General features: G+C 42.6%; 2 protein-coding genes across 4 annotated transcripts; both read right to left on the minus strand.

The window, feature by feature from the left end:
* Nucleotides 1-31,430: 31,430 nt before the first annotated feature.
* Nucleotides 31,431-32,796, minus strand: LOC125305407 (hepcidin antimicrobial peptide). Its single transcript, XM_048260100.1, has 3 exons — nucleotides 32,508-32,796; nucleotides 32,226-32,315; nucleotides 31,431-32,037 (listed from the first exon to the last, which is right to left on the minus strand). The coding sequence occupies exons 1-3, from the start codon at nucleotides 32,592-32,594 to the stop codon at nucleotides 31,939-31,941; spliced, it is 276 nt and encodes a 91-aa protein (XP_048116057.1). The 5' UTR covers nucleotides 32,595-32,796; the 3' UTR covers nucleotides 31,431-31,938.
* Nucleotides 32,797-42,479: 9,683 nt separating this feature from the next.
* LOC125305408 (upstream stimulatory factor 2) lies at nucleotides 42,480-59,954 on the minus strand. Of its 3 annotated transcripts, none has more exons than XM_048260104.1 (11): nucleotides 59,738-59,954; nucleotides 58,747-58,787; nucleotides 58,545-58,657; nucleotides 57,158-57,277; nucleotides 56,126-56,279; nucleotides 55,439-55,526; nucleotides 49,653-49,691; nucleotides 46,692-46,750; nucleotides 45,973-46,067; nucleotides 45,504-45,703; nucleotides 42,480-43,674 (listed from the first exon to the last, which is right to left on the minus strand). In XM_048260104.1, the coding sequence occupies exons 1-11, from the start codon at nucleotides 59,773-59,775 to the stop codon at nucleotides 43,662-43,664; spliced, it is 960 nt and encodes a 319-aa protein (XP_048116061.1). In that variant the 5' UTR covers nucleotides 59,776-59,954; the 3' UTR covers nucleotides 42,480-43,661. The 3 variants fall into 3 exon arrangements, with proteins under 3 accessions (XP_048116061.1, XP_048116060.1, XP_048116062.1); XM_048260103.1 differs by having other exon boundaries at nucleotides 45,575-45,703; nucleotides 59,738-59,951; XM_048260105.1 differs by lacking the exon at nucleotides 49,653-49,691 and having other exon boundaries at nucleotides 45,575-45,703; nucleotides 59,738-59,951.
* Between the last annotated feature and the right edge of the window lie 1,586 nt (nucleotides 59,955-61,540).

Raw genomic sequence — 61,540 nt, forward strand, 5'->3', positions numbered from 1 at the left:
TTCACATGCCATACAAGACATACAGATCGAAATTACATTTCTCACTATCCCACTGTGGAGACAAGACATAATTTTACCAATTAAGTCCACAGACAAACATAACATTCAAGTAAACAATAAAAAGTAAAAAAGAAGGTACATACAATGAATAAATAAGAGCAGCAAAATTGGGTTGAAATTGTGCATAGACAGTCAATATAGTAGTGCAAAGTCAGGCCAATAAATGGCTGAGGTAGTTCTGTTTGACCTAAGTAAGCAAGTGGCATAGTGGTGCAAGTTATGTAAGAGCAGCAGAAGTGTGTTGTGTTTTCAGGACAACAACAACAAGTTGCAAAGTGTGCAAGTGTACAAGTGGAGTAGTGCAAGTGGAGTAGTGCAAGGCAGCCATTGTGGGTCCAAAGTCCAGGATGTTATGTAGCTGAGGGTGGAGGGGGGAGAGAGTTCAGCATCCTAACAGCCTGGTGTATGAAGCTGTTGGTGAGTCTGGTGGTGCGGGAGCGCAGGCTTCTGTACCTCTTCTCTACCTCTCAGTGACTTGCATCACTCACAATTGTGGTCGCCTTGCGGGTGAGGTGAGTGGTGTAAATGTCTTTCAGGGAGGGGAGTGAAGCACCAATAATCCTTCCAGCTGTGTTCACTATGCGCTGCAGGGCTTTCCTGTTGTATTCAGTTCAGTGTATATATCGGTCGGTTTAATGCTCATTGCCTGACTTTGCCAATAGTTAATAATATAATTTGACCCAGAGGCATATCAAGCTTTTTAAAAGTGTGTGTGGATGTTCTTGGATAGGGTAGTATTTTCTGAGAGGGGGTGCGGACGATATTGGTGGTTGTCCGGGAGTTTCTGGTTGCTAAACACACCATTTAATGCAATTTGGTAGGGACAGAACAGAGCAAGCGGCGCCCCTCTTCTGTGTGGCTCATGTGACATGTAGGCCTACATGATCTACCTGCTATCACGTCCCTGCTTAAAACCTACTGTACATGGAGACATATCTCATGTTATCAATGAAGAAATTATTTCAGAAATTATGTTTTGTGCAAATGGTTCAGCACAACCATAGCTTTAGTTTAACGGAGATGGAGATCATCTCACTAATTCATTTATTTGTGCAAGCCCATGGTCTGCGTTCACTCCAGCGAGACAAGTGAATGTTTTTAAAGCCATCACCACAATAGGCTATTTGCTACGATATACTGTAGGCCAATACAGCAGGGGTTCTTAACTGGTCTGGCTTTGGGACCCACAATGTCCCATGTTCATAAAGTCGCGACCCATAAATATTTTACAGCGTCCAAGCCAATGGATATGGTGAGCTACATAGTAAGACAAGCAAAGTGCCTGTAGGCCTATTTGTTTGGAACATGCTGTTTGGCATTACATTTGTGAAGTCTCCAACTCCTGATGTCACCTTAAAGTACTTGACAGGACTGTCTTTGACAGGTGTACTTTATTATGAGGCATTTTCACTCATGTTCCAGCAATTGTGAACATCGCACACTGTGGATTCTGCACCATTTCATCTCAATTTAAGTCTATTTGAAATGGGCGATTTCTTCTCTTTTTTTTAAACCACAAGCTCCGCGACCCACCCAGAATGGTTCCGTGACCCACTTTTGGGTCCCGACCCACCAGTTAAGAGCCACTGCTGTAGGCTACCTCTGTTAGGCTACAATAAATTACACAACAGACAACAGCTTACTTCCGAGGTATCACTGGGCTATTAACACATAGGCCTAACTATAATATCTATTAAGTAAATGTAAAAGACACAGAATAATGATAGAACTGTGAGATCAAATTCAAAAACGTTTCAAGTCTAGGCCAAAGCATGTATGTAAACTAGATGTACCGCATAGCGGTACAAAATATGACCGCCGCTCAGTCCTGTACATCCGTTCCGTGAAAATAAATCACACTTCAATTTGTCTCCATATTTTACTCCATCCCCCACTCTTGAAACTTTTGTGTATGCTTGTTTGGCATGCCTGAGTGTGTGTGTGCGGCTGCACAGAAAGTAGCCTACTGGTGCTGAAAAGGTGAATAGATTGTAGAATAGCCAAAGAAGATGTAGCATTGTTATAAAACCTTTAAAATCTCTAAACAATCACAAGTAGGGCAGTTCATCACAGTTCATCCATTGCAACTGGATTGATGAAAGGTCACTTACACCTGTAGGCTACATTGTATTTGGGAAAAGCAAAAGGTATCAGCATAATTTTATATTTTTATTCATTTATTTATTTATTTATTTATTAATAAACAAAAACATCTCTGTCAGTTCCATGCCGTTTTGACAAAGGTCATTTTTGGATGGATGGATTTTTTGTGAATGTTTCTTCTTCTACATAAGATTTTAGTCATCTTTAGTTCATGTGATACTTTATTGTCAATGCACAAATTAAGTAACAGTAGTCTGAAACGTTATTGTTAATGCACAAATTAAGTAACAGTAGTCTGAAACGAAATGCTGTTTTACATCTAAGCAGTGGTGCAAATAACTGACATGTCCAAATGGACCTTAATGAAATGCGTCAGCTAGACTGTTCATACATTTTAACGGGCCAAAGTTGAAGAGCTGTTGTCCGTTATTGTTCGTGCAAATATAGGCTGATTCATGTTCCCTTTTGCATTGTGTAACTGAGGTCCATGGCTAGTCTGGCTTTCATCAGACCAAGCTCAATCTTTTGAAATCAAAAAATAAATAGCGGGCAGATCAGGCTGGTTCACCCAGCCTAGTCCATAGGCACCCGATATTGTTTAATTTTCCGATTGAGATATACACGCTCTGGCTATTCTAAATGCAAAAATGCATCAGGGAGTTATGACAAAACTGTAACTAACAAACTAGATCCTAATAGAAAGCTGTTAGCTTCCCTAAGCTACAGGTAGGCTTAAAGGTAGGCCTATTTACAACATAAATTGTCAATAGGCTATGCTGGCGACACAAATAAAATCTCCTTTGGAAACCAATGGCTTACGCCTTACAGTATCAAGCGGACTTAAACTGCCATATCGTGGCGAAAAGTTGTAATAACATTCACGCAGCTCCATGAGTCAAGGAAAAGCGAATGAAGTAGCCACTTCTAAATGGGACCCAGTACACAGTGTTAGACTCAATAAACACTACGCTTATATATAACTTTAACCTTTATTCCAGTTCAAAACAGAGCAACTCCGTGAGCTACCATTTCACCTGCGACTGGTCCAACTAACTCATATCCCAATAAAAACACACAGCGCATCCGCTCCCGGTCAAAGGTCAAAAACATAAGGGAGGGAGAATATAAGTTAACGAATCTCCTATCCTTTTTATGTGAAATAATAAAAACAATGTAAAAGTAATACCTGTCAAGATTTCAAATAAACATACAGTCATCCAATGACTATAAAACAAAAAGACATCCTGGATACATTCAGAGTAAGTTTGACAAAATATGAACATATTAACGCAAACAAAGTTTTCACCACAGATTCCACAGTCCTTCACTTGGGGAGCTTTCAAAAGCACCAGAGCCGATGTTCCCTTTTGGTGAGACAGTCACGAAGTTGACCTTTTGTGTCAGACCAGAGCATCTCTTTGATTTTCTTGCTTTGTATAAGCTCCTTAATGCTGCTTATGTCCAACCTGAGTCTCTTCTCTGTGACCTGTTTAAGTTGACTTAAGGGCATCGAACAGAGATTGATTGTCAGTCACAGACCAGTGAAGGAGCATTCAGTTCAGCATTACCAGTGGTGAGCTCAGACATAAGAGTTGCAAGAAAAAATAGCATTGTCTATACCATCTGACATAGCAAGTGTTTCTCCTGCAAGAGTGCTTCATTAAACCGCGCCTAATTCTCTTGATTGCCAACAGAGAGGAGAAAACTTCCCTCTTTCTCCCATAAGAACTATCAATGTCCCCCCTGTGTACCACCATCTGAAGATTACCAAGAGAAGCATCACTGAAAACAACCAGGTTGAGAACATCATTGTCTCCTAAATGCTGAAAACTTGAGGGTCACCCTTTCTGACTTCAGCTTACGGATGATTTTATTTACCTCATGCATAGACTGCACCGTAGCATTTTTTGATATTAGATGCTAAACTACATGAGTCAAACATAACATCTGGTCTGGTCTGCTTGGCAACCCATAGGATCTGTCCTATTTTGACCTAAGCTGCTCTTTTCTCAGTGTCATTAAGGGGGCATCCCTCAGTATAGCACGTGTTGGTTGCATGTGAAGAGGTTGTAAATGCTCAATGTAACTGTGCTGATGTACCTGAACTACACCATTAACAGTAGCAAAATCCATCCCTACATCGCAGAAATGCTCATGCTCCTCGCACCCTACATGGAATGCAGACTTCAGTAGGGGAATCACATTTGTTGAAAAATCTGGATCCACCTGCGACATTTTACCACCTGTGCCCAGCATGATTTCTTTGACTTTGTTATACCAGTATAGAGATGCATCAGCAAGACCATATACACATTTCTTTAGTTTCCATATCACATTTTCACTGCCTGCCTCAGGAGGGGGTTTTGATATAAATATCCCTGGAGAGCTCCATGCCCTGCAAGAATGCAGATTTGATGTCCATAGAATGAACTTGCCCACTGGTTTGACAGATTACTGATAACAATAGCCTAAGAGATTCTGAGGCACAAGTTGGAGAATCTTTCTGTAACTCTTGCATATTAAGCTCTTCAAAACCCCTGGCTACTAGTCGTGCTTTAGGCACAATACCCATGGGAGTTTCCTTGAGACTACAGACCCATCTGGTGGAGACACATTTTTGGCCTGCATTTTCAACTTCCTCAAACACATCATTATTGTGCCAATTCTTAATTTCTTGTTGTTTTGCTACATCAAATGAAATGTCTTTTGTTATGAGTACATCAGCCTCCCTGTCTTCTGACTCAATGTTAAGACTATCAACATGTGACATATCAACTGACTCCTTTTGTCCCTCACAGCCATTAGGTTCAAGATGCTGTAGGTTATACCCAGTTTTGTTCTTTCCTGTGACTTTTCCTGCTCTGCCTAAAACTCTGTATATGGCTGTATGTTGAATGCCATCATCTCTACTCATAAATGTTACAGTCTGACCTGTTCTTAACTTTACACCTGCAAAAGGGGCAGGGTTACCACAGGCCCTGTGTTCTGTGTCAGTTTGTGTCACATTAGTTTGTGTCATGGGTGGGTGCAACACTTCTCCTGTATTCACATCCATGTCACTGATGTTCTCCTGTTCATCGTCAGTATCCTGATCACTATCTGAGCTGTCTACTGCAGTGTTTGTCATGCCTTCCTCACTTTCTGCTTTTCTGTTAGCATCATCTTGTGCAATCTGCTTGTCCTGCCCTGTGTGTGTTCACCTTACAAAGCCTAGAGTGATGCACTCGAACAAGAATAGAACAAGTCCCGGCTTCCCGTTGTGCCCATGAGCAAGGCACTTAACCCCAAGTTGCTCGGGGGACAATGTGATCCCTTGTAATATAGCTGACATATGTAAGTCACTTTGGTCAAGAAGTCTGCTAAATGTAATGTAATGTAATGTAATGTAATACCACCATGTCTTACAAATACAACAGCTCCATCCTGACCAATAACCACCCCTGCTCCCTTCCACTCAGTGCAGTCTGCTCGTTTGTAATATACTCTGTCCCCCTGTCACATATTTGTCATCTGTAGGTCTAAGCTGCTTGGCGTGCCCTCCCAATTCTCTGAGCATTCGCTTCAGTGAATGCTTTCCTGGAAGCATGCAAAGCTGATATGTGTTCTCCTACCCTAGCACTTACAGTGGTACCCTCTAAGGCAGGTAGCTTATCAACTAATACAGAGGGAGGTTAGGATTCTGTCCAAATACTAGTTGATGTGGGCTATAACCATGAACACTAAGCATACTGTTCTTGGCCATAAGGGCCCAGTCAAGAGCTGTGTGCCAGTCACATCCATTTTCCCGCTTCACTTTTTGGATGATTTCGTGAGTGTCTGATTGTGCCTCTCCAGAAGGCCGCGTTGCTCCAGGGACTGTATCCTGCTGTTGTTCTTGTCTCAATGTTGAAGTTTTCTGCCATGTCTCTGATTTCCCTCATTATTTAATTCTCCACCGTTGTCACTGTATAGTCTCCGTGGGGGCCATGTACACTTATCCATGTGTGAATGAAGGAGTTGACGATTTCACAGGATTTCTTTGTTTTCACAATGTTTCCAGCACTGAAAACGCGTGAAATGGTTTCCATGATATGGAGGTACCATCGCCTGGTTCCAACTCATGCAGGTCCACTGCTACCGTTTCATTATACTTTCGAGGCCAAAGGCCAAACCTGCAGCAGGCTTTGGTTTTGTCTTGCTGTACCTCTTGCATATGTCACAGTCATGTACTATTTGTTGCAAAATAGTAATACATTCTTTATCCTCATTTCCGCACTACTCTAATGAGCCTTTGTAGACGATCTGCAGAAGCATGGCCAAACTGTTTGTGAAGCTTCAGGAGAACTTTGTGTTTCTCATCAGTGGACATGTTTTCTGTCACAGTAAGGACTTCATCTTCAATCTCACCTTTTTTAGGATCTTTGTCTCTAATGTCTACACAGTAGTGGCCAGAGCTAGTGAATTCAAGAGGCACAGGTTGTCTGAACATCACAGCTCGGTCGTTTTCCATGTCCAAAATGGTTCCTGCTTTCTTCAAAGATGTTTTGCTCAGCAGCAGTGGGATATCAGCTTTGACCACTTCAGCTTCAACATGACATTTTGTCTGCCCTATTTTGGCAGGCAGTTTCACTTTTCTGGTGGAATATACTAAGTTTCCATCTCCGAATCGAAATGGCCTGCAACTGGGGATTTCAGTTTGCAGCATCTTGTTCACTTGGTCTGTGCTGAGGTCTTTCACATAGTTTTCCAGCCATTTCTCCCCACATACAGTACGAGTACAAGCAGTGTCAATAATAGCTGACCCCAGGGATTCAACCAAGAAGATTTCTGAGTCAGACATGGAGGCTTTTGTAAACAGTGTGATGTTACATTCCTCAACATTTTCTTCTTCAGTTAGCTTTACATGTTCACTCTTCTTATGAGGACAATCCTTAGCCCAATGAAACGGGCTCTGACAGATGGCGCATCTTGATCTCTTACCGAATTTATCCAGTGGATTGGTACCTGGTAAAGGCTGCCTCTGTTGTCCAGTCTGTAACGTGTACCGTTGTCCCTCGTCCTTGCTTTCTTTGCTGTAAAGAACGCCACGCCCTGCTGGTTTACTTGTATTCCGTTTGACGTGCCTGGCGTTTTTCCTCCGAAAATCCTCTGAAGTGCTGACTTCATGTCGGCGAACTTTAAGTCCGTGCACGCTGTCAGTGCAAGTTGCCTGTTTTTCACATCCAGACAAGCCGTGTCCAAGAGCTTAAATGCTAACACAGCATCGGGTAACGTCATGTGGTACTTTTTCATCCGGTTATATCGTTGCTCAAAGTCAATTATATAGTCCGACATGGACAGAGAACTGTCTTTTGTAATGCTATCAAAATGGGAATACGCTTCAAAAGACGCGCGGTCTTTTTCCTCCTTTAGGAACACACTATCTAGTTTTGCTAACAACTTATTCATACCGGTATCACTGTCAAGTCAGCTGCGGTATTTTCCATGGCTGTTTCGGGCTCTTCCTTGAGCCCCAAGCAAACAGCGAGTGCATGTTTCTTTTCGTCGAAGTTCTGTAACCCACGCCCAGGCGTTGATTTCATTTTTTCCAACTTTTCGTATGGCGGGTCTCACAAATTTAAGGCGAACTTTGTAACTAGCAGCCATCCTCTGCTACCAATGTTAGACTCAATAAACACTACGCTTATATATAACTTTAACCTTTATTCCAGTTCAGTACAGAGCAACTCCGTAGCTACCATTTCACCTGTGACTGGTCCAACTAACTCATATCCCACAAAACACACAGCGCATCCGCTCCCCGGGTCAAAGGTCAAACATAAGGAGGGAGAATATAAGTTAACACACAGTAGCTTAAGGTGTGTTGCTAAAGCAGCCATAATGAAATGAAGGTGTCATTGTTTGGATACTTCACACACACATGCTTTTTAATTTCACAGACTACAACTACCAAGCTGGAATCAAAGCACATCGATTCCCCTCTCACACCCTGCACGCACTTAAAACAAAATAAACAGGCGTCTCAGTCTCACGCATGTATAGGCAAAACTGTATCAGACCGGTGTAACGTTGGTAACTCTTCCGTTGCACAGAATGATTTTTGTAGCACGTGCAACAAATGAGTCGAAAGATACAAACAGCGCTGCTATCAATTTGCTTGGTATAACCGCATTTATAGTTTTCTACAAATGCAATCAATCAAATGGGCCTCCATCACTCAACCAACGCTAACGGTAACATTACCTAGGTCCTTATTGATATTATAAGATTAACGTACCTGCATTTCATGTGAACATCGTCCTATCCTTATTAGACGTTCTCTGCGGTAAACTACAGTCCTTGTAGGAAGCGTCCATCGTTTTTCCAACGCACTTTTAACTTCCAACAAAATTACGTCTCACTGCAACGATGCGCCATCTAGTGGACAAACGAGTACTTATCGCCAATACTGGAAATGCAGCCATGATGATGATGATGAATATTTGGCTTTCTTTTAATCCTACTGAATTTGTAATTATGTATCAGCCGTTCTAATACCGATAGTCTGTGGGTGCCTGTGTGTGTGTGCATGTGTATATGTGTGCACCGCCATCTACAGGCCAATGAGTGTACAGTCACTAAATGTACACATAACCTAATTTGTTTTAGACCCCCCCATGGATGAAATTCTACGAAACTTGGCATACCCCCAGAGAATGCCAGGTCAATCATACACATAAAATTTGGTGCAGTTCTGAGCATCTTAACTGAAGATAGGGGCGAATAAAGCAAAATAATATTGCATTTTCATTTTTTACCGGGGGGGGGGGGTGCAAATCACAAATGAGTGATTATGGGCCAGGTTGATGTGGGCCCTTGAGACCAACATACCATAAAAGATTCTTCATCCTCAGTGCCACGGTTCAGGTAGTTATTTAGGAAAAACTGCTTTTTTTTAGCTTCGGGGCCCAGCATGGGGAGCCCCGGGAAAAACAAAATTTTTTCCGTAAAAAGTCTAGTGGGGCTACATACCCACCAAATTTCATGTGCACCGGTGTTTCGGTCTCCCGGGTCTCGTTGACCAAAAATTCAGGAAGTAGATGACGGGGAAAAAAACTTTGACAATCATTATATGAGCGCTTCGCTAGCGGCGGTCATAATAAGGGAATATAAATAAATTGTGTTGCATATACCATCTTCATTAATGTCAATTCAAAGACTAGGATTAGGCTATGCAGTTTCTATGCTGTTTCCATGGATAGATACAGGAATCCACGTTGTTTGTTGTTCTAAATATTGTTGCTTCTTGCCCACGTTATCTCCAGTTTTAGGCCTAAGTTTCACTTGCGCAGGGACGCGAGTTAAACCACCTGTGCCGTACTTCTAAAAATGAGAAGGCCAGGTTCATGGAAAATGCCCTGTGGGTTTCACACATAAGTGACTAGTTTCCTGTGTTCATGATCCCCACAAATAGGTCTGTTGAGTCTGTTCCACAGTCTGTTCACTACAAGCACTACAAGTTGTGTTCACACACAAAACATATATTGATGTGTATATATCGTGGTCAGACAACCACTTTTCTTTTAGCATTAACCAATTTTCCTGTTTTACCAAGACTGTTCCCCTCACAGGAACGTTTTAGGACCCCTGGCCAATAGACAACACAGACACAGAAGTGCAAATCATGATTATTATGACTGACATGCAGCAAAGCGGCGGTCATATGGTCAGAGGTTGAGATGGCCTACTTTAAGTATTTTTTAAAATATATATATATTTCATTAATTCTAACTGACCCGCCCGAAAATGACCCGAATATCATTAAAATATTTTTTTTATGACTCATAACAACCGCTTAATTTCAGGCGGACTGTGCAACACTGATGTCAACCCATCCCTTATCCTCTCATTTGATGTATAGCGCCACCTATTTAAAAATGGAAAAAGCAAAAACGAGGTATTGTACAGTAATCACAGGTATCTTTGGCTTACAGGTTCAAAACTGCACTGAATTTGAAGTGTAGGATCATTACGACACCCTCTGAATGCATGCCAAGTAGGGTGAGCAGACGTCCTGAGCAATTCGGGACAGTCCCGAAATCTAAGCGTTTATCCCGAATCCCGAATCCGGCCCCATTTGTCCCGAAAATTATACTGTATTTTCCGGACTATAAGTCGCTCCTGAGTATAAGTCGCATCAGTCAAAAAATGCATCATGAACAGGAAAAAAACATATATAAGTCGCACCGGACTATAAGTCGCATTTATTTAGAAAAGTATTTCACAAAATCCAAAACCAAAAACAGAGACTATGTAACTGGATTATTGAGGCCAAAAAGATTAATAATGAAGATGAAGGAGTGAAGGCAGCCAAGAGGAGGGCAGGAAGGTAATTGCAAAGCAAAAGTTTCACTGAAAGAAAATGCCATGTGGTACACCAAAATGTATCTAAAATGTGGAGAATACAATGCAATCAAGCATTTTGGGCGATGTGGAGTCATAAACTGTCAGCAGATTAAATGCTCACGAGAGAGAAAAAGATGCAGTTTTAGACGTCACTGAAGCAAGACAGGCGATAGGCCTAGGCCCGAAGGTAATTGTAAAGCAATTTACAAAAGATTCACTGAACAAAAATGCTGATATGATACATGACAATTTAGCTAAAAATGTGGATAATTCAATGCAATCAAGCATTTTGGGCGATATGGAGTCACAAGTTGGCTGCAGATTAAATACTCATGATAGAGAAAAAGACGGTTTTAAAAGGACGTGACCGGACCCCGCTGAGGCAAGCCAGGCAATAGGCCTATATGCCCGACGGTAATTGTAAAGCAATTTACAAAAGATTGACTGAACAAAAATGCTGATGTGATACATGAAAATGTAGCTAAAAATGTGGAGAATGCAATGCAATCAAGCATTTTGGACGATATACTGGCACAGGCAACAGAACAAATGATCGCTGGCCACCTCCGAGACAGCGAGAGAAAAAAAAAGCGCATTTAAAACGGGCCTAAATGTCAGCGCGGGATTGCGGGTATTGCGCATAAATTATTAGTTGTATAAGTTTTGAGCATAGGCCCAGTAATAAAAGTCCCGCAACTCTTGCCATCATAATGCGAGAAATTCCCACACATTTTTACTGCGCTGTCTGACGTTAATCTAATAATGGAGCGGCCTGAATGCGGGACTATTGACTGGACGGACCAACTCTGACTTCAATTGAACCCCATGCAGAGACACACATACACGCGCGCGCAGGACCACTTTGGGGGTGCCTCTCTCTCTCAGCAGGATTTGTCACCGCTGAAGTCAAATTATAGCCTAGGTGCTTCAACATCAACCGCTATCGACAGGAAAGGAAAACAAACGTTTAGCGATCAGGAACCGTCAGGAATTTTGCAAACACAGAAGCATGACAGCTTAATAATATAACGCGAGAGAACATGGATGTATTCTCCATTTGAGGAACGTTATAATCGATTGCGGACGTGAACAGACAGCTAAAGACACGGAGCGCATAGTAGGCCTACTTTCACTTTCTGTGCATATTCACGTGAAAGATCATTAGTAGCAAAACAGCGATCAAATATTACATGGCAGTGAGTTTTGTTTTCAAATGTTTTCATGCATGTCTAGAAAACGGGTGAGGAATGTTTAGGGGACAGACTATCGTGAATCCTGAATTTATGGCTGGGCAAAGCACAGCACCTTTATTTGGACCATGGCTTGTAGGCTATTTGAGTCAGCTAGGCCATTATTTCTTGCGTTTTACTGTGAGACATAGGCCTATACTTTTCGTTATAGGAGCGCATACCAATGGCAATGGTTCACTATCAAGTTTCATGTATGAAAGAGTGTCGGGATTGCCATCCACTTATTGCGAGATAAGAGCCAAAGAGGTCTAAGAAAGAGGCCTAAATTTAGTTATTTTTTAAATTATGCATGATTTACTTTTTTTTTTTATAAAATTCGTAGGCTGATGCCTGGCAGCAACAATTGTGTTTAAATGTAGGTTATTGCTTCAGCCTCTAGCTCAGAAAGGGGCTGCGTGTGACTGGTAGCTTGAGAGCAACGTGTTGGAGATTCATGGTGACTTTTCCTTGGCAACAATATTAAACCAACCAACATAAATTATTAAGAAGAGCTCTTTTATGAGTTAAATTGAAGCAAACTTATACTGGCTTTTATTTGTCCGAATCTGAGGCCCGCTATAAATAGAATCCCGGCCATAACTTGAGCATTTAAAGGAGAATTCTGGTGTGATATTGACCTAAAGTGTATTGAAACATGATACCGAGTGTGAACGGATGTCTCATAGCCCATCTCGGCTTGTCCCCTGCACTCCAAAATCTGGCGCTAGTTAGCCGATGCTACCAACAGCTTTTTCAATAGTGGTGCTTCGGCATCGGGCTAGCCATGCAAATAAATCACTGTTTTACACCCATTTACGAGGCTCAATGTATCTCCACACTTCATTGGTAGACTTCCGAGGGCCCTGACATTTAAAACCAGACATTGAGACTTTGAAAAAGCGTTTTAAATGTCAGTTAATATAAATTAACATTTAAAAACATGTTCAATTATATATTTTTTTTCATATATAAGTCGCACCTGACTATAAGTCGCAGGACCAGCCAAACTATGAAAAAAAGTGTGACTTATAATCCGGAAAATACGGTACTCAATCAGAATACTGAGTAGTTATTTTCTGATAAACATTAAAAACTGTCCGTAGAGAGGTTGAGTCGACTGCATGCAGCCCCCGACGGCAGCTAAGTGTCTGGATGCAGCCCCGGCTACTTTGTTTCTTTTTTGACGTTCTATAATTAGGCGCAAATATGCACATATTTTAGCTAATTTTCATTCATTCCTTGACATGGCTGATGTACCGGAACCCCAACACGCCACTAAAAAGCAAAAGCGTCTATGCAGGTACCGGGAGGAGTGGGTGGGGAGGTACCCGTGGATTGACAAAGCCTTAAGCGACGAGATGAAAGCATTCTGCAGGTGTAGAAGAGAGTTTGGTGTTTCTCACGGAGGGGAGGCAGATGTTAGCATGCTAGCAGCAAGCTACTGTGCCAACACCGCGACAGTAAAGAGTCTCGTCCTTCTTTAAGAAGCAGGATGATTCCATGTACAATAACACGTTAGTCTCGTCCATCTTTAAGAAGCAGGATGATTCCAGTACCGAAAAACAAAAGTCCATCATGTCTGAATGACTACCGCCCAGTAGCCCTGACGTCTACAGTGATGAAGTGTTTTGAGAAGCTTGTGAAAAACGTTATCTGCTCATCCCTCCCTGCCTCCTTTGACCCCCTCCAATTTGCTTACAGAGCCAACAGGTCCACAGAGGATGCCATCTCAAACCTCATGCACACCACCTTAACTCACCTGGAGGAGGGGAATGGGAATTATGTGAGGATGCTGTTCATTGACTTTAGTTCAGCATTCAACACGATAGTACCTCTCACCTTGGTCACAAAGATGAAGGCCTTAGGACTGAACACCACCCTGTGTCACTGGATATTTGACTTCCTCACCAACCGTTCACAAGTGGTTAGAGTGGGGGGTCTGACATCTGACTCATTAACCATCAGCACTGGTGCTCCCCAAGGCTGTGTTTTGAGTCCACTGCTGTACAACATCTACACACATGACTGCAAAGCCAACAGTAGTCATACCTCCATCATCAAGTTTGCAGATGACACAGTGATCTTGGGCCTGATTAGTAACAACAATGAACAGCTCTACTTGGATCAGGTTGATGAGGTGGCACAGTGGTGTCAATCTAACATCTTGACACTGAATATCAATAAAACCAAGGAAATGGTAGTGGATTACAGAAGGCAGCAGCAGAACTACAGTTACACCCCACTAATGATCAGCGGGCAACCTGTAGAGAGAGTCACAAGTTTTAAATACCTTAGTGTCCTCATTACTGAAGACTTAACATGGACTGTTAACACTCAATATGTTCTGAAGAAGTCCAGACAACGACTCTACTTCGTCAGCTAAGGAAATTCAAAGTTTCTACATCCATCATGAAGGCCTTCTACACTTCAGCGGTTGAGAGTGTTCTAACTGGTAGCATCATCACCTGGTATGGGAACTCCACAGTTAGAGATTGTAGTACTCTGCAGAGAGTAGTAAGCTCAGCTGAACGTACTATAAGAACTCAACTCCCTGCTCTACAAGATATCTATTCCAGAAGAGTACTCCTAAGAGCCCAAAAGATTCTGAAGGACTCTTCTCATCCTAACAATGGATTATTCCCATCGCTGAAATCAAGAAGACGCCTATGTAGTCACAAAGCCAGAACTGAGAGACTAAGGAGAAGTTTTTATCCCCAGGCCATCCGAACTCTGAACTCACACTATACTGACTTTGCACACATTCACTCCTCAGCACTCTCAAACATTTCCCCAACTCTGAACTCACACTATACTGACTTTGCACTCATTCACTCCCCAGCACTCATGACCCCCACACACACACACACCTACATGACTTTTAGCACTTTTACATCCCTTACCCTATGCTACAGACCTTTTATTTATTGTTTTCTTATTTCATCACACGTCAAAAACACACACACACACACACACACACACACACACACACACACACACATATCTGACTTTCTCCAACTTTTGCACATATCCATAGAAGGTTTTATTTATTATTTTTGATTTCTCCTCCATCTACCCATGTCCTTGATTGCCTAGCCTTTCTGCCCCCCCCACCCCACCCCACCCCCATCCCCAACACACACACAAAACACACACACTTACATCATCACTGTCATCACTTCACATACATACAGCACACTGCTTGCTACAGTAAGCCTCCTCGACATACTTGCTGCACACTGCCCCCACCTACCCACACACACACTACACACACACACACACAGTCACTGCTCCACTCCCCTCCCGCCCACACACACATCTTCACTGTCATCACTCACATACATCATACATACAGTACTCTGCTTGCAATAGTAAGTCCCTTCACCATACTTGCAGTACACTGCCCCCCCCCCACATACACAGCACAGTATTTCATCAGGAAGCTTCTCCAACACACATCCCCAATACACAGCACATTGTCTCATGAGGAAGCTTCTCCAACACACATATTGCACACTGCCCTCTCCCCACATACACAGCACACTATCCCATCTCCCCCGTCATCCCCCCAACACACACACCAAGACCCCTGGCAGTTGGGTTAGCCCCTTGAGCCGTGGATCTGCCCAAGGTTTCTTCCTTGGTAAGGGAGTTTTTCCTTGCCCCTGTTGCTCTTGGGTGCTCCTTGTTGGTGCCCCCCCCCCCAATCCCAATCCTCCCTCACCTTTCTTATGCAGCCCTTGCCACTTCAGCCAAGAGCGCAGATGCGGTCACTGACACCTTATTGAATAAATTAAAAGAACACAAACTCAGCTTCCATAATGTCTCGGCCTACTCGGCTGACAATGCGGCAGTGAATTATGGAAGAAGACACTCCATTTACCAAAATCTAAAAAAACAAAACAGCGAGATCCTGCCCGCAAACTGCCCAGCTCACATAATACACAATGCAGTAAAACGTGCCAGCAATGTGCTGCAAATAGATGTGCGGTGCTACTTGTTGTCGCTGGGACAGGAGGGGTGCCCCTGTATCCTCTGGGATGCGCTCTGGGGTAACGAGCATTTAGAGGACCAATGCAGGGAGCTGGAGGTCACTCTCTTCTTCTTGCAAAACACTTTAAAGATTTTCAATTGTGCTGTGCTGAGTCTTGAGAGTGACAGTCTCACCTCAGTTGAAGTGTATGCGCTGATGAACGGCCTCCTAACCAAACTCCAGCAGCGCAACAAAGATGCTTTTTTCGGAAACAAAAGTTGACCGTATCCTCCTCTCAGATAATGTCAGTGTTGACAGGCTCAAGAGGCATGTTGAAGCCATTTCTAAGGAATTAATAATGTTTTGAGTTTATTTTGTAAGAACTGAGAAAACCTGTGTTGCAAATGTAATGTAGAAATTGGACCAGTAATTTAGAATGATGCAATTTGATTGGCTGTTAGATTTAGTATAAAATAAATAGAACCCCGCAAAACAGTCAGAAGCCACTGGACTTTGGAGCAACACAGTCTTTTGACCTACACAGAACAGAACATTCATACGGGAGATCAGAACAAGTATAGAACATTCATACAGGAACTACACAGTTAATCTAAGAACAGTAAAGATCCTAAGTTTTTCATGCTTTGTGATTTGAAATTCATGAGTAAACAGACAAATGAAGAACTTTTGATTCAAGACTTTTATTTTATAACGTTTTGTGTTGAGTACAAAAGAACTTTGAGGTCCTAGGCTAATGAGTCAGCTTGCTGCACTTACAAGGGAATTCACTACTTTCTATGAAACTGCGGAGATATACCTTGAGAAGTGTTTTAACTTCTCAGAAACTGGGCACTTGTTCAACATCCAGTGTTTCAATCTCAAAGAAAAAAAAAGAAATCAGCTACTGGCAATTAACCGCAGCTGTATCCACCCTTCAGATGGAGGATGAGCTTGACTTGGATGAGCTATACAACAAGAACTGTGTTCTACAAGAGGTCTTGCCTAATCTGGAGATAAACAACCACTCTGTAGGTGAGCTTTGGGCCCAAGCACTCAGGAGCAGGTCTGGCTTCCCACAGTATGCCAAGCTACTTTCTTTCATTTTGAGCATACCCGTAAGCAATGCATACTCAGAACGAGTCTTTTCAATTATGAAAGGTGCCTGGACCGATGTGAGAAACAGGTGCTCATTCAACCTGGTCCGCAGCGAAATAAAAGTAAAAATAAATTTGGTAATGAATTGTGCAGAGTTCCATAAATACAGTACATCCTGGGAAAGACGGGAGTGCTGGCAGCAGTGAAAAGCTCGACCTTTTTGTCCCCTTTCTGTTTTATAGAGTAGGCCTAGATGAAGAGAGCGCAAGCTGCAGCAGCCGCGAAGCCGAGGACATTGAATGTGCAAGCAGCGCAGCAGGTAGAGCCAGCAGTGATTAATTGGTTGCGTCATGTGTGCAAAAAAAAATACTTCGGAAGTTCGGCCTTTGTCTACTTTATCCTTATTCTGAAAGGTCTGATGTGCACTGTTACGCAGTCATTGTTTTGTTTTTTTTCCCACAATGACATTTTGAGTTCATGATTTCTCTGTTGTATTTTGAGGCAGACTTGATGTTTGAATAAAAATGTGTTTTGGTACAGGTTTGAAAATTCATTATCTTTTATAATAGTCTATGTAGGCCTACAGTAGGCATACTGCACTCACGCATGCACATGCACACAAACAGGCACGCACAGACTCACACGCTTGCATACACACACAGGCACGCACGCACAGACTCACACGCATGCATACACACACAGGCACGCACACACAGACTCACACACATGCATACACACACAGGCACGCACATTAGCGCACACACACACACACACACATACACATTAACACAAAGGCACGCATGCACAAACACACCCTAACGCACACACATACACATGTGCACGCACACACACACACACATAAAAACACACACATGCAGGCAAGCAGGCACACACACCATTATTTGCCAAGATATGCTCATGTGTTTTGTAATATGCCCTATGGAAACTCCCCATAGGACTTTTGGCTACCCAAAATGCATACTGACAATAAAATGCTTACTGTGTGGCAACCTCTTGGTGTAGAAGCATAATCCTGCTCTCAAATGAAAGGTAACAATTTGAGGTTTCTTGTAGACTATTTGGAATGTATGCCAGGGGTTCTGATATAGAATGACTACACAAAATATGAAATGATTACACAAAAGTCTCTATTTTTTGCATTTTCTTTGTTGGTTCAATGGGTGTGTATAAGATGGACTACATATCTACACAACTAATATTTGATAAAACAACATAAATGTTAAATTTCTAGGGATTCCTGTGAATACCCAATATGCTGCATCTACTTATTGCTAAGGGATATACACTGCAGCTAGAAAGTAGGGAGGCACCAAAGGATTCAAGATTCAAGATTTCTTTTATTACATCTCATTATAGGTTTATAATAGAGTAAAATTCGTTGTTTTTTTTCTCCTCAAAAAATAAATAAATGAAAGGGTGTGTGTGTGTGTATGTATGTAAAAAAAGAAAAAAAAAGTGCCTTGTTGTCTTCAGCATGAGTTCAGCAATCTAACTGCTTGGTGAAAGAAACTACTTTGGAGTCTGGTGGTACGAGCTTTCAAGCTTCTATATCGTTTGCTAGATGGTAAGTAGATGGTGGAAGCTTCTCCAACACACATCCCCAACATACTTCCAGCACACTGCCCCCAATACACAGCACATTGTCTCATGAGGAAGCTTCTCCAACACACATATTGCACACTGCCCTCTCCCCACATACACAGCACACTATCCCATCTCCCCGTCATCCCCCAACACACACACCAAGACCCCTGGCAGTTGGGTTAGCCCCTTGAGCCGTGGATCTGCCCAAGGTTTCTTCCTTGGTAAGGGAGTTTTTCCTTGCCCCTGTTGCTCTTGGGTGCTCCTTGTTGGTGTCCCCCACCCAATCCCAATCCTCCCCCACCTTTTTATGCAGCCCTTGCCACTTAATCTACTAAACCCCTCTTCTACTGCACTTTTTACCCCCATTAATGCACAAATAGGCTGACACCAGACATAATTTCACTGCATGTCTTACTTCCAGTAACTATATGCATGTGACAATAAACTTCCTTGTATCCTTGTATCCTTGTAATAGCTCAAATAGTTCATGGTTGGGATGACTAGGATCATTCAAGATTTTTTTTGCCTTCCTAATGCATCTTCCCTCAAATAACTCCAGTATGGAGGGTAGGTCACAGCTGCATATGGTCTGTGCTGTACGCACAACTCTCTGAAGTGCTTTTCTATTGTATTGAGAGCAGTTCCCATACCATGCAGTTATGGTCCCAGTCAAGATGCTCTCAAGGTGCCTCTGTAAAAAGACCTCAGGATCTTGGGTCGCATACCAAACTTTCAAAGGCGGAAGGGGGGGACATTTGTGATCAAATTGAATTGAGACATAGTAAGATTAATCTGACCATGTAAAGCACTATACAGATTGTACATGACAAATGTTGTCATATATGGATTCCCAAGAGTTCAATCTTTTAAATGGTGTATAACATTACTATGCTACATAGCACTATGGTGCATACAATTGATTTAGAATATTGGGGGGAGGTGGGGGGCACTGCAATTGTCCCGCCTGCAGTGTAAACAGTTTTAAGTGGACTCTTTTGGAGTCAGGACAATTTTTTCAGTTTCCATTATTTGTCAATTTTATTTTGAAGTTTTTTTCCCCAGTTCCCTGGCTGTAGCTGATTGCTCTGTGTATGACTCACCCGTGTTGTCCTGATAGTTTTTTATTTTTTTTATCTTGTGTTCGATACACCTGTCTGACTCATCTTGACATATGCCAACAAACCAAATATGACATTTGATTTGTCTTCCACAATGTTTAGTAGTCATGATAATCTGTCTGTCAAAAGGCAGCATGACATTTTGATGATGGCTTACTAAGCAGGTGTTTGTGTATAAATTTATATAAATATATCACAGGATGGAGACATATTGAGGGACTTTTGACGGCAGCAGAATCTTGGGTTGCTTGTAACAAACTTCCTGTAGTATGCTACATGAAAGATGGAGGATAAGAGAGGGTGCATGAGGAAATAAGAGGAGGGAAAGAGAGCATGTGGCCTAGATTGATGTGGTGGTGAGGCACTCATTCTTTAATCCTGTGGAGATTATTTGCGCAGGATGCATGGCCGTTGTGGCCCGGGAGCAGTGTGTGTGTGTGTGTGTGTGTGTGTGTGTGTGTGTGTGTGGGGAACAGGCAAAAATGGCAAACTCACATTTGACTACAGAAGCCTTGCAGTCAGCAAGAACTGCAGCCCTCCTGGGACCAGTGCACAGACCCATCTAATATACGCACACATACAATACACTCAGCACACACAGTACACACACACAAATACACACACTCCCATACACATACACACACACTACACACATTCCCATACACACACACACACACACATATGTGTTAATTACAAGCATCTATTACAATTACAATTACAGTTTGTCCCAACTGATGAGAATGTAACCTGAGCAAAGGGTTAGTGAGGAGGAAAGGGTTAGTGGGGAATGAAGATGGGGGCTGCAACAAATATGTCCTGCATTACCCCATGGAATTGCTATATCATATCATTGTCATCCATTGCCCCATGTAGAGTTGCTATATCATATCATTGCCATCCATTGCCCCATGGAGTTGCTATATATCATATCATTCTCATCCATTGCCCCATGGAGTTGCTATATATCATATCATTGTCATCCATTGCCCCATGTAGATTTGCATTTTTCATTGATGTCGGGTTCCAGGCTGGACAGTTGCATAATGCATCTCAAAGCACAGACATGCAATAATAAAGAAAGCTATATGCAGGCATCAGGAGATGTATTGCTGTGCGTTGCAGCTCCAGGGAAAATTACAGTATTTGTATTGAATATAAGGTCCATTTTGCATACAGCACTGACATTTTTCACTATTAGGGTGTCGCCATGCTTTCAGCATCCATTAAAGGGCTTAACTGACATTTTGAGTTAGTTATGTTTGGGGGGCTATTAGTAGTACATGCAGTGAAATTATAAATGTGTAATGACCAGTGGCTACCAGCAGAGGGAATAACAGTGGTTGACCCTTTTTTTCCGCAGAGCACCGTGCTTTGGCAAGGTCAGTGTATTGGATTGTAACTAAGTGTTCATGTGTGTGTGTCCAGAGACAGCATGAGTTGAGTTGTAAGCATGGATTTAAAGATGCAGTTGGCATGTCTGACAGATTGAAGGGACTTAGCCAAAATTTTGAATGTTTGCAACTCTCATGCCCCTCCCCCACTACCATTGAGCACCCTCTCATCGAGTTTGTGCTCGTCAGTGTGCACCAGACTGCACCAGACTGTGATTGACAGTCAGATCTCACACAGCCCTGCTCTGATTGGACCAGAAGAACCGGAAGCTGTGGATTTTTCCAAAACAAATAACAGGCTCTAGCTGGAGGTAGAAGTGCGGGTTTTCTTCTAAAACCGGCTGATTTATGTTGTTCTGTCGGTTTCAGTGAATATGATCAAAAAAATTATGCAGCTTTAAAGGTGGATAGTGAAGTGCTTTTACGTAGTGCAAGTGGGAGGGAGTTCCAGAGTTTGGGGCCACTCACGCTAAAGGCCCTGTCACCCATTGAACAGAGATGTGCAGTGGGGGTGGATAGGAGGTGGGCATCAGTGGAGCGTAAGGTGCGGGTTGGTTGGTAAGGGGTCAGGAGGATTAAAAGATAAGAGGATGCAAGATTGTGTTGGGCTTTGAAGACGAGAAGGATGATTTTGAATTGAATATGGTATTGTACAGGGAGCCAGTGTAGTTGATGGAGGATGGGAGTGATATGTTGCCAGGGCCTGGTATGGGTGAGAACTTTTGCAGCGGAATTTTGTATGTATTGTTGCCTGTCTTATTTACTTGCTGAGACACCAAAGAGTAGGGCATTGCAGTAGTCAAGTCTGAAGGTTATGAAAGCATGAATGAGAGTCTCAGCAGTGATGGGGTTAAGGGACGGGCAAAGTTTAGAAATGTTTTGAGATGGAAGAAGGCTGATTTAGTGATTTATTTGACATGAGAATGAAAGGAAAGGCTAGAGTCAATGATATTATGACACCAAGGTTTTTGACTTCAGAGGTAATGGTGGGTAAGTAGCCAGGGATGGATAAATGTGATTGTTTGAGCTTTTTCAGTACAGATGGTGTGGCAATGAGTATGGCTTCTGTCTTGTCATGGTTTAATTTGAGAAAGTTCTGTCATCCAGTTGCTTATGGCATTGAGACAGGTGACCAGATTGGAGGGAGGGAGTGTGTGGGAGGGCTTAGTGTGAATATAGATTTGTGTGTCATCAGCATAGCAGTGGAAGTTTAAACTTGCACTGTTGCACTGTTGGACTAATGTTGGACTACTTTTTGCACCTTCACCATGACACTCACTCTCTTGAGCACCTTGCCATGCACACATAACTAAGGACTATGGTTGGACTACTGTTTGCACCTTCACCATGACACTCACTCCCTTTAGCACCTCACCAGTCCCGGCCCTGTCACTACAAGCGTCTTTTGCTTGATCACCCTCAAGCACATTGGACTTTCTTAATTTAATTTATATAGTGTATTTAATATTTAGTTTTGTTAGTTTTCTTATCTTTCTTATCTTCTACTATCTTTATTGTACAGTGGAGTTTAGTTATATGTTTATACTTATACTTATGTTTACCTTTTCTACTGTAAGTGCATGTTGTGTGTGATGCCTGTATGCTACTGAGACCCTTGAATTTCCCCTTGGGGATCAATAAAGTATCTATCTATCTATCTATCCATCTATCTAAACCATACTGATGTAGAATATGACCAAGGGGGAGGATGTAAATGACGAAGAGTAGGGGACCTAGGACAGAACCTTGGGGAACACCATGTGAGAGGGGTGAACTGGGGGACCTATGGAGACAAACTGTTCCCTAGCAATGAGATATGACCTATGGAGACAAACTGTTCCCTAGCGATGAGATATGACCTAAACCAGGAGAGTAGAGTGCTAGTGATGCCCCACGGGTGAGCAGTGTGTTGTGACAGATCGTGTCGAAGGCAGCTGTGAGGTCCAGCAGTAATAAAATGCTGACATGGCCTGAATCAGCCACAAGGAGTAGGTCATTTGTGACCTTGACCAGGGCCGTCTCTGTGCTGTGCCTTAATTTTGCGCAGCTCAGGTGTAAACCATGGAGCAGAGCGTAGAGAGGAGACCGTGTGGGGGCAAGGGGGCAAGATTGTTTAACATATCTGATAGACGAGAGTTGTAGAGTTGGACAAGATCATCAGGACACGTGTTAAGTGGCTTGTCCATGAGTTGGGATTGTAGTGTGTCCGATAGCTCAGCTGTGTTATTGTTCTTGGTGTTCTGAAATGTCCTGAAATCTTAAAATATTGTACTAAAGGGCTGAAAAGGCAAATCTGGCTGGGGTGCGGGTGGGGTGTGTGTGTGTGTGTGTGTGTGTGTGGATAGAATAATACAAGATATCTACAGAATATGTGATACAGTAATATCGCATTTCATAGAATACATTGGCATGAACCATTAACAATCAGTAGCTATCAGGAAGTTGCAAGTTAACAGTTACTCATCCATGCTTATATTATTAGTGGGTTTGATCCAGCACTGCAAAAACTGCTTATCTAACAAAATCTAACCAAGTGTTATTAATCTTATATCAAGATAAAATATTGTTTTCGGTATAAAGAGACTTACCTAGCGCTTTCTTGTGAAATCATTTGACTTAATTTAAAAAAAAAAAAGACTTATTTTAAGACATCTCATCTTCAAAACAAGCAAATTTGTCTGCCAGTGCGTTAAGCAAATTTGTCCTAAAAACAAGCAAATTTGTCTGCCAGTGCGTTGAGCAAATTTGTCTTGATAAGACTCCTTAAAATAAGTTAAAGTCTTCTTAAATTAAGTCAAAATGATCTTTCGAGAGGGCGCTAGGTAAGTCTTTTCATACTAAAAACAATACCAAATAGATTTTTTAATCTTAGTATAATATCAATAACACTTGGTTAGAATTCATTTTTTGCAGTGAGCAAGACCACTATTGTTCTTCTTAAGTTTACTTATATCTTCTTTTTCACCCACTTTTTGTACTAACTACTGCTCCTAGACCGTTTGAGCTATCGACGCGGTTCAAACTCCAAAAATTCAGGCCAGAACCGGTGTAGGGAGCTTGTTACTTTCGTGTCGCTGGCCCTTGGTGTCCTATGCCCAGCTAGCTCCATTCAAACTTAGTCATATATACAGTTGTATAGATTATTAACATTAAGAAACACACATTCATTCAGATTTTATACAAATCCACGCTACACTACTGTTCAAGTTAGGTTACTCATCATTGCCCGGCAAGAAGTCTACAACCAATTCAATTGTCTTGCCATGATCTGTCGACCTTACAGACAACATTAAATTACTGTAGGTTCTGTATGCTATTTAAAGCCGACCTAACGATGAGTCCCTTCATGACGGTGTATTGCAATGCATTCTGGGTGCTGTGCTGTGATTCGACGGCTCGTCACCTGACCCACCAAACAACGATGCTTGAACTAAACGTAGAGTAAAAATAAATCGCTACCAAGGCTCCAAATAGCAACACACTTACACCGTAGCATGAGGGTATCTACATGTAAACCGAAGCATTGAGAACTGTGAAAGTCTACAGGCGGTTTATTAAAAAGAAAAACAGTACCGTTCACATATACAGATGGGCGCTGTTGTCATATGCTTTACGTGATGGCCATTCATCACACTGTTTGGATGTTACTTGGCAGTCGGAATCAGAATTACCTTAGCTCTCAGTAAGTGACAGTTTATTATAGTCATGTGATTTACATAAAGTAGTAAACAACAGTAATGTTAAACGTGTCAACAAGTTAGATTCTACCCCACAAGCCACAATAGGGAACGTTCAAGTAAGCGTTAGCACATACCTATTAATGTTAGATAACATGCTAAGCATTGAAAATGAATGCGCTAGCAATAGCCACTGCTTTTTTTCAGCTGACGCCCTGGAAATGCGTTAAAAACGTAATCAGCCAAATTGACTCACTTCTTAAGACCCTTGGTATGGTGTTACAACGATGTGGAGTCGAAATGTAAATTGTTATGTTTGTTTGTATGGTTTTAATGTATAAACAGACCAACCGCGATTTTGCAATGAAGTAAATGGAGTCATTTTCGGTACTACTTTCACGAGGTCTGTAGTTCTGTCACACAAGTTCTGTCAAAATTTATCTTATCTTTGAACAGACTACATGGTTATCTTCCTTAGACTTCGTAGATGTAGTTTCGAAGTGTAAATATGGTTTTAATGTGTAAACAGAACAACCGCGATTTTGCGAGCTAGAAAAAAGGAAGTGAATGAATGAATAGTTACTGCTTTTCTGAGGGCTGGCTTTCTCATAAAATCGACGTAATCTTTGAAAAGACTACCTGGTTATCTTCCTTAGACTTAGTAGATGTAGTTACTACAATTTGGAGTCGAAATTTGAAGTGCAAATATGGTTTAAATGTGTAAACAAAACGCCTGATGTTTAATATATGTTAATGAATGGGCACAGTATTATTGTGTACAGTAATGGGCTATCAGTAGTATGTAAACAGTTCATGTTTTATGTGATTTACATAAACTTGTAAACAACAGAAATGTTAAAAGCTGATATTGTGTTTCCCGAATTCTTACATTTAGGCATTCAAATGAAAGGTAATTAAATAGCATATACTCAGTGTATGATGCTTGCATGAGGGAAACATCCCAAAACAGCGGCACCCATATAATTGCTGTTGTTTTGAGAAGTATTTCTCATGCAAGCATCATGCAACAATGCAAAAACAATGAAACTATTGTAGGCCTAATTATATTTTACATTAGTAAAGCAGTACTCTGATGTGCATGCTTTCACAAACTTTTGTGAACAATCTTAGAACTTTAAACATTGACTGTTTTGAAGTGCATGTATAGCAATATAGTATACAAATAATGATAATTGTGATATCATTACAATTTGATGGGGGGGGGTGGGAGGAGGGGGTGGGTTCATGTAGGTGGGCCCTATGACCCCAAAGTATGCCTTGACTGGGCCTCAGGTCAAAGAAGTTTGAGAAAGGCTGATGTAGACGACAAAGCAGCAAGGAGGCGTCGTGTGATCATTTAAACAAGTTTTATGAGCTGGAGCAGGTCGATGAGGGTGGGAAAAATCGTACATTTCTGTGCAAACTTTGCCCGCACTTCAGTCACATTGTCTTTTAAGAAAATGCAGTCCATTTTTCGGTTCCAGCAGCCAACAACCTCAGAACTGACCCTTCAAGCCTCTCAGGAGGCGCTGGCCTTCTAACCTAGTGACCACCATAGCAACCAGCATGATTGCCCTAGCAACCAGCATAGCAATCACAATATTTATGCGTTTTAGCTTGTTGGATGTTGCGTTAATGCAGATAACTTTTGATCCATGTGCCCGATTTACATAAATGAGGTACATTTGGAATCCTTGGATGAGGCCGAGTTCCATGCACCTGATCAAACCCACTCTTGCAGTTCCTCGGAACCGCAAATCTAGTTGTAGATTGTCTCATCAGTTCAAGTCCTTGCAGAATCATGACAAAATGGGGTGGGTGGGGGTCACAGACCTAATGCCAATGTTGACAAACAATATGAAAGCACTAATATTGCAAGGGTATCTGTCCTCATTTTATTGTCCGAGAGCATTTCCCCTAAAATGACCCTTTGTATTTCACACTTTGGGTTCCATGAATCTTTTAGCAAGCTCACCTTACCAAGATCAACTCTGGAACTCTTAAACAATCATATTCAACATGGGAGTAACTATAATTTGCCCTTGCAACTGACTGTGCTGTTGTCTTTGTTCATGGTCATGAAGTTGTCCGGTAACACTTTATAATAACTACACACAATTCATAATTTATTAAGCCTTTGTTACTTATTAGTTAATGGTTTGTTCATCATTAGTAATTTCCTGTTCATACATAATTTATCATCAGTAAAGCATTTGTTCACACATTTATAAATGGTTTGTTCATAGTAAATAAGCCTATCCAAAAAATATGTTTGTAAGTACATGATTTATACTTAATAAGTAATGAAACAACCACTTATAAATTAAATCATGTTCTTATTATAAACCAGTTGCAAACTATTACAAAATGCTTTGTTCATCATTTGTAAAGCATTGTTCCTATGTTAATTCTCATAAATAAAGTATTTATACACACAGTTATAAATGGTTTGTTCATAGTAAATAAGCCTATATCTAAAATATGTTTATGAATTATTGTTAATACTTAATAAATAATGCAATAATATTTTGTTGATGAATTCATATTTCCATTATTTAACAGTTGTTACACATGCACTAATGATTAGTTAGGGTGAGGATACATATTTTATAAACCACTTCCTAATACTATCCTAATTCATGATTAACTCAGGAGTTGGGAGCAGGAAGTGGTTAGTTAATGATATTTTGTGAGCTTATCTAAAGTGAGGGCTTTCTATGCCTTGCAACACATTTTCAAATGAGTTGTAAAGATTACATTCACATTCATTCATTTAGCAGACAAGCGACATGTCAATTAAATTGAAGGCCATTGACATAACAGTGAAAGCCAGGAATCGAAACCCCAACTTTTCAGGCTACTGCATGCTAGTCCTGCTCCTTATCCACTACACTACCTTGGCCCAGACAGAAACTCCTACAACTATGCAGGAGTTTCTGTTTTCTTCTACTACACACTGTTAAGCATTTATTAAACATCTGTTAACTATTATTAAATGCTGTATTTTTTGTTTGTAAAGTGTTTGTTTGGGGCAGCTGTGGCCCACTGGTTAGCACTCTGGACTTGCCGGTTCGAGCCCCGACCAGTGGGCCGTGGCTGAAGTGCCCTTTAGCAAGGCACCTAACCCCTCACTGCTCCCCGAGCGCCGCCATTGTAGCAGGCAGCTCACTGCGCCGGGATTAGTGTGTGCTTCACCTCACTGTGTGTTCACTGTGTGCTGGTTGTGTTTCACTAATTCACTGATTGGGATAAATGCAGAGACCAAATTTCCCTCACGGGATCAAAAAAGTATATATACTTATACTATATACTTAAAGCATTATTCCTACATTAATTCTCATCTGTAAATCATGTTTACCCACAGTTAAAAATGGTTTGTTCATAGTAAACACGCATATCTATATTATATTTTTGAATTGACTGTTGTAATACCACTGGGCAGGTGTAGTGTAGTGGATAGGGAGCCGGGTTAACAGGCAGTAACCCATAAAGTTGGGGGTTCAAACCCCGGCATCCACCAATGTGGCCTTGCCCTTTAATTTCATTGACATGTGTAAGTTGCTTTGGGTGAAAGTTTCAGCTAAATGAATAAATGCAAGGGTAAACTTTAAACTCATTTGTAAATGTGTTGCAAGGCATAACACGTCCTCACTTTAGATGAGCTCACAAAATATCATTAACTAACCACTTGTAACTCCTGAGTTAATTATTAATTATAGTATTAGGAAGTGGTTTATAAAATATGTATCCTCACCCTAACTAATCATTACTTAATCAAAAACATATTATTGCATCATTTACTAAGTATTAACAATGATGTATAGACATATTTTAGATATAGGCTTATTTACTATGAACAAACTATTTATAACTGTGTGAACAAACGCTTTACTGATGATAAATTATGGATGAACAAGAAAATACTAATGATGAACAAACCATTAACTAATAAGTAACAAAGGCTTAATAAATGATGAATTGTGTGTAGTTATTATAAAGTGTTACCTTGTCCACACAACACCATAAATATTTTAGTCATTATTGACTCGTCCAGTGTGTTAGATACTTTCACGAGAAGACCAAACACCTTGTAAAAGTGTATTTCCTGCTGGGTAACTTGTTTGCAGAGCAAAAACAAGCTCCAGAGATGTAGATGAGCAGCATCTCCAAAACAGGCACCCCAGAAAGGTGGATATTCCGATTGAAGCTTATCAGCACAGGCACCCCAGAAAGGTGAATATTCAGATTGAAGCTTATCAGCACAGCATTGAAAAGCTTCTAAAAGGAACACATTTCAGTTCATGCCTGCAGTGGCCAACAGAAAATGCACTGATCCCTCAGGAATAAATAAGGAAGCGATGTTGCATGAGGTCAGTTGGGATCATAGCCGCCTCTGGGGACAGCTCCTATGCCCCCTGTTCTCCAACGAAGACGACACAAGTCAGTGAAACATGACGTGTTTATCCCCAAGACTAGTTTGAGGCTTTGCAACCACATTGGCCCCAAAGGATAGCTGTGACAAAGGACAGCATCTTTCTAAAGCCCCGGTCACTGCCTGTCTTTGGTGTTGGGCATTAGGCATTCAGAATTGAAGGAGTGTGTAGATGTGTATCGAGGGCTGGAGGCATTGATAGTCCCTGCCTGAAATAACATTTACATTTACTGCTAGCCCAATTGCAATGCAAAGGGAGAGGGAGAGAGAGTAAGAGGTAGATAGAGAGCAAGAGAGAGAGAGAAAGAGAACACAAAAAATCACTGTTTCATATCTTCACCATTTGTCTAAGAATTAAGCAGCCTGGGAGAAAGCTAAAAGTTCCAGTTCCCAAAGCTCAGATAAGACTTTGCATTTAAATGAAATCAGTGGGGGTGTCTGGTTGCTCTAAAGCCCTGTATTTGAACTAGGTGAGGAAATACAACTGCATAGGATCAGAGTAGACACATCATCTATTTTAAATGTGTGCTTCACTGATGCTAAAAGGGGCACATGTTCTCTTGATGTAAAAGAGAAGCCTGACTACAACAGGGATCAGAACGCAACTATAAATGTGCGGTTACGGTAACACTTTACTTGACGGTATCTACATAAGAGTGACGTGACACTGTCATAACTTGTCATGAGAAAAACCGAATGACACTTGACAGAAGCGAGGACGGAAGCCTTATGTCATAAATGTTTATGACTTGTTTCTAATACTTATGACACGTTCATGACAATGTCATGTAACTCTTATATGTAGATACCGTCAGGTTAAGTGCAACCGGATATACAAGTTGAAACAGTTCTATGCAGTATGAGTTCTATGCAGGATGAGTTCTATGCAGGATGAGTTCTATGCAGTATGAGTTCTATGCAGTGTGCAGAGTTCTATGCAGTGTTGAATTAGCAGTGGGACAGTGACAGAAGCCCAGTGAGACCGCCTATTGTGTGACTACTGACTGAATACGTGCTGTATTGGAGAGAGAACAATGATATTTGTTGGTAAAAGAGTCACGCAGCTTCAACCATGTTGTACAGATAAACATAAATGCCAAGGTTGGTTATTACACACAAACACTTGAAATTATTTTCTTCAGTACCCATACCAATAAAACGCCCTGGCTAAATTCTGAAGTACTTGTATTGCAGATCACAGCGTATTAATTAATTGGGCACCTCTCGTTTTATCTCTCTCTCTCTCTCTCTCACACACACACACACACAACTGAACAGAAATACAGTTTGACAGGACATAATGGCGTCGCCGAACTAAGCCCACCACAAACACAAAATAATTCACTTCATTGAGCTGCCTGATCACCAAGCTGTCTTCAGCTCCACCGCGTCGACAGGAATACAAACATTTTGAAAAAGCCATGAAGGCCAATCCTGCTGCTGGACCAGGGCTCTCTGGTGAGGAGAGGGATGTGGGGGGCGGGCGAGTGTAACCATCACTCCCTTCGGCTAATTAAAACTAACGACTCCAGGTGCCGCTTGAAGCCGCGGAGAGGAGTGGCCGGGCGGCGTGTTTGTGCGGCTCGTTCAACTTCATTACAAGCACCATTCATTCTACTTAAGAATCTCCACAGCATCGTCTCAACACCTGACACGCGCAGCATGCAATTTGGTGGTGGAAGTGATATAAATGCAAATGAAATGACGATGTGAATAATGTTGGGGTAGGAAATTGTGATGGAGACGGTCAACCTGTTTTACGCAAAGCACCCCAAAATGTGTGGCGCCGACCATGTGTTAAATGTTATTCACTGTATGCTGTAACATTTGTCTTGATCTCTTGGTCATTCCAACGTGTCATGCACGCAATTTCAAGCAGATTTTCACCATTTGATGAAGCGAATTCAGGGAAGATGAGGGATAGAAACTATGTGCTCATGTGTGAAAGGTTAGCTCAATGAATTGCTTCCAGAATAATCCATTAGAATAGGTCAATCATATTATGACCATATTTGAACGAACATAGCCTACATGTAGCCTAATGCGCATAGGCCAGCATGGTTTAGCCTAAAGCGCCTGTCATCAACAAGGTCCAGATAGGACTACAGCATTGAGCAATTTTGTAATTTAGGCAAATGCACTGCTTGAGTTGAGCTATAGAACCAATGTGTTTACAAGCCAGTAATCACAATCTTAGGATCATACAGGTCTATATATATTTAGGATCATCCAGGGCTATAGAGCTATATATATTTAGGATCATCCAGGGCTATATAGCTATATATATTTAGGCTCATCCAGGGCTATAGAGCTATATATATTTAGGATCATCCAGGGCAGGCTATATAGGCCTGCACATTCCGAGAACAAGAATGACATGTAAGTGTACTGATGTATACTGTGTTTATTAGAAAACCTCACTTAGTTTGCATCATTTATACATAAGCAATAATTAAACTATTTACACTGAACCATTTCTGGGAAAAGTTAACAGATAATATACAAAAAAGTCAGGTACAAAATAATTTAAATATTACAAAAGGTTCAGCAAATAGTGAACAAAACCCTACTGTTTTGAATGACATCACAATTTGTCATAGACTCCTGGTTAAGAAAATGAGCTGGAAGAGAGCTAATAGAGTGTACTCATGTTAGGTAGGCTGCAAAGGTTCCATACGGAGGATCCCGGCACAAGTGGTCAGGAAAGACTCCTGAGCCGAATTTGAAAGGAACTGACAACCGTCAAAAAGCAGTCGGTTCCAGTCCGGGCTTTTCAAAGGATCTGGCTGCCCACATTCGTCTTCGAATTCCACCACTGCTTTAGAAAGAAACGGCATCAATAAGCCTTGTGCGTGACGGTAAAGTCTCGACGGCCGCCTCAATGTCCGCGGGTCTCAGAACTTGCAGCAGTATCCACATCCCTTGTTGCGGCAGCAGTTGCAGCAGTACCGGCACATAGACAGGTGACTCTGACGTTTTGTCCTGAAGAGGGCCTTTGAAGAGAAGTGAGAGGATGGGTGTTAAACAGGTTTACTGTGTGCGATGACGCGTCAACACATCAAAGCAAATTGTGATTTCATAATAATTCAGGTCCCTTAGGGAAGGCACAGCGTCCTAGATTACAAGAGAAAGGCTAATTGTGTTTGGCTATTCGTTGAGCCTTTAGCAGTAGCCTACATACCAGGGGATTCGTGACTTCTGGTGATGTCACTGCGAGCTCCTGTGTTTCTGTCGTGGGTCTCCATGTCTGCCCAGTCTCCCCGGTCTGCACCTGAGCGTGGGTAAAGTGTTTAATTACACCTGAGTGTGGGTAAAGTGTTTAATTACAGAGCAGTGCAGACAAACCGGGTTAAAATGACTCTATCTGATACGTGAAACCTTGCATGCGTTTTATGACGGCTGCATAACATTTGAAGTAGGCTACCGCAAAGAAATGATGAAAAAATCACTTATTTCAACTCACCTCAGAGAAAGGAACAGCAGCACTGCCTGATATGCTAATACAGGCGACCACTACCATGGCAGCAATGACTGTTGTGAAGAATCTCATTCTAAGTTCTGATGCCTTCTGACTTTGTTCCAATATTGACGTTCCTGGGTTATGTGTTGTTTTTCTCTTAGTGTAGGCCTTTAATCTGCTAATTTAGTCCCCGTTTTAAAGTTTTCTTGAATCTGACAAAGACGACTGGGAGGTCTCAGGAAAGTTTTTATAGTTGTCTGTTGTTGCTGTAGAAGTTCCTCCTTGTCATACTGGCTAGAGTGATGTGCACGGCTATTTATGGCCATTTGGTGAGAACCTTATTCCCGCCCTCTAGAGCTGCCCAACCTCTTCTCGTAACCTATTGCTCAACTTGGTTGGGATTTGGGAATTTTTGACTTTGACTGGAAAAGAGGTGCAGCGGTTACATCACAAAACCAGGGTTTTGAACTAGGCTACTGGCAGGAAAAACGGTGTTCTGATCAATAGCCTGCCAGCCATTCACAGCCAATATTAAATTCAAGATCAAGTTCAAGTTTATTGTCATGGACTCATAAAAGGATTTATCAGTAATGAAATGTCTTATGCTCAAGAGCCAGCTAGTTACCTGTGTGTCTCTGTGTGTGTGTGTGTGTCTCTGTGTGTGTGCGTGTGTGTGTGTGTGTGTGTGTGTTGTGTGAGGATGCCATTAGAAGTCATCAGTGGATCCCCCCAACACTGGCCACTACCAAAACATACTAATGTATGAATCTTTTACATGAATATACACGTGAGTCACAAAAGCTGACTTCATCTCATCGGCAGACAGAGAAATGCAAAAACACCACGCAAAGGGACAGTGAAGGGAGAAATTTCATTAGCCTATAGGATAGGATATCAATAACCCTGATAGGATGCTACCTACATTAGGCTACTGTGCTGTGATAACCCTGGTAGGGTGCTACCTACATTAGGCTACTGTGCTGTGATAACCCTGGTAGGGTGCTACCTTGTCCCATATAGGGCAAAGATGGCGGACTTCAGAGGTCCAAATTACTGAAATATATGTAGCCTACGGCATAGCTGTCCAAAATATAAGCGCCACTCAGTGTGCATGCGTGTGGATGAGTGTGTGCACGGCATACCATGCGTGCCTGTGTGCCTACCTATGTGTGTGTATGTGCATGTATGTTTATGTAAGTGTATGCGTGCCTGTGTGTGTTTATGTGTGTGTGCGACCATGTACAGGCCGATTGGTGTAGACTTCAGGCCTAGGCCCTGTAACCGCCTAGCTCCACTCATCCATCTGGGATCGATCTATTGGAGAGGTGCTTCAGAAGGCTGGATCTAATCAAAAATCCTTGCATATGATTGAATAAGCCACTTGTCCATCATCTATTGACGTGCTACTTCAACCACTCACATCGAAGCCCACACTTGACGCTGAGAACAGTCTCACAGTCGCTTCTACGCTATGTCACATCTATGAAACTCCCGCCCTGCGTCCTGATTGGCTCTACCATAAAATCTGGTGCCGTAATCACTCTCAATGGAACCGATCCCAGATGTATGTGAGTGGAGCTAGGCGGAGCGAAATTCATCTGGCGAGAGTCAGGTTATAGGCCCTATGGTTCTCGAGATATTCACAGAAAAAAGTGTCCAACCGATTGGTGTACAGTCACTAAATTTACACATATATTCATTTATTGTGTGAACCCACCATGAACAGAATTCCACAAAATGCATGCATTCAGAGGGTGTCATAATGATCCTACACGTCAAATTTTATGCCGTTTTGAACATGTCAGCCAAAGATACCTGCGATTACAACACCTCTTTTTTGTTTTTTATTTTTAACTAGGTGGCACTATACCTCAAGTGAATATGGGATGGGTTGACATGGCCCCTTGAGACCAACATACAAAAACAATTAGGTCATTCTAGGCCCTGCGGTCCCTTTTGGGGGGTCTGGTGCAGCGGGTTGGCGAAGGATCAAAACAAAAATCAGTGGTTCCTACGAGCCCACCAAGTTTCGCGTAGCCTGGTCTTTCAATGTCCCGTTAGCGCGCCGGTCATTATAACCTCATTCATTAGGAAAGTACAAGTTGTGAATTACAATGATGGCAGAAAGCTACAAGCTACAACCAGTGGGCCTATATGTGATCTGTATTCATGGGAATATTTACCATATTTAAAATAAGCCTATGGATCTCCATACATAGTTTACCATATTTAAAATAAGCATATGGATCTCCATACATAGTTTACCATATTTAAAATAAGCCTATGGATCTCCATACATAGTTTACCATATTTAAAATAAGCATATGGATCTCCATACATAGTTTACCATATTTAAAATAAGCCTATGGATCTCCATACATAGTTTACATTTTTTTTCTTTGGGAAACTCCATGGGAAATTCCTGTCTCCTAAAACCTGCACTGGCTGCTCTCAGCTCATCTCTCCTGCTGACATTGGAAATTCCTCATTCGGATCCGATTAGTCCAGACGTGTGGCCTGAAATTGAAAGAAGCGCACCATTTAACACAAGTGATGTAATTGTAGCCTTTCTCACAAAATAATTATACAACCATTTATTTAATACCTTCATTGAGGTATTCTATGGAAGGAACCTGGATTTGTAAAGAGCCGGAGAGCCAAGCCATGCAGGGCCAGAGTCACAATGAACTGAGCTCTATGCAGTAATATGAATAGAGCTCTATGCAGTAATGTGAACTGAGCTCTATGCAGTAATATTAACTGAGCTCTATGCAGTAATATGAATAGAGCTCTATGCAGTAATGTGAACTGAGCTCTATGCAGTAATATTAACTGAGCTCTATGCAGTAATGTGAACTGAGCTCTATGCAGTAATATTAACTGAGCTCTATGCAGTAATATGAATAGAGGCATGGGATTGAGCTCTCCAAACTACACTGTATAATTCTCTTAACTCAAATGGCCATTACAGGATTGGCCCGGTCATTTCTGTGAGACCAGCACTCTATCTAGACTGTGTTTAAAACTGTATTCCCAGTCTTGATTGGATGGAATCTACAGTTTCCACTCAAGGTGTTCAGCCACACACTTGCGAGCATGTACTGAACTGATCACCTACACTCAGGAATTAACATCACACTATTTGAAGAGAGTATTTTCCTAGGACACCAAGTAGCCTATTCACATTTGGTAAAGACAGGTTCTAATCAAAATTCACTTTTTTAAGTTTATATTTGTCATCATTCTGACACATGACAAGATTCAACAATCATGCTGTGACAATTGTGACATTTGGTGAATAGGCCTACTTGACATCAAATGACACATTTCACAAATGGAAATATCACATATCCTTGTTGTCATGACCAAACTAATGATCAAAACATGTTCTGGCTGTGTATGCGTCAGTCTGTCTCATTCAGTGATAACCCTGTGACAGCCATTATTGACACTGGACAGGCAGGAGACCACTGTCAACAGATGCACTGATGAATGAGTCGATAAATGACCCGATTGGCATCAGATCAGAAATCAGTTTTCTGCTCATTTCTGCCTTGAATATGCGAATATGAAATCAGAGCTCTCTCTCTTTACCACCATGTGTGTTCACAGAGAACACATACAGACACTCACAGAAAACAAATCATACATCAGGTGACATCAAGCATAGATGCTTTGTCTCACAGAGTTACCCATATTTACCCATACTTACCCATATTTAACCATATTTAACCAACTATCATCAGCCCTCTTTCATGATCAGCAAAGGTCAGTCAAGTTCACACAGTCATCTTACACAAATAAAGTTTTGTACACCACCATCTTGAATTTCCCCTTGAGGATCAATAAAGTATCTATCTATCTATCTATCTATCTATCCCTGAGCTGAATGGCCATTGAAATGACAATCATCACTATCCTGTATGGCTGATGTCACCCTTGGTCAGTTAAACATAAAACATTTATAATTACGGTGAGATAGTGATTAGGTATTATGTTTACAATAATTATGGTGAGATAGTGATTAGGCATTATGTTTACATTAATACATTCATTTGGCAGACGTGTTTATCCAAAGCGGCTTACAGCAATAGAACTGTATTACTGTATCCAAAATCTTGAGCGCTGAATCTGTTCTCACTGAAAACTTAAAATGCGTGCGTGCGTGCGTGCTTGCGTGCGTGCGAGTGCCGCCAGTACTATCAGTGGGGAATCTTGTGGGCAAACACAGTCCGGCTCCACTGGGACGGCTACTCTCCCCCCTCTCTCTCTCCCCACGTCCTGTTGTCGGGCAATGACCTCACACTCTCCCTCCCTCCCTTGTTCCCCTCTTTCTTCCTACTCACCCATTTGTACACACCTGGGAATACCCCCACCCTCTCTGTTTCTCTGTCTCTCATTGTTTTTCTTTTCACTAAATCCAGTCTGACATGCATTGCTTTCACTCACCGTGCCTTCCAGAACTGTCTCTAAGAAGAGTTATCACTAGCGTAAAAAGAACGCCGGTGCAACACAGATGTCTTCTTAATTTATATATATATAGGTGCAAATAGCTTAATTTATATATATATATATATATATATAGATATATATATATATATATATATATATATAGGTGCAAATAGCTTAATTTATATATATATATATAGGTGCAAATAGCTTAATTTATATATAGGTGGAAAACAGTGACTAACGTTTCGATGTAAGGTTACATCTTCATCAGAGTCCTGAGTTATCACTATCCCGGTGACTAACGTTTCGATATAAGGTTACATCTTCATCAAAGTCCTGAGTTATCACTATCCCTTTTCAACAACACTTCCTAACTGAGACAGATGCCTCTTCTTAACCAGAAACTGATTCATTACACATGCGTGTCATACATACATGCATGTCATCATAAGCACAAACAATATGCCCCATGTACACATGGCATTCACGAATGAAAAATATCAAGCTGTTCCTCTGAAACTAGGCCAACTTCTACCCCTCACTATGCACCATGCACCCTCACTATGCACCATGCACCCACTCATTAAAACAGGGACACACAGACACAGTAATAGGCACTCGAGTTCAAAGACCTTCCAACAGCGTCTTCTGGACTAAGGGCTATGTTTGCACCCTCTGGAGGAAATATGATGCCTCAGCAAACAGCAGATGTGTGACACATTTTCTCATGCCAGTAATCCAAGATTGATATTTATATATTTTTGTTACATTTGTTTTTGTGCATATATTTTGCAGGGAATTTCCTCATATGTGACTTAAAATACAAGAATTACAAAAGAGCTCCTAAATGTCCTTGAGGTTTCAGGAGGTCAACCCATTTCTTTAATCAATTCCACCAAGGTCTTGGCTCCTCAGAGAAATACAAGTAAAACTGAACATACGCACTGTAAGAACTGCATGTGTTTTTTGTAAAGGATATCTTGGGTTTTGAGACTGCTATCAGCCATGGCCAAGATTTGTACATTTGATTATTTTTTTATGTGGATTTGTTTTCTCCCACATTTCATTATTATTATTATTATTACTACTAATATTATTAAGAACTAACGTTCTGTAAGACTCAACGAAGGTGTTCTGACTCAACGAAGGTGTTCTGTAAGACTCAACAAAGGTGTTCTGACTCAACGAAGGTGTTCTGGAAGACTCAACAAAGGTGTTCTGGAAGACTCAACGAAGGTGTTCTGACTCAACAAAGGTGTTCTGTAAGACAAAGGTGTTCTGTAAGAATCAACGAAGGTGTTCTGACTCAACGAAGGTGTTCTGTAAGACTCAACGAAGGTGTTCTGACTCAACCAAGGTGTTCTGTAAGACTCAATGAAGGTGTTCTGACTCAACGAAGGCTTTTGTTCCCTTGGTGAGTGGGCACACACAGTGGCCCTTGTAAACACACAGAAATGCTTTGAATCAAAAGCACCTAAATGATCTTCAAAAAACATTTTGTTCACCACAGACATCAGCATCCCCACACACACACACACACACGCTGCTGTAATAGTTACTGCATACAGCTCCCTACTTTTCTGTTGAGATCCGCATATGCTCATTGTGCAGTGTGCCATCTCAGAAACAGCCTTAGCCTTCATGCTGCCTGACCTCCTCACCCCATCAAGTCTACATGGCCAACACACACACACACACACACATCACATGCATGCACATGGCCCACACATACACACGCACTATATTTAGCCTATGACACCACCCTACATAGACACATTGCTCTGGTGAATAAATCTGTTGCGCTGTATGAATTAGTAATGCGTAATAATAAAGCTGTTGGGCTGTATGAATTAGTAATGCGTAATAATAAAGCTGTTGAGCTATATTATTATTATTATATGAATTAGTAATGCGTAATAATAAAGCTGTTGGGCTATATTATTATTATTATTATTATATGAATTAGTAATGCGTTATAATAAAAGGAACTCAGCACACATAGACAAGCAGACTGCTCAGTCCGTCAGCTGAGTGTGTGCAGTGCAAACTCTGGGCTTCCATACGCAACATCATTCCACCTCAGCAGGCACATGATGGCTGTCTGGTACTAATAACTATGGCTGGGATGGAGAGTACACTCTCTTACAAACACACACAGACAGAAACAGTGTTTCAGGCGCGCCTCTGTTTCTCTGTCTATTTTGAATAAAGTCGAGAGGTGGGGGTGACAGAGCTGTGCCCATTTAGGCTGCGGGGTTTTGTACTCAGTAGACAGGAGCGTGCATTCGAAAAGAGATGCAGTGCTGTTCCAGGCATGAACCGAAAGAGGTGGCAGATTCTTGACTCTGGCTCTTTTCTTTAATGACACGCGCAATAGATCAGGTGTGACACTGTCCTCTCTGGTGGATTGCCGAGTTAGGGGTGTGAATGACTTTTTAATTAAAACGATCCCATTTGTTGTCACGGAGGAAAAGCACTCGGGGACACACATGCAGAGGTTAAAAACGGATTCCGCTGGTGTTATTGATCGACGGGCATTCTGCGACGGAGAGACGGAGCGGGATGGGGAAAGTGCTACGATGTCCCAACAGCCTGGCCGCTGGAACAGGAGGTCAGAGGTCAGCCACTTCAAACAGAACGGGGGACATTCAGACGCCTGCCTGTGTGCTTGACTGGCGGCTGACAGACGGGCCAAAAAAAAAAGGGATGATAACTAGGGGAGGGCAACATAATATGGAGAGACAATTAGTCCTGAACTCAGTCAAGAATCACTGTAATGTAAACCACTCAATAGTTCATTAATGATTACTAATGATTCAAGCACCCAATGCTGTTAAGCAACAATACTGATTCTAAGAGTTTTAATCCGACATATTCAGACAGGTTCTTATGCTTATGACTGAACTTATTGTTTTCTGGAGTAAGTTTGATAATTTGTGAATTGACATGGAAGAGGAGTTTCACACTGTTGGTTGTGAAATGGGCCGCAGATTATTTGAGCATGAATACCACTGTGGCATGTCCCACCACTGCAGAAATGGATCTCCTCGGATACATTTGGACCAAGTCGCTATATATGTTTCTGGTGAACATGAGGAACTATCTGGTGCGCACCAGAACGACACACACTCAAAAATGTGCACATGTAGCCGTGGAGCACTATAAGACTGGTATGAATATGCATGTGTAGCCGTGGAGCACTAGAAGACTGATATGAATATGAATTTCAATTGACTCAAACGAAAACATGAGCAGTACCCATGTTTATTTAGTTATTTATTCATCCAAACAGCATATCAAAAAAGAAATGGCCCACTGTGGAGGACCCACACAGGAAGTAGCTCTCAGTCAGGTTAAGCTGTTAAGAAGTAGGGTCACAGGTTTCACCTGCAATTAAAAAGTATTCCAAAAAAATAAATTCAAAATGCATGAGAACACAGCCCGGTCCTTGGGACTGCTCATGTGCTATTCATTCAGAGTGAGAATTACTCACACACTCTACCCAGGACCACCCCCACACTTAAACACACTGAAACAGACTTCAAACGGGAGCATGACTTCAACAGAACAAAAATAGAAAAGCATAACAGCAAACAGCAGGTTGGCAGCTTTTTCCTGGTTCGAATGCAACTAAAATGGATTTCATGATCTGTGATTGTGGATACTAGTAGCATCCTGCAATTGCTAACTGGTACCTGCCTTGTAATTTATAGGCATTGTAGCAATTACATAGCTTCCGCTTGCCATCGATAATATGGTGAGCACTCCAGGCAATGGTGGCCTCTTTCTTCACATACCTAGCCTGAGAGATAGAGAAGCAGCACACAGGGCTCTCACTCACTCACTCACACACACACACACACACACACACACACACACACACACACACACACACACACACACACACACACACACACACACACACACACACACACACACACACACACACACACACACACACACACACACACCTTAGTGCTTTTTATCTGTTGGAGTTTTTGATATACAGCTATAGTTAAAAGGTGAGTTGAGAAAAAAAAATACAGATTTTGTTTTGTTTCTGAACATTTCCTTGCAAAGATAAACTGAGTAGAAAGGAGTTGATTTTTCTCAACAAAAGAAAAAAAAAGCACCACAGAGCTCTCTTCAGATCTTCCTCACATCCAGATGGCAGATGATGATGATGAAGTAACAAACATTAGAAAATATTGGTGTCTGTTCATTGTTTCAAATCTCAAAGACAGTGGACTACTCTCCCCAATATCAGATGGGTGTGGGGAAGAAACAATTAGCATTCCGTTGAAGCATAATGAGGACAAATGATAATTAATACAATTCAAAATGAAAACAAATAACAACAAACCCTAGGCAAACCCATGTAGGGAACTGACAACACTGTTTTACAGAATTAGCCTAAAAAGAAACAGCAAATTGATGTACATTCTTTAGAAATTGGCCATGATCAGTCAGTAACCATACAGACCCAATAAACAAAATACTTTCATTGAGGGCCTCAAAGCCTAGTATTTCACCAATCAGAAGTTATTTGCCTTATTGCTTAGGCCTCATAGAAAGACCACATTTCTTTGCATATTTAGGGGTGGGATTCAATCAGGAATTTTGGCATCCGCGACGGTCTCAGTGAGGCTGAAACGTCCTTGAAATGCCTTTGGTCCTGTTGCCAGCATATCACCTCACAGATGTAGTAAACAGAATGTCTTGAGCACCATATTTGTTTCTTTTCTTTGCTTTGGGAACAGCAAGAAAAAAATAACGATAACAAGGCAGAGAGCACAGTTTGTCAATTACAGTACTCACAATGTCCCTTCTCTCATACAGGCTAAATATGACAGGTGACGCCTCATTGCATTTTCAAATATGAATATTTCCATATGCAACTGATGATTAGCAATAGGCTGAGATTGCTTCTAATGACAACTTTGGTCATGTTTAGCATAAGCTTGAGTCCCTACAATTAGGCCACAGTGGATTACACAGTCCCTAAGGAATCCAGAATTCAGGATAAAACACAATATTATTAGCATTGCTCTAACGTAAATGTACATTCTAAAATTGACATGGTGCTGCAAGGTCTGTTTGTAATTATGGTCTGGGTTGAGAAATACATCAAACCTTTTAAATCAAAGATGATTATGAGCCTTATGTATATTCGTAGAAGTCATTGATTTTAAACCATCATCATCAAAAATTTGCGTCATGTTTGGCATGGCACCACTATTGAACAATGAACTAAATAGGTGTTCCCATACATCAGATGCCAAGAAAGTAACAGTTCCACCAGGTCTTCCATCATGGTTGACACACAGAAAAATACCCTTTAAGGGTAGATTACAGTGCACTGAGGGGCATTAAGGGTAGGCTACAGTGCACTGAGGGGCATTAAGGGTAGGCTACAGTGCACTGAGGGGCGTTAGTGGGAACTGGGTTCCCGTGGTCTTTTTGTATGTGACTGACTAATTAAAGCAATCGATTATCTTTAGAGTGTCGTCAGGTATAATCACCCGCCTTCATTATTCACTAACGGTAAGGTTAGCACAAAAACCCCATGTCATGGTTGCTGCCTTCAAGAAAGAAAAAAAAAAGGAAAAAAAACAACCAAAAATAGCTTCTGCTCCTCCAAGCGAGATATCTGATCAGAATAAACACAAGCAGTATTTTCTTTCCCTCCTCTGGTCAGTCAAACACGACGGTGTCCCTTCAAGGTTGACATGTGATAAGAGAGCGATCTCTTCAAACAGGGCCTTCTATTTGGGCAGTTCAGATGGACACATTGTGGTTCACGGAGTTGTGCCTCGCTCTTCAGGAGGCTTAGTGGATTAGGCAGTGTTCAGTTGGCTCTCATGCATACAGTCGGCCTGTTCAAGGTTTAACTCAAGAGGAGCTAGACTGATGCAAGAACACGGTTAAGAAAAGGGGCAGTGGAAGGGGGGGCGGGCAGAGTAAGGTGAAGTGTGTGTGTGTGTGTGTGTGTGTGTGTGTGTGTGTGGGGGATTGAAATAATGTCATATGTTTATCAAGTTGATATGGAAATGAAATCCAAGAAATCCTCAAAAAATTTACCAGCACAAACATCCTCAGTGTCACGCATCACATATCTGACAATAAATATTGCAATATTGCTGATACTAGGAGCAGGAATACCAGGGCACTGCTGCTAATGGCTGCAGTTTCACCAGGAGAACTTGCCCTGGGGAGGGGGAGGGGGGGGGGGCTAGCTGTGGAGGGAAAACAAGTGGAATTAAAGATGAACCGTGAACTGCAGTCCAGTCCAGAATAGCCACCACATAGCACCAGTGAGGTGGCCGCGGCCTCCAGCGGTCCAAACAGTGGAAAAAAAGGCAGAGAAGTCAGCCAGATGCAGGCCAGATGCAGGCCAGATGCAGGCCACCCACGTGAAGGAGAAGGTGGCGAGGGGGGATGGAGTGCACAGAGGGGGGTCTTCAGGTCTCAGGCTGACACAAGTTTTTCGTCCACTCACTATTTCATAGAGCTCATCCTCCTGAACTGCAACGCATACGTGTGTGTTTCTGTCCACTACCTTTACCGAGACGTCCACCACCAGACTCCCCCTGCGACTCCGCCTCCTCTGACCCACCTCTGCCTGCGGTCACTGGGGCGGCGCCTCCAAAACCACCTCCAGGCCGGGCTGCTGCAGCTGTGCTCTCAAAAGTGCATTCTCACTCTTCAGCTCCTCAATCTGAGAGAGAGAGAGAGAGAGAAGGGGAGGGAGAGAGAGAGAGAGAGAGAGAGAGAGAGAGAGAGAGAGGAGGAGGGAGAGAGAGAGAAGGGGGAGAGAGAGAGAGAGAGAGAGAGAGAGAGAGAGAGAGAGAGAGAGAGAGGAGGAGGGAGAGAGAGAGAGAGAAGGGGAGGGAGAGAAGGGGAGAGAGAGAGAGAGAGAGAAGGGGAGAGAGAGAGAGAGAAGGGGAGAGAGAGAGAGAGAGAGAGAGAGAGAAGGGAGGGAGAGAAGAGAAAGAGAGAGATACTCAGTCACTCTATTCACAACAAACACTAAAGCAATTGTTTATATCCATTAACAAGGCAAGCTCTCAGAATTCCATCTCTGACTAATCACACGCCTCTTCTTAAAGGACTTTGGAAAAGCTGTATAGAGGAAATTAGAAGGACACGCTGCTTCCAGCTTAAATTGCTGTGCTGCTTGTCTCCTGGCAGCAACTCGCCTCATTAAATTATTGTGCACTTGCGTATTGACCGTTCCACATTGCAAAACACATGCAAATGATGCAGTCGTTGATTCCCCACTTCAGAGCAAGTGCTAATCCATGTGAATATGATAGAATGTGTAAAAAGAAGTGAAACTATGTGGCTATGAGACACCAACTACAGGTTTTCTGTTACTGTATTTTTCTTTGTGCATGTGTGTACATGTGAGTGAGTGTGTATGTTAATACATATCTATATATGGGTGTGTGTGTGTGTGTGTGTGTTTGTGTGTGTGTGTTTGTGTGTGTGTTTGTGTGTGTGTAGCCCTGACAATGATGTCTGCGAGCTAGAACAGGTGGGCCTTGATTTCTGCCATGTCAGCATTTTTCAAACCCTCAAGTACACAATGAACTCCTGTCGTCCTGCTCACAGCATAATTGGCAAATCAACATTAACAAAGAAATCCGTTTTGGCACGGCGGCAGGGACAAAAGGATACCACAGCAGCCGTGACATTTACAGTCTTTATATGGAATGGGCTAGGGCTAATTGTTGTGTGAACTAACGAGCTCTGCACTTTGCAGCGTCATTTGCGTCTGTCTTTGCGCGGGACACATCGGCATATTACTTCAATTACTATTCAGCTGAACAAACAGAGAGCAGCAGACCCTGCACCACCTGGGGGATCATTTGAAATTTTTATAAACTCGAGTAAACACTTCTCGCCAGGTATCCTGTCTCACCTGACCTTTTCCCGTGGTGGAAGAGAGGCTTTCATCCCGGCTCCTGACATTAAGGGTGTTAATGTGATCACAGCCTAAAAGCCGATTTTCAGGAATACATTGCCATCATTTCATATGCTGAGGCAATTTCTCGATTTGAAGCTGCCTTTCCATTTAAATAATTTTGTGTGTGTTGCCTGTGGAATTGTAATCATTTGTTTCGTGATGGGTGTGTATTTTTGCCATGAGCTTTGTATTAGCCCTGGCTGGAGAATAGTTTTGTGCGAACAAAAATACAAATTGACAAAACTAAGCATGTTCAACTGTAATGTAAGTATGAAATAGCCCAGATGGCTCAGATAAAGGCAAGCTGGCTTGCTTGACTGATGTATATTTGTAAATGATATGTGGCATGTGGTAAAAGTTTATATATTTCTTTTTTTTTTTTCTGATGATCTACAAACAAACTGAAAAATAGTGAACAGCTTCGGTAGCTGATGGATTCAGAAACGCTACCAGAGGATCTCAATTTATGTGCACGTGTATAAGGCACTAAGAGGTCAGACATATAGCAAGGAGCTTTAAAAGAAATGTAAAAAAAATCTTGAAATCAATTTTTTATAGAATGACTTTTAAAAACGTACGTCCAAATGAAAGCAGAGTCCTTATCTACATGCTGGTAGTAGGCTGGAATGATTAGGATCTGGGGTCCCACCTGCTGTGCGAGCAGCTTATTGTCCACCTGAATGCGCTCCACTTCCTTGAAACTTTCCTGCAGTCTCTGATTGGTTTGTCTTAACTCACGGATGTAGTCACACGCCTTGGAGAGGATCCCGCCTTTACTCTGAGAGGACGAAGGGAAAAGGAGGTTATTCACCCACACGCGCACGCACAAACACACACATTGATGTAGTCAAAGACTGGGTTCAGCTAGTATTTACTCACAATTCTTAGTCAATCTGTCTCTCTCTCTCTGAAGTGCCAAACTACACTTATCAAATTCCTGACAGAGACAGACACACACAGACACACACACACACACACACACAGACACACACACAGACACAGACAGACTGCCCATTCCGGTCAACAGCTTTCCCCCTTCTCGCTCACCGCTGCGGTCTTGCTACTCTCCATGTTGCAATCGGGGATGATTTTGGAAAGCGTGACAATCCAGTTGTTGATCTTGTCCCTCCGTCGCCTTTCCACTGCACATGGTCAGACAGACGGCAAAGTCAAGAGACAAACAGCCAAAAACACTTAGCAGGCAAGTCTTCCATATGAAACGTACGGGTGCCCATCCATGTGTGCCTGACTTACAGATTTAAAAAAAAAAAAAAAAAAAAAGTGTTCTTCTATAATCATTTTTAATTTTTCAATCTTTGAGCCCAAATCCTAACGATCCTCAATCTAATAAACTATGCTCCCATCTACTGGGGGTCTGTGTGGAACATTTGGCCTGGACACAGCACTAGCACCTTTGGTATTTATGGGTCTTTACACTGCTACATGTGGATGGCTTTGCAATAACTTTGTAAAACCATAAAGTGGAGCTAACCCTTCAGCTGTCAATGAGAAAAGCTTGCTGTAAAAAAAGTCACAGAGAAAAGTCACACAGCTACACCTGAAGATTAATGGCATCCCCTAGTGGCTGCTTGATGTCAGGTCAATGTCATGGGCTACTCATGCATACAGTGTTCTGTGGTGTTTATTCCGGAGCTGTAAGCAGCTATTTTCAAATCCTAGAGGAGGAGTGTGAAAACGACAGAGCTCTAAAAAATTCTCTTGAACTCCTCCGGTAAGGACCCAATGGTGAAGGGCGACACTCTCACCTTCATTGTGTTGCGCTCGCCTCCTCTCATCTCTGGGTGTGCGAGTCCCATCCACCTTCCTGACAACACACAAACAACAGATGAACACGTTTCTACCAAATCTACTAATGCAAAGAGTTGTCGGTCAGTGTTGTAAGAATAAATGTACACTGACTGACTATATGGCACTAGATCTCTAGAAGGGATGGTCAATATAAACATAAACCTACATCAATAATGATTTTTGCAATAATAATATAACGATGCGATAACACGAGGAGGATACAATGAGGACATCCCCGCGGCTGTGATTCGGGCACCGTGGTCCACTGGGCACTAGCTGTCCACTGGGCCACTGGGCACTAGCGGTCTACTGGGCATTAGCTGTCTACTGGGCATTAGCTGTCCACTGGGCACTAGCTGTCCACTGGGCACTAGCGCACTAGCAGTCTACTGGGCACTAGCGGTCCACTGGGCACTAGCGCACTAGCGGTCTACTGGGCACTGCACTAGCGGTCCACTGGGCACTAGCGCACTAGCTGTCCACTGGGCACTAGCGGTCTACTGGGCACTAGCGCACTAGCTGTCCACTGGGCACTAGCGCACTAGCGGTCCACTGGGCACTAGCGCACTAGCGGTCCACTGGGCCACTGGGCACTATCCTCTTTGCCACAGGTCACATCCTTAGTCTTAAGAAAAAACCCAAAAAACATTGAAACTCAAAGAATGTAAAACCTTGATCATGTCATGAACTAAAAATGTCTCTTCTTATCATAAATTCTCCCAGTATATCAAGGTTTGAGCTCTGTTTTCAGCAGCTATGTGTGTTCTTTCCCTCCTCGTGGCCAACATGTGAGCATGTTGTGGTGCATAAAATTGCATCATCTGACACACCATCAAACGTCCTGCAACAGCAGGCCGCCTGATCCTTGTGGCTGTGGAGTAGTGAGTGTTGAGTGCGAAAGTGTGTGTGTGTGTGTGAGGTGAGTGCTGGCTGTGTGTGTGTGTGAGTGTTGTTGTAGTGTGAGCATCTGTGTGTGTGTGTGTGCTGGCTGAGTGGCTGGCTGGCTGGGTGTTGTTGTAGTGTGTGTGTGTGTGTGTGGCTGGCTGGCTGGGTGTTGTTGTAGTGTGTGTGTGTGTGTGTGTGTGTGTGTGTTGTGTAGAGAGTGAGTGTGTGAGTGTGTGTGTGTGTGCGCTGGCTGAGTGTTGTGTGTGTGAGTGTTGTGTGTGTGTGTTGGCTGGGTGTTGTTGTAGTGTGTGTGTGTGTGTGTGTTGGCTGGGTGTTGTTATAGTGTGTGTGTGTGTGTGTTTTGGCTGGGTGTTGTTGTAGTGTGTGTATGTGTGCTGGCTGGGTGTTGTTGTAGTGCGTGTGTGTGTTGGCTGGGTGTTGTTGTAGTGTGTGTGTGTGTGCATGTGTGCTGGCTGGGTGTTGTTGTAGTGTGTGTGTGTGTGTTGTTGTTGGCTGGGTGTTGTTGTAGTGTGTGTGTGTGTGTGTGTGCGTGTGGTGTTGTAGTGTGACTCCCCATGGGAGTCTGGAGCGTCAACTAAGTTCATTATGTTAAAAATCTGAGCAGCTGTGAAACAGGAAGAGAAGGAGGAGGGAGAGAGAGGGAGGGGGGGAATAAAGGGCTGGTGGGAGAGAGAGAGAGAGAGAATGAAAGAGAGGAATATAGATAGAGGAAGAGAAGGGAGAGAGAGACAGAAAGAGAGAGTGAGAGAGAAAGTGTGCGCCTGCCCAGATTTACTGTGATGACAAACTGTTCGCCGCATGGCACAATCCCCTTCAGGTGTGCTTTAATGAAGTCTCGACTCCCACATAAAGGCATCGGCGGTGTGAGCGCGCTCCAATCATGCCTCATGGGACCTCGCTTCACGAGGACGATGATGCAGAGCCAAAAAGACGCCGGCGCTGTCATAAAGAGCCCCAGAGCCGAGTCGACAGGGCTGACCGCTCCAGGAGATGATATTAAAAAGCCGGCATCTGTTGATTTGTTTGGTCTGACCTTTTGTTGTTCAAATGCCATTCTGGATAAGAAAGTGATCCAAGTTCTTATCTACTCCAGCAAGCGTTTTGTTGTTGTTGTTTTTTTTTTAAACATCTTAAACGAAGGGCAATGTTATACAGTAGTAAGTGGAGGCTCTCAACTACTTTATTTTCAACAGACAATAAAATGCTAAATTAGCTAAGTGAGTAAAGTGCACATTTGAGACCTCATTCCAAAAATGGACAAATCTTTAGTGAATACAAAGACATTTTTCAGGATCAGTAGATATGGGTGATGAAACGCTTGGCAGTGTGTTTGTGGGTTGCCAAAGCATCTCTTCCCTCAACTGCCTGGTGCCGAAGCACTTTTCATTATCCCTCTAATGGCCAATCGAATGGGGAAAAAATGAGAGCAAAATGAGCCTGTGATTGCCTGAAAGGCTGTCCTTCCAAACCCAGACATCGTCTGCCCTGCAGAGAAAAAAGGCGGCCGGCTTATCCTGCTGTTGAATTGTTTACTATAATTGAACACACAGCCAGGGGTTTGTGAGGACGGCTTAGGTGTATTTGTTTTGATGGCACAATAAAAGCTAACAGCCTTGAGAAATGTCTTCCAATCTCACTCCTGGGAAATGTCTTCCAATCTCACTCCTGGGAATTGACATTCGATGCCCACGTTGGGTCACCGCTTCAGCACTTAGCGCTCACATTTTTTTTCTATTGCAGAGAGATTTAAAACGTACAATGGGCTCCCCGCGCACTTAGAGCATCGAGAACCTGATTACCTGGAAGCCATCACACCTCCCTTACCAATGACCGATGAAGGGAAGAGACCACACAATCCTGCCCTTTTACAGGCCACACGGGAGACCGTGCCAGAGGCGCAGGTCTGGCTCGGAGGAGAGATTAATATTAAGCATGTGATCAGTGTCTACGTGGGTGAGCGTGTGTGTGTGTGTGTGGGTGCGTGAGGGGGGGGTGAAGGAGAAGGTCCTCACCAGCTTGACGGCTCTTCCTGCAGCTGCCCGACTTCTTGTCTGTGAATGGCAGGTTTAGTGTTAAGGTTGTTGGGTGGAAAAGTATGTATTTGCTCAGACGTTCACATATCAATCCTGGCATCAGTCACAGCACAGTACGCACATCCCCAGGAGCTGAAGAGTGACAGTGTATGCATGCAGCAGACAGCCAGTCCCAGCCCCACAAATCAAACGATCCCCTGTGCTGCACAATGGACATCTCTTCCTGGTTCTTCCCTCCCCAAACCGTCAATGTGTTTATTCATTTGTATCTTTATTTCTCTTTAGATTTACTCTTTTCTCTCCCTTATGTTCGAGCTCGGCTTTTAGAAACTACACCAGTGCTGCAGTGACTGAACAGAGACACTAATGCCATGGATGAGCACTGACCCAACACTGACCCAGCACTGCTCCAGCATCGCTCCAGCACTGACCCAGCAACGCTCCAGCACTGACCCAGCATCGCTCCAGCACTGACCCAGCATCGCTCCAGCACTGACCCAGCACTATCTATTGGAGCCAAAGCCACAGATTTGCTCAAGATCAGCCCACACTACATTTTACATTTACGTTTACATTTACGTTTAGTCATTTAGACAATTTTATCCAAAGAGACTTACAAAATGAGGATTAACATTCAAGCTACATTGCCAAGGAGACCATAGTAACAAATACCACTACAATAAAAACTAGAGTAAAGAGTGCAGAAATGTAAGCAGTAGTGTAGTCAAAGGAGTTAATGGAAGAAGAAGAATTGTAGGTGCATGTTAGGTGTGCTGGGTTGTTAGTTGTGCTGAGTTGTTAGGTGTGCTGGGTTGTTAGGTGTGCTAGGAGACGAAGTACTCCCGGAGGAGTTGGGTCATCGAGAGCGACGCCCCTGCTCTGGTAGCATTTGGTACTGTAGGTCATTCCACCAACAGGAACTACAAAAGAAAATAGTCTGGCTTGCTAGGAGTGTGGGGTCGCAATACCAGACGATGTTCCCGGAGGAACGTAACGGTAAAGGGGTCACAGGAAAAAGAGCACACTAGCAAGTGGGAGTGGAGTCAGACCCAGAATCACTTTGGAGGCAAAACCTTGTGACTTGTATGTGATGCGGGAAGCTAAGGGCAGCCAGTGGAGTTCAACACACACACACGCACGACCACCAACACACACACAAATACGACCACCAACACACGCGGCTAAGTGCAGCCAGTGGAGCTCAACACACACACACACACACACACACACACATACGACCACCAACACACGCAGCTAAGGGCAGCCAGTTGAGCTTAACACACACACACAAATACGACCACCAACACACACACACACACACACACACACACACAAATACGACCACCAACACACGCAGCTAAGGGCAGCCAGTGGAGCTCAACACACTCCTCTCACAGGCGATGTGCTGCCCACATTAGAACACACCTCAACACACCTGCAAGGCGTACATACAAATATACTGTACTCAGACACACACACACACACACACAAATACGACCACCAACACACACACACACATTCCACTAATACGACCACCAACACACACACATGCAGTCAGCCTCCACAAACACCACTTAAGTATATCACCACTCAGCATCCATCACCATAATCAGGCACACCAAAACAAACAAACAATATAAACACACAGAGTCACTTCTGAACAACAACCCACACACAACACAGAAGCAGAGTTCTACACTCACCCCTCCATCAGGGCAAAAACAAATGCTGTGGGGTGGGGTGGGGTGGGGGAGGAGAGGGTTAGGGTGGGGTTGATCCGGATGCTTCCTCTGCTGAGCACGCGCCAAACGGCAAATTGTCTTAAATCTTCAATCTTATCTTAAATTAAGATAAAATCACTTACTCCACTGGCAGATACATTTACTTGTTTCTTAATTTAAGAAGACAAGAGAGCTCAAATAAGTATCTTTTTACTAAAAACATTACTAACTAGATTCTTTATCTTAATATAAGATTATAACACTTGGTAAGATATCATTTTTTGCGTGCAGCAGAAAACAGGCCTAAACAGTAATCGGTATGCCTTTTCAGTGGCCAAGATCAAGAAATCTCAGACTCTTTGACTGTTAGGACGGCACATGGAGTTGAACGGAAGTGTGTGCATCTTCTGAGGAGCAGTAGAATGGGATAAAGAGGAGAGCTGATCCTCACCATTAAGCCAAAACTACGTCCACAACGCTGCCAATAAAACCAAACCCGGCTGCTTTGTTCCCACATCCGTAGGAGTGATGATACATCTGGTTGCCTTTCACCACTTCAAAAGACTTACTAATCCACCTCTCCTCCCCTCAAATTAGATTTCAGAGAGTGAGTGAGAGAGTGAGAGAGAGAGTGAGAGAGAGAGAGAGAGTGAGTGAGTGAGGAGACAGAGAGAGAATCATGAGATCTCTCTGGATGACTAACAAAAAGCACCGTGGTGAAATGCCTTTTTAACCCTTAGAACCCTAAGCTGTTTTTAGGGCATTTTCACTACCTTTATTCATAAGGATTTATTCTGGTCATTGTAAGTCCCACACACACATATTATATATTGTTTTTTTCAGCATGTATTAGTACTAGCATTGATTTTATTTTTATTTTTAAAGAATTAAAATATAAAATGTGTATTATAAAAATTCTTATATTTCAACATGTATCTCACCATAGCAAGCTCATTGCTCTACATGCATTTCATGTGTGTGTAGGGCAGACTGTCCTGAATCGGGCATTACAATTGTGGAGGGATACTCTGGGGCTAAGCAATTTACAGAAATTTGTGGTGTGTGATTTACGGAAATGAATGCCATTTTTTATTTAGTGATGAAAAATGACCTTTCTGCGCTCCATATCTGTGACACGAACTGATCTGACCTAACTTGACCCGAGGTTGCATGTTAGCCTGCGTGCCTATGGTGTATGTACTCATAATGATTCTCAACTTTTTACTGCATTGCCATGAACAAAGTAAAGGCAAAAAAAGGTGTTTCTTTGTTGAACAAATTGGGATGTAATGTAAGCCTTGAATTGGATGCCATGCAGGAATTTGCTAGGATCTCAAAACCGGATAATGAACATGCTTTGCCATAGAGAAACACACGATAGCGCTGGATTATAAACATGCTTTGCCACAAAAACAGAAAAAACGTGGGGTAAGTCCAGCTATATGAAGTTATTATTTTGCTGTCACTTCGTCTGTTTTATAATACAGACGAAGTACTGTTTTACAATGTCCATTATAATGTGTTATAATGTACTTGGCATCACTGAGTCTCCTCCGTGAGTAATTATGGCCGCCGTGCAGCGAAGCGGCGGTCATATGGGTTTAGTCAGATTTTTTCTTTTTCTTTTTCGCATGTCCAAATTTCCATCAAGCATTCCCGGGACACTGTAACCGGGGTACACTAAACTTGGTGGGCATGTAACCCCACATGGATAGCATGGAACCATCGCTTTTCGTTTTGATCTGTAGCCCCCCCCCCACTGGACTGGACCCCCCGAAAGGAGGGTAGGGCAGACACAGTTTTCTGTGAATATCTTGAGAACCGTAGGGCCTAGGATGACCAATTTTTTGCGTATGTTTGCCTCCAGGGGTCATGTAAACCCATTCCATATGCACACATGTGCATAAACAGATACACACACACACACACACACACACACACACACACACACACACACACACATACATTCACAGTAATCCTACGTATGACACATACTCACACAGTAGACATATATCGCATGCATGCACATGCACACACACAGGCACATAAACAGGCAAACACACAAGCACATGCACATGCACGCACACACACCCACCCACACACACATAAACATAAACATGTACATGCACACAATTCAAGAATTTCTCAGAATTATGAACAGGCAAGATGGGGGTGGGGTTGTATAAAATGTATATTACATGTGAAATCTATGAACTAATCATGTTTTGGTACTTGTTGTCTAGCAGATACCAGTGAGAATTGAGTGTGCATAATGCAATTCAGTGAGACAGTTAGAATCATATATGCCTTTCAGCGTGACTTATTTTTGTGGAAAACATGTGCTGGACTGGGCGGCGGTAATATTTTGTACCGCTCTGCGGTACATCTAGTTCAAACAAGAGTAATGGGTGTGCAGCGTTGGTTTGTGTACATGATGTTATTATTTTGCAGTAACTTCGTGTTTTCATAAGCCAGAAGGATCGATATACATGGTACCAATGGATAGCCCTGAGTCTCTTCTTTCATCTGATATGCTTGCCATATCTATGCGATCTGGGGTTCAGCGAGTAATTCAAACGAGTAATGGGTGCGCAGGTGAGCATGAGTATAGACTGTAAATATGATGCAATGATTTAAATTCATGATTTTTTTAATATTCATACTTGATGCGTACAGACAAGTGTGTAGTCTCGTTAAAAGCCCCACTTCTGCTCTGTCACATAATAAAGGTTTCATCTGCCATATGAACAGTTCTGGAGCAATGTAACAGAGAAGAAAGGTTTTTTGACGCACTTTGCGTCAATCGGGTTCTAGGGGTTAATAAACATGGCAAAGCTGAATGGAGCCTTCTCTCCCCTGAGTGTGAACATTCAGGCATGTTAGTAGCGCTCCCTCAAGTGAAGTAAGCAGCCCTCTTTTGATCTCAAATTGATCAATTTCATGTCTTTTGATCATATATTTATTAATTTAATATATTTCATTTTGTTGTGATTTTTACTTTCTCATCAAATCAACTATAAAAATTAGGTATGTGGCCAAACGCTTATATATAAACATGGCCTTTTGTAAATGGGGGGGCACTCCCTGCATTGGTTCATTGGATTATCCTGTAATTTCCGCTGGTTCTTCTGGATTACTTCACACAAACACACAAAGATCCCCACGGAAAGCAGTGAGGATGATAAGGGAGAAGAGAACATGAGGACAGACATGCTGCAGAGGAACCAGGAGTGCACACACACACACACACACACACACACACACACACATTACATAACCCCCAGTGAGGCAAAAAGGAACACACCCGTCCACACACACACACACACACACAAAGTCCCCTTAGAAAGTACCACACAGTGAGAGGCATCTACAGTCAATAGCTGCCCATGTTCTCAAAGATCTCTTGCTCTGGCAGGATTTAAATGTGAACTCCAAAACAAAGACTGCCCTTGGTGCTTGGCAGTCTAACTATCTCCGAGCCACTAGGTAGCTAGAAAAAAAAAAAAAAAAAAAAAAAAACCTCACACACACACACACACACACACACACACACACACACACACACACACACACACACACACACACACACACACACACACACACACACACACACACACACACACACACACACACGGTCCTCAACCTTGATGTTGAAAGAGCTGTGAGCTGCATGTTTGTGTGTAGCTGCTACAGCCTCAGATGATTAGGGAGAGGGGCTGGAGTAGCAGCTGTGTGTCTGAAGGGGAAGAGGAGCAGGAGAGAGGGCCTCTGGAATGCCTCACACACACAGGGCACACTAAAGCACAGCACCCATGGAGCCCCTACAGCACCCATGGAGCCCCTACAGCACCCATGGAGCCTGTCAGAGGGAGGCTGGCAGGACCTAATGCCAATTAGAATGCCTGATATTGCTGAGAGCTTTGGAGCCCACCTGCTCCGGTGCTGCTGCTGCTGCCAGGGCTTCTGAGGCTCAGTGTGTCCTCTCTGTTTATCCCTAGAGACTGGTGTGTGTGTGTGTGTGTGTGTGTGTGTGTGTACACTCACGCGGTGTATGGGTGTGTGCGTGGGGCAATGGTGCGGGGTGTGCCGGACTGGAGAACATCAGGGGGGGTCATCATCACATAGAACTGACCTGAGGAGAGAAAGACATGAACATCTGTTGTGTGTGTGTGTGTGTGTGTGTGTATGCGCATTGGCTTCAAATTCAAAGATTCAAGGATTTAATTGGTCACATACATAACGTTACTGCTGTAAATGTAGTGAAATGGAAGTAGTTGCTCAACTTCTTCCTGTGCAGTGGTGTCCTGAAGGATCACCAACTATTTATAAAAGCAAAGAAAGATTAAAAAGATTTGATAGATAGTGTGTGTGTGGGGGGGGGTGCAATGTGTCTTGAATGTCTATGTAGTGTAGTTTAAAAATGTAAAATGGAACCGTCTACCTGACCTTATGACTCAGTATCCCAAATGATTTCCTCTCAGTGTAAAAAAGCTGTATGGAAGTTTGGTCTAAGATGTCAATCATGTCTTTCATTCCCTGTTACTTACAGTACATAATGTGTGATGGTAACGTGATCGATGCAGGCTACTCCTGGGATAAGGTCGAGCGCTGCCAACAGCACCCCTGGTTTCTACTAGCTAACTGCTGGCTGTGTGTCGCAGCACAGGTGTCAGGAGCAGAGAATGTCCGCAGCACAGGTGTCAGGAGCAGAGAATGTCCGTAGGCTCTTACCCCCCTGTGCGAGCGTGGGGTCGGCCGTGGCTTGGACTGAAACGGCCGTGCCGTCACTCACAGTGGCTGCTGGGAAATAGGCGAAGCGCGTGTCCCCTGCTGTGGTGTCTGCGGTGGGGCTGCCACCATTGCTGAACGGGTTATGGATCACCGTCTGGAACAGACACATGGAACCAGGGGCTAACAAAATAATAATCATTTAAAAAATCAGAGTGTTCAATCATATACATGCATTCACATTTTGGTATAAAACAATGAATTCAACTTATGTATAAAATATACATAATCTAATCTGCTGGCAGTGGAGAGGAGGAATCTGTGTGTGATGGTATGACACAGCATGCAAATGACCAAATCTGATTGGTTTATGTGCAGCCACGGCTTCAGAAGGCGCCAATGAGAGAAGATAGATAACCTCATCAATGAACGGATTCATTCAATCATTTGCTTCATGCAATGAAGTGATATTTGGCTATATCGGGTGATGTGACAACCGTTTTCTATATGTGTGAGAATGAACAGTTGGTCATTTTAATTTGGTGACTGATGTCTTGATTTTGTGAGATCAAGAGATGTATTACAAGGCTTTGGGTGCAGGTGGTAAATACCTGCGGCTGGGAACTGAGAGAGGAGGGCTTGATATTGCTTTAGCTCCTGGGAATGTTACATGGGTTCATGTGGGGCTGTGAAGGAAAGCCGACACACGCCACATTTTTTTTTTAAAGGTGTTTTTTTTTTAAAGGTGGGCTGCTTCAGGTTTATGTATTACACAACCAATTTTAAGGAGGGAATATTGTAAACAAATGCACAGGAAGCTTTGGAATGGAATGGAGCTGCTCATCTTGAATGAACTTGTGGCTTAATTACACAAAGTTCACCCTGTGAAACCAGGACATAAACCAGTGGTCTATGGTAACAAGCCATGAACTTTGTTATTCATTAAGAGCATTACTCAGTGGAATTCTAAGTCTGATGCTTGCTTGGTGTGCAGTGATGGGAGGTTGTCCTGACGACTGCTGTTGTGTGCATTACCTGGGCAACAGCCTGTGGGGCATTGGCAAATGCTGCAGCAGAGACAACGCTCACTGTCCCACTGCCCTCATCAGTCCCCTCCAGAGACTGATCGTTCACCTGGACCACACGGTAGGTCACCTTGGACAAAGACAGGGAGAGACGGAGACACGGGAGGAGAGAAAGATGGGAAGAAAGACAGATAGGGGGGAGGGTATATGAGGTAACACAGATTCTCTCTTGTTTGCAGGTCGTATGAGACAAACCAGGGCCCTCCTGACAAACAGTGCGGTAAAGGAGATAAGGTTTAGAATGAAACCATGCATGCAGTGCGGTAAAGGAGATAATTCCTTGAATTTCCCCTGGGGATCAATAAAGTATCTATCTATCTATAAGGTTTAGAATGAAACCATGCATAACAGTGCGGTAAAGGAGATAAGGTTTAGAATGAAACCATGCATAACAGTGCGGTAAAGGAGATAAGGTTTAGAATGAAACCACACATGCAGTGCGGTAAAGGAGATAAGGTTTAGAATGAAACCACACATGCAGTGTGGTAAAGGAGATAAGGTTTAGAATGAAACCACACATGCAGTGCGGTAAAGGAGATAAGGTTTAGAATGAAACCACACATGCAGTACGGTAAAGGAGATAAGGTTTAGAATGAAACCATGCAGAATTGTCGCTTCGCAGCTCAACCTGTCCACCTGACCACATGGGGTTTGTATGCCTAAGCATGTCTGTATCTCTGCACGCCCCGCACGCCCCCCACCCACCACCCACCACCCCACCCACCACACACCTCCCCACCCCCCCACACCCACACACTTATCTGGCCAGTACTGCTGATCTAATTTCACCATTTCTTTCCCAGGCCCAGAAAGGCCCGGTTGTTTGGTCAAAAAGAAAAGTATTTGTAAATGCTCCCGTTTACCACTACAAATCATGTGACCAGTCTGCTGACTGACATGTGACATGGGCCCCGTGCCAATCCCAGTGAGGGATTGGCATCACATGATCACACACACCAACGCTGTTTACAGCCAGACTGTGGAGAAAAGGACCAACTCCACAGGACCCCTTTCTCTCCTCAGCATCCTCATGAAGATTTTATAAATCCAAGAGTAACTGTTATCATGAAAACCAGTGTCTTTACAGACATCGGGAGTATTGTTAAGTACATATAACTCTACTTAATTCAATAATCAGCCACAGGTCTTGAATTAGATTTGTGATGTATCCCTTGTCTGTCTCAAGCCAAAACATTATGCTACCATTCATAACAGTTAACATTTTGTTTTGCTGAAGTTACAGTCTGACTTACAAAGGACTGGTATCATCTAAGATCAGCTTCAAAGGTTCGTGTTGATGTTTTTGACACATCTAGTTAGAAAACACAGCAGCATACCTGCCCGCCGCTGTTCTCAGTGCGGAACTGATCCTGAATATTTTGGTCAGTAAACGCTGTGGCCTGTTGAACATTCGCTATAGTAACCGCAGTCTGCTCCACGCCAGGGGTCTCTGTTGACAAGAAAGTCGTTTTAATAGGTCATCATAACACTGCTGCTTGTCTTAATAATAAAATAGACATAGTAAATGTGGCTACATACCTTCAGTGATTTGAACAACCTCTTCCTCTTGTTTTTCGTGGCTGAAAATGCAGAGATGGTGAGGAATTATGTTTTGTGTGTGTAATAACAAGGCAGAATTGAAACATGCTCTCTTAATTCAAAGTCGCTAAACGATTTACCAAACATATAACAACTCTGAATACAATAAAGACTACGTAAATTACATATGCAAATACTAATGTTGTCCAAGAAAGAGGTTTCTAGAAGTTTCCAACCAAGTAAAGGAATTGTGGACCGACACCTGAACGACAAAGTAACGTGAACGCCATCAACTCCAACAAACTCATAAAATTGGAAAAGCAGCAGTTTCCGCCCACCAAAAACACTAAATCGCGACGTTGCCCACCATCATCATACTAGTAGATCACAAAAATAGAAGAGAACATTCATTACCAACATGCACCTTGACGAAAATATCAACAAACGTCGTGATTAATCAGCTGGCTCACTTTATGTTTCATCAACAAACCAGACCGCTAGCGAGCGAGCTAGCAAACAACTCTCGCTTGCTCATTTTCTATGACTTTTCTTCTATGTTGCAAAGGTGGGGAAGGACAGCTGGCTAGCTTATCTAGCACCGATTGTAAGGACATTCAATAAAAAAAATAATTAAGCATACAACTCAATTAAATAACTGCAATTTATCTTAAACATTCCTAAATATTGATCGCTCAGTTTAACGAAGTGATATTACAATTATTAATAGTAGTGGTTGATCTTAAAACTCCTGCAACATAACTAGCTTGCCATTGCTAATAGACACCCGTCTTAAAATTGCAAGTCGGATAACCCATTTGTAATCTCCTTGTTCATTAGCTACCAAATGTTTGCGGTTTATAACATCAACAACACACATAGTTACGGAATTACAAGTTCACTTGAGGTCTAGCACCTGTTTTAAAATGCAACAAGGCCTTAAGCGAGGAAGCTATGACGAGCCGAATGATTAGCCATCAAGAAAAGTCGTTACCTTGACGTGTTGTCCAGACCCTGTTCAAGCATATCCATCAGGGTAAGAATTCAAATGTGATATACTGACAGACTGAAGCAGAGATGGAAGTGCTGATCACGGGAACAAACACTCGGGTCATGTGAGAGAGACAGTCCAGACACGTGAGGCATCGACTGGGCGCACAGTGAAAATGGAGTCCGCTGCTGGAGGTGCGGTGGCACTATGGGTGGCACGCTCTCTAAACCGTAATATGCTGTATGTCAGGTAACGTTAACGTTACGATAGCTAATTTCACTGTAGAACTGTTGAAGTTCTCTAAATTGACTTTGCGTATTTGTGTTTGCAGTCCCATATGGTTTTTTTTACAGGGGTTTCCGGTTGATTTTCTCGCGTTTTTATTAGCTGTTGGATTCATAAATTGTGGTTTATGGCTTATTCCGACCAAAACCTCGTATCACTCGAGTCATTATTGGATGCCTGGCCAGTTCTGTATCTGGTTATTTTAATGCCATTGTTGGGGAGCATCGACGGCTCCTAAATGGTGTTTATTTCCCTGTTTATTGATAAGTCCCTCATCAGTCCCTTTGTTGAAATGAAAAGCAAAATGATTAAAATACATTTTTGTTTCGTCATGCATTGGAGAGTGCTACACACTTTTTGGATAGGCTTACACATTATGTTCTGTAGCTCCAGTTGCAGTTCCCCATATCCTTGCCCTATATTTGGCCAGTAAGTGGACAGATCCCTGTGTCTGGATCATGTAGGACAGATGGTATTTTGTATGAGATTTGGAAGTGGGCAATTCCACGGAAAATTGACTTTTTGTCACATCCGTAACGCCAGTGAAATGCCTTGGCATGTATGATGTGAATGATAACATTTTTTGTGCATTTTTCCTCATACATTCTTCAGCCAAAAATGGCAAATACTCAAATGTCATGTAATCATTCACATCATACCACCATCACATTTTATTGGCGTTATGGATGTTACAAAAAACATAATTTTCCATGGAATTTGCCAAGTACATTTTGGCCCTACCTGTTATCTACTATTCAAGTATGTGAGTGGGCACACAAACACTCACAGATAGTATATTGTGGCAAGATATGCAGTACTATACTGGCAAAGGTGAAAGAGGCCACTGCAACAATTCATTGTCATTGCCATAACCGCATAAAGTAGGTCCACCTCATTCACACCGATGTATAAGCTGGTGAAATTGGTCAAATTGGAATTCACATGAATACCACAGCCAGTGTTTCCCTGCATCACCACCTAATCCCTACACCAGCTCTTCCCAATACCTAAGACAGTGTGAATTTGTGTTGTCCTTTGCCACTTATGCCACCTCGGGTCTCTTTCATTGCTCCAAGATCCTGGTCTGATGTACGGGGATGCATGCATGCACACTATTGGCTGATGCATTTTGAATTGGAATGCCTTACCCCAGCCATTATTATGACATCCCCTGGCTTGATGCTGACTCAGTCTTGCATCACACTATTATTGTGTTACATGCCCAACTGTAAAGAGGAAGAGCACTGCAGCGAGATGCTCTTGCATCCCTTTCCCCACTTCCTACAGACACCTGCTGATTGTGGACTCTGACTGGGACATGACCAAGGCTGTCTCCATAGCAACTTGCTGTGTTATCGCTTTGACAATCCTGCGGACTGAGGCACTAAGACTGTGGTACCAGGCGGAGCGACTCACCAGGCCTACACATACATCTAACACATATACAGACATGCATTCACCCCCCCACTACCCCTCCCCCACGCCTACACATACATCTAACACATATACAGACATGCAGTC

Source organism: Alosa alosa, chromosome 13, assembly GCF_017589495.1.
Source record: "Alosa alosa isolate M-15738 ecotype Scorff River chromosome 13, AALO_Geno_1.1, whole genome shotgun sequence".
NCBI lineage: Eukaryota > Metazoa > Chordata > Actinopteri > Clupeiformes > Clupeidae > Alosa > Alosa alosa.

What these genes read in the sequence shown, in the direction of transcription:
- LOC125305408 (XM_048260103.1), bottom strand. Translation starts at nt 59,775, where the DNA reads ATGGATATGCTTGAACAGGGTCTGGACAACACGTCAAG. An exon ending in CTGAGAACAGCGGCGGGCAG is followed by an intron (nt 57,278 to 58,544) that starts GTATGCTGCTGT and finishes TCTTTGTCCAAG; the next exon opens with GTGACCTACCGTGTGGTCCA. An exon ending in CAGGAAGAGCCGTCAAGCTG is followed by an intron (nt 46,751 to 49,652) that starts GTGAGGACCTTC and finishes GTGTGTTGTCAG; the next exon opens with GAAGGTGGATGGGACTCGCA.
- LOC125305407 (XM_048260100.1), bottom strand. Translation starts at nt 32,594, where the DNA reads ATGAGATTCTTCACAACAGTCATTGCTGCCATGGTAGTGGTCGCCTGT. An exon ending in CTGCTGTTCCTTTCTCTGAG is followed by an intron (nt 32,316 to 32,507) that starts GTGAGTTGAAAT and finishes ACCCACGCTCAG; the next exon opens with GTGCAGACCGGGGAGACTGG. An exon ending in CAGAAGTCACGAATCCCCTG is followed by an intron (nt 32,038 to 32,225) that starts GTATGTAGGCTA and finishes TTCTCTTCAAAG; the next exon opens with GCCCTCTTCAGGACAAAACG.